The following is a 72,089-nucleotide window of genomic DNA, read 5'->3' as shown; positions in this document are numbered from 1 at the left end:
TCAGATAACTGTTAGGGAAATAAGCTTAATTTTCTTGAATAAGGTGTCATAAAATTATGAAAAATGGCAATTACAATCCAGGTGACCTCTTCAAAAGTTATATTTTGTTAAGGAACGGTTCAATATCTTTCAATAAAATGAATGCCCAATGATTGGAAACAGAACAGCAACTTCTCTAAAGATTTAGCAACCACACAATAATGAGCTGTTTTGCTTAAGAAGGTAATGAAATGAAAAAATATCAAATTTATGATGTTTAATGTTGTTGAGTAATGCATTATTTTGCTAATCAATGCAGCTACAAACTTTGTTCAATGTATTATAGTTTTGCCTTTAAAAAATCTCTTTATTTGAATATTCAATAAGAATCTGATATGGCTTTTGGAGTTTACATTTTGGCATTCTTTCTTGCTGAAATATCTGGCGAAAAGCTAAAAAACCATGACGTCATTTAGATACAATAGACAGATAAATCAATACATTAGATTCATGGCACATGTTATGGAAATCATGCTGTTCTTTCTGATAAGAAGAGGTGTCAATCTAATGAAAAATAAACAAATCAGAATAAAAAGAGTTAAACTGACTTAAAAATGTAATTTAAGAAAAGGAAACTGTTGCGTGATAAAGCTGTAACAAACTGTTGGTGGCAAAATACGGAGGAGGGGATGTGGATTCTGAACATGTTTGGATTAAGTTACTTTGTTCCAGCAGTTTCTGTAACAGTTGTCATGTTCAGAGGATGCCAGCAGCCATCATAGTTGTATTAGAAAGTGGATTATAATTTATTTTTAGTGACAGGCATGTAATGGCTATATCTGTATTGCATGATTTCATTTTGCAGTGTTTTCTGTTCTTTCTTTCTTCGCACTTCTTTTTTTCTAGCTGTGATTTTTTTTGGTAAATCAAATTTTTTTGGTAAACTGCAAATCAAAATCTTTTTTTTTTTTTTTTGCTATGTGCATCTTGTATTAAGAGTTATAGCTGGACTATAATTAGATACAGTATGTGTGACTAGAATCAAACGAAACACTTGATTTTTAAATGTAGTGCCAACAGATTGTTATTTAAACGAAACAAAACAAATAGGAGAATCATTTCAAATACTACCCCCTTTCTTGATTCCTTTCTTTCTCTGTCTCTCCTCAGTTAATTAAATGCCTGCCATTATCACAGGTTTGTAAACCTGACATGTGTACAACCAGTGAGACGGTAACCTGAGATCCCATCCTGAGGGAACACCAGGATGCATCCCACTGTGTCACACCTTTCAGGCAGGACTGATGTTGGAGGAAGCCGTTGGAACCCCGGCTTTGTAGCCATTCTGCTCTCTCTGTGTCTTGGCTCCCTGTCCTCTGTGGCTACTTGCCCACAATACTGCCTCTGTGCCAGTGATATTATTTCCTGCAGTGGCCGCAATCTGTCTGTGGCACACTTTGATTTTCCGAGCTATGCCACACGGTTAGACTTGAGCCACAATGCCCTCACTGTCCTGCCTCTGGACTGGATTACCCAACCGTTGAACCGACTTGCTACACTGGTTCTCAGCAGGAACTCCATAAGCCAAATTGAGACGAATGCCTTTGCTTTGACGCCGCATCTTCTCCAGCTGGACCTCTCTTCCAACCAACTAAAGGTTTTTAACTCGTCAAACTTCAGTGGGCTGAAAGAACTAAAAGAACTTCTACTCTTTGGCAACCAGATCATCCAGATTAACCCAGGGGCCTTAAGTGATCTTCAAAGCCTGAAGAGGCTCTACCTCTCTGGGAACAGACTAGAGGATTTTCCCTTTGGGCTTCATCAGGAACCTGGGGGGCCTCTTAACCTGACCTTTCTTGATCTTTCAAACAACAGGCTCTCCAAAGCTCCTGTCCAGAACCTTCTGTCTTTCAGCAGACAAAGTCAAATTTATTTGCAGGAAAACCCTTTTGTCTGTGATTGCGCATTACTTGCCTTAATTGAGTACTGGATGTGGAAACAGTATCGCCCCTTGTTGGATTTCAGAGTTGAATACCCATGTATGGACAATATTGGTAAAGGATCTAAATGTAGTGAGAAGGTAACATCTAAAATGCCCCTTGAGGCAAAGACTTTCCAAGTAGAACCTGGAAAATGGCTACAATTGCCATGTCCAGGGTTGCCTATGCCAGTCCAAGAAGGGTTGGTTGTGTTCTGGGTTACCCCGAGGACTGTGGTGAATTCATCAACCAATGGTTCAAATGCCCGCATAAGGGTTTTCCCCAATGGTACCCTTGAAATTCGTGGAGCACTGATAGAAGATTCTGGTACTTTTGGGTGTGTCACAGGGCGAGGTCGCAACTATGAACCCAATGAGTTTCCGGAAGTCATTTTGGCGGTTGGAAACTCAAGCACTACGTCTGCCAGTGGCTTGACAAATCGCAGTGGTGCAGAGCATTTTAACACAGCATTCACCACCCTGGCTTCCTGTGTGATCAGCATTGTACTTGTGCTGCTCTACCTCTACCTCACTCCCTGTCGATGCAGGGATGCTCGAGGTGGGGGGTCCACAGGGTGTGGCGGACGAGCCTTCACCCTCTGTTCAGATCCCAGAGAAGTAGAGTCAGGAGATCGGCGTTCAAATGGAAAGAGGGTGGCGTTCTTAGAGCCTCAAGCAGAGGACTTGACTGATATTGGAAGCCCAAAGCCACCAGCATTGAGCTTGGGTCACGTTACCACTGAGGGAATTCTTAAGAATGGAAGTAGGACAGTGGGACAGACCCTCACAGACCCTGCTCAAATTGCATAGGGAGATATTTTTGCACATTCCTGCATTCTTACAGTCAGAACCCAAGTATTTTTCACTGTCGTTCTTCAGTAAACAATGAGAAAATCCAATTAATGTGAAGTAGTTCTTGTAAAGAAATGTGTTCTCTAGGTGTTGGGTTTTTGGGTGTCTTATTTGGCAAATGCAGTCCTTTAGTAAACTGAATTTCTATTGTGTCTCAACTGTAAGTGATGTCTGTTTTTATATTTAGAGTTAATATGGAAATGTCCCTGTTGATGTGGGAGATTGTTACCGTCACAAGGATCATGTACACGTGGGTGGTGTTTTGCATTAGACTGAGAGGAGTATTCACACCTGGCTCACCCACTGATAGACGCATTGATGGATATTCAATATATTTATTGTGAATGCTGCTATCTAGGTGACTCTTGTTTTTTCTAACCGTCTGTCTTCGTAATGTGTTGCATATAATTTGCAAAATATGTCTGTTCTGTGTTTGAAAACGATCAAACTACTGTTACTGTGGTCAAACTGTGTCTACGTAATGAATCATGTACCTGCAAGTTTCCCTCTAAAAACAATATGATAAGACATGGAATATTCACTTTCCAGAAAGACTTCAAGACTTAAGATTATTTAGACATTCATTTAATGAACTATAATTTGGTTGAATTTTCTTAAAGTTATTACCGGTAGTTACTGAAATTACAAAAAGGCATCACAATTTTTCCTCACTTTCGTAGAATTTAGCCATGCAAAAAAGTTGTATTTGCATAAGCATGGGTTTAAATGTTGTCCGTGCGAGTCGGTGGAGATAAATAGGATTTCGTTTTTTGCTGTTCTTGCATCAACAGTTATGTTAAAAGCTGATTAAATATTTTAAAGCCTTCTGTTTGAGGGTTATTGGTTGTAATGTTTTTCAATCAGGTATGTATAAAGTACGTCTTATGGATTATCAGTAACAACACGAACAAATGTTTCTGTAACATGTTGCCGATCTAATTCTTACATTTTCAATACAATGAGTCCACATTCAAGAAGTCCGTTGACATTCATTGTACTGAAGCAACATTCTAACCTCAGATTCATTAAAAATGTTGGTATTAAGTGATTTTTTGTTTCAAAAAATGATGAACTTGGTGCACTTCTATTTTCAGAATGACCTTGAGCAGAATCAGATTCATGTTGAACAGCCATCGGCCACAATTGTAATAGGCTTGGAAAGTGGGATAGAGGGAGATGCCTCAGAAAGAAAGTGATTAAAAAAAAGAGCAACAACAGCAAAAACAACATAGAGAAAACAGATTTAAAGCTACAATGCCGTTAATAATTGTAATTGCAGTAGCAGTAACAACAAAGTATGATCATGAACTGATCAGTCTAAATGAATAGTTAATGGTTACACTGAGTTGGCATCCAGTAACTGGATGAGTACGGTAATGTTGGAGTGATGGAGTTTAAAGCAGCCAATCATTTAAGGGGCAGACCGTGTGTAAATTGTCAAAGTAGTAGAACTTCACCTTGAATGAGAAAGAGAAGTACAGAGCAGCTGCAGTCTTGGACTTGCAAAGCAAACGGGGACAGTCTTTGCCCTCACCTGTGGATTGCTTCCCCCTCGCAGCTGGCTGTGCAGCACATGCATAAGATCATCATTCCCAACCATCAAAATGGAGTGTTTGATTTTGAAAATAAAGCAGATGTTTTAATGTTGTTTCAATGTTTGAATTTCCGTCCCGCTCAATCTTTTCTGTGTTAGATTAATGTGCAGCAAAAATTAGAAGCCCTGTGTATCTGCTGCAGATACTCTGGACTGTTGGAGCTGAAACGCAGCACAGCGGAGCCAGTGGAACACATTGACAATAGTGGGAAGTTATCAGCTCAGCTGCCATGGCAGAGTGGAGGCAAAGGTGAAATATAGAAGTAAATCCTGCTCAAGTAATTTTTTATTTTTTATTTTTTTTTGGGGGGGGGGGGGGGGGGATTTGCAAGGACTGACTCTTTAATCTGATAACATGTTATGTTATTTTTTTGTCAAAATTGTGCACATTTTGAATGCAGCGCCTTTAAACTTCATAACTGCCCTAAACTGAACTATGCATCAAAAATGGTGTTCTTTTTTGTAACAGCTGAAAGTCAGTGCACATAGAGCCTGGGGCTGATATATATTGACACTTCATCAAAGTAGACACATGTCAAATTGATTTCTGCTGCATCCTGTTGTAAATGTTGTCTCCTGTTCAACCTGCACAAGTTGTTCCACTGCCCCCTGGCTTTACGAACGAGCAGATTCACAGGAATTGATTCTCATCGGTTCAGACAGGAGGGGAGTTTGAGCACGGCAATGAAGCCCCAGTCAGCCCAGATTAATGTCACAGAGAAACGGAAGTTTTCCAGCTCCACCTGAAACCTCCGTGACCCACATTCCTCTGTCCTCCTTTTGTTAGATCTCAAATCGGTGTGTGGAGTCATTTTCAAGGTTCCAGGTGGCTTATTCAAGCGTCCTTGGTCGTACATTTTCATGCTATCCCTGTCTGCATATTCCCTTTGTTTTCTGTTTCATAGATGCTGGATGAATTTTTCAATTACTGCAGTGAAGGGAACACTTTGTGATGAGTACAAAGACTGTTTGTTAATGGATCGAAATAAAACATTTCAATTTAAAAGATGAGTTTGCTCTTTCATCAGTTGAACAGTAATATTAATATTTGACTCGTTTAGTATCATCCGTATATTCATCATGTTTGGCTCCTCTCTTGGGATCTGGTGGTCAAATAATGTTTTTGGGGGGGGAATGAAAAGAGACAGTTTAAAAAAGAAAAAGAAAGTAGCGTTACATCAGAAGGATTTAAGCGTGATAACCTCTTAGTGAGTCAACAAATCATATTTTCAGAAATCCTCTTACATGCCTATTCATGTCCAGCGGGAATAAAAGGAAAACACATTTTCTTGTGCACTATTTGGCTGGTACTTTTCTCAGAAAGACCTTAGATATGATTATGCAGTAATTTAAGAGAGATGCGATGGTGGTGAGGACCCAGGGAGGCTGGAACAAGGCTTTCAGAGGCTAGAGGCCACAGGCAGGTGTTGAACGGAAGCTTCAGGTACTGATGAATCCCACTGGGACTAATTTAAGCAAGCCTCGACGTTCACTGTGACAAGATGCTTTTCACAGGTCAACATAGTGAGATAGAGTTGCAGGTGTTGTCAGTTTACTATAGAAAGGTAGCTACTAATTTATCCATTCCAATTAGTTCTGGGTTTTTATTAATGATAAAAATAACGTCACAGTATTTCTCTTAGGAATAGTACCTCTGATAACATGCAGCCTCGTTTAGTTTCATTTCTATGAGATATTTTTAAAGGGGGACTCAGTTTTACACATTTTCTAACCATCCTGCTAATTTAAACAGTTTGCAGTGGTCCAAGTTATGTCCCTGAAAGGCAAAGTGCCTCAAGCCAACAACAGGAGAAAAACACCTGGAAAACAATGAAAGATGGCGAATTTGCAAAGAATATAGATACAAATTTAAATTCAGAAATTCAAACTTGATACAAGCTCCTGTAATAGATGTCTATCTTTGCACTAACATGTTATTAAAAGCATGTTTTATATAGTTTAAATATGGATCGTTATGTAAACCTTTTGCTTAAAATCTTTTTTGCAGAGGAACTCCAAATAAGTTGTTTTTCTCACGCAATTCACTTATTCACATATATGTAACATGCCTTCATACTGGCAGCTGTTTTATATTGTCTTTGATATTCTTATGGTGTTTTCACACATGCATTTCACATGCCAAAATTGAAACCCGACTTCACATGGACATTTTCCTGACAAGCCCCCAGTAACATTTCTTCGTGAAGTCAAGGTGAGCTGATGCATGAAGGCAGCAGGTAATAGTGAGCAAATGGTACATGTAACAAAGCTGCTTCCTACTCTGTTTTTTTGTTAACATTGCGTTCTTTTTCATCCATTGGATTTTTGTTTTACTTATTATCTATTTAACCTTTATTTAACCAGGTTGGTCCCATTGAGATTAAGAACCTCTAAAGGGAGACCTGGTCAAGACAAGCAGCAGCAAAAAACACAAAGTTGCAGACAAATGCACAGGGAGCGACAAGGTCCAATTTACATTTTTTACATTTTGCATTATAACAGGACCATCTCTGAGTCAGATCCGGGAGTCAGTAGTTCAAGCAGGTGAGCTAAAAACATTTGCATCCTATAGACTCTGCTTCAAGGTCTTTCATTTTAGATTTGAAAAACATTTAAGGACACCAGCTTCTTCAGTTTGATGTATTTATGCAACTGACTCCAGGCTGCAGAAAACCCAAAAGCCCTTTTTCCCAATTTCTGTTCAAGCATTTGGGACAGAGAGCATAAAAAGGTCCTGAGAGCACAAAGAACACTGTCCAGTACTTTTCTACACAATATGAACACATAGAGAGTAAGGGGAAAGGGTGACATGGTTAACAAGTTTAATGACATGTAGAATTGATATAAAGGCAAAAAATGTTTTGGGAAGAAAAAAAAAAGTTATTATAGGGTTGGGTCTTTTGTACGTCATGTCCTGCCCATTGGGACCCCCGCACTCAAAATAAAATCATGTCTCCACACCACTGAACCTGAGGATGGGTCTGCAAATTATGGATTGCTTACAATTCTGATATATTATATTGCTGTTGTATTTCTTTTTTTTTTTGTGATTCAGTAGCAGGACACAGCAGTAGATACTAGAAGCCATAAAGTTTGAATGACACTCCCTCAGTTTATATGATAATGAAAGCTTAGAAAAATTCTTCTAAAACCTTAAAAAAAAAAAAAAAAATCATACAATTACAGCCAAACACCACCGAAGCGTTTCATCTCCTCTATGCCTGATATAAATGTAGTAATTTCCTGACAATCCATAATTCAAATACTGGAGGAGTGTAATGGATGTGTGGGTTGCAGCTGAAATAGGAACCCTAATGTGAACAAATCCATGACAATGGGACCATTTAGTATTTTTTTTTTTTTAATTAACAGGATTTTATTAATGTTGGCCTCTCGGCTTTGCAGTCAATCCATCGCTCTTAGAGTTAGATCTGAAACTATGTAATGTGAGAAGTCGTATCTTTGTGGAGACGTAACTCTTTGATATTTTATGAATACTTATAAGCATGACCTCTGAAGATCTACTGTTCCAAAGAAAGGTTTATTATAACTTCATCCATGAGATTGTCATACTGAAATAACTGGAACAAAATGTGTTCTACATCGGTTTATACTTTATTGTTTTTATTAGAACCAAACTCTTATTGCAGCACATACAATACAAATGATTTATTAAAAATGAATGCATGTTGATGGAAAATCTATTCCAAGCACATTACAGAGCCATAGGCGTACAGAAGGTACCTGGAGCGTGACCAGCCCAAGTGGACTTTATTAGTTCAAACTTGTGCGACACCTTAGACATGCTTTAGATTCTAAGCATTAAATGATTCATGCTGTAATCCATAAAAAAACAATTATTTGTGTTTTCATTTCCATTTTTCAAATACGTTGAGAAACCATACCTTTTATGTCCTCTGTTAAATAATTGAAGAAAAAAAACCCACTTTCATGTCCAAATGTATTCATACCTTCAGGTTTCTTACGAGTGTGTTGCATAGCTTGTTCCATACCGATACAGGAGAAAATAGGATAACAGACAAAGAAGAAAAACCCCTACCTGCAGGATAGAAAAAAAAATAAAATCACACAATGTTCTTTATGTAACCCAGCACTTTGGGTTTAGTAATAACCGTGGAAAGCTTGTCTTCAATTGGCAGTATGAATAAGGTGACGAATGTGTTTCAGGATTACAGGGTGAGCGATCATGCAGTGCTGTAAAGTACTTAATGTGTTTGTTTCTTTGTGATGCTGTAATTTTATTTTCATTTTACACAAAGCTAAAATGACTTGTGCAGTGTGTTTCTCCACTGTGTTCAGATAGCACAAATAGTTCACATCCTATTTATTCTGAGTCTTTAAAGGCTTGCCGGGCTCAATGCAACTTTAAAAACTGTTCTGCTGTGACCCTCAGTCATGAGAATGAGGCACGGTGCCAGTTTACCCCCAAACGGAGAACGATCAATCCAGAATTACCTCCCCAAAATAAAAAAAGGATAAATAACAAATGAGTGGATCGAGAAGAACACAATTCAACCAGCCCAGCTGACCCACTCCCTAAGTAAACCGGGGGAATCACTGAACATTAGTTGAAATACTGAGAAAACTTTACTTACCAAACATTCATCAGAAGGGAGAAGCAAAGCAGCTCAAAGCCACATTGCTCAGGCAGCACACCAATCAAGAGGAAAAAAAAACACCTGAACTCCTCCAGATTGATCCTGGACGTGCCCCACAACACGTTACCACCCTGGCTCAGGGGAATTAACATAAAAGAGTCAAACACAAACTGTAAGCAAGAAAGCAGTCTCCATTTCTAACAGATTAATCATAAACCCAGAAGAAGGAAGAAAAGGGTGGCTGAGGCCATGCTTCTGGTCCTGGCTGCAGGTTGAGAAAAAGGGGGAGGAGCCTAACTTGGAGCGTTAAGCCTAGTTTGCAGCTCCCAGGTGCAGCAGATCAATTGTTGATGAATGTGGCGGTCAAGTAGTTCCTCAAAAGACACTAAACAAAGTTGAACAAGCACATAACACCGTGACTGATTACTGTACATATACATTGCAGATGTTTTGAGAAATTGATGAGCTATGTCTCTCTCTGTTTACACAAGAAGCTGTCTGCATGGTAAGGAGGGGACTTTCCATCCTTTTAATATTGAATTCTTTAACTTTTCACATCTATAAGTTCAGAGTAAGTTAGCCAGAGTACTTATGAAAGCATTATGAGAAACTAGCTTCGATTCCAAAAAGGCTTCTTAATTTATTATAAAAATGTTGCCAAAATGGATGAATTGATGGAAAATACCAGAAAATATTAAAATGTTCTGTCATTGATTTACAAAATCATTTCCAACTCTTGTGTTGTCCTTGCTTTAACCCTGCTGGCTAAATGTTAATTTTGGAGTTTTACCTTCTTCCAGCAGACGGAGGAAGGGTCTCTAAATTTTTGATTAATTTTGAATTCCCACTTGTCATTTTTTACAGCCCTGAATCTTTCTCCTGTTTCTGTTTAACCTCAACAGTAAAGTAAAATCCATGGATGTGTGGTGAGGTCAGACAACATATTATTTTATGCATAGCAATTATTTTCTAATATTCTCTCATATAGCGATATGTGGTGGTTTGGTTTGCAGAGAGAGGAAATTAAAGTTTCCATGCATTGCAACTTCAGCAGCATCTAGAGAGTTTGATTCATTAAATGACACAGTTTACAATTTGTTAATCTTTTTGCTTGTGGGGAGGAAGAGGAACTGGTGAACAATTGCCTTGAAAATCAGCTGCTGCCATCTAGTCGCCTCGGTGCAGGACTAACAGATCAAAACATTAATTTGCCCCTGGCACCACTGGTCTCATTGGTGTGCATTTTAGTATTTTAGTTTTTTCTAACAAAAAATTTCTAGCAAATTGGGATAATAAAGTTTACCTTGAACCTTTAACCAAAGTTGGACATGGTTAACCAGCTCTGTCTAAAGATCACAAAAGGGGCCTGACCTGGGCCAAGCATGAGGATTCAATGATGAGAATGGCAAGGTGATGACCAATTGACCTTAAAAGCTTGAAAAACCTTCCCTCAAATGTTTTGGAAATTCTGCTTCTCGATCTAAAGTGTCCTGATAAAGAGCTTGTTATAAAACAGCACGGATCATAAAACGACATGGCCCTGCAAAAAGTGGTTTGTTCAGTCAAACATAGGAGTATTACACTGACTGCACTTACAGGGTGCTGCAAGAATAAGACCTTGACCTATGCAGCCGAGGTTCAGTGCTCCAGAGTTACAACATAGCCTAATTTATAACATTGTGGTTATATGCCACAGACTCCAATACATTGAGTGATTTTATGAGTGGTCATAGGGTCATAATCAAAGCACTTGAACATTATTTTGCAAGCTCAGACTGATTATGTCCTTGAGCTCAGAACAGGAGAGCTTAGAGGAGAGCGTTGCAGTTTCATCAACTAATATGCTTCAGTTTTTAAGGAGTGTATCAGCGAGAGTGGAGGAGGCAGACTGTGATTCAGTGCTGAGTGATGTGAACTATTTGTTGAAGGGATGAGAGTGCAGCCAACAATGAGATAGGAACCAGCAGTTAAATAATGACTTCAAAACGAAACCAGAACAACTAAATGTTGTTGGTATGAATGATGCACTCACAGAAGCTAAAAAAAGATGAACCTTGATGAGATTCCAGTTACAACTGGAAGAATAGTTGTTTCTGTGGTAACAATCCAAATAAATAAATGTACTGCAAATACATTTTTAACACCGTTTAATGTGCAGCATAGCATGTTTTTGGGGGTGCAGTTTTTGCTGTTATTCAACCGAAACCGACAACTGCAACGAGCTATAAAATGTTGAGAGTAGAGATGGGAGACGAGGTCGGATTCAAACTCCAGGGCCGCTGCAACAAGGACCATAGCCTCTGTATATGGGGCATGCCACATAACTTCAATGCTATCTGGAGTATACACCCTGATAACTGCTGTAAACCATAAAGTATTGCTAAAAATACATCAACTTTTTCCTGACCAATCCTGTGGAGGCACAGCCAATCACATTTTCATTGGCATCTTCCAGCTTTGTATGCTTAGTAATAGACTGAAGTGACAATGTTTGTAGTTTAACCCTGAACATTAGTATTCCAAAGGTTGGACTGTGTCACGATTTCTAATCAAATTTTTAATGAGAACCAACAGCAAGGCCAGCCAAAGAGACCAGCAGACGGGGGGAAAAAGGGGAAAAGGACATTTATTGCAAGAATGATAATGAAGACTAGGGTTAAACTGAGGGCTGGCAGAGACGTTGATGGGCGACTGTGGCTGGTGGCACTGAGGAAGCAGATGGGGAAAGTCGTGTGGCTTATGGTGCTGGAATGGGAAGGCTGAGCGATATGGGTTTCCAGCACATGTTGAGAGATGCTGCGTGGTTTGGCTGAGGCACTGGAAGATAAAAAAAACAAAAAAAACAAAACACAAAATCACAAAGAGTTGAACAAGCAAAAAGTTCACATGATGAAAGGCACTGGAGTTGTGCTAACTATACCATTCAACCAGGGTTATTCAACAGCCACTGACATGAGGAGCAGCTGTGTGTACTCAGGGCTCCAGTTCCATCGAGCCACGCCAAGAATCTGAAAACCAAGGAGAGAAAACCAACTGGCAATACGGGGGAAAACACAAACAGGGCACCAAAAAACAAAATTAAATATTTTTTATAGTTTTCAAAGGAGCCCAGGTCTAGAGCCTCAAGTTAAACAGAGCCAATGATTATAATAACTTATATATATATATATATATATATATATATATATAGCATCTTTTAAAAATAAGGTTTACAAAGTGCTTTACATGATAAAACAACTGAATCATAAGTGTGAATCATAGGACAGATATCACCATAAGAAACAACAGTAAAACATAAATCACAGTAATAGAACATAATAAAAACACAGAGTGGGTGGATAAATAAAGGATCATAGGAAGGCGAGACAATAAAAGTATGTTTTTAAAAGAGACTTGAAAGAGGAAATATTCTTTGCCATCCTGGTGTCTGGAAACTGGTGGAAAACTCTCTGTCACCTTTGGGTTTTTTTTTTTTTTTTTTTTTTTTTTTTTTTTTAATCGGGACTTTGGAACCACCAGGAGAGCAGCATTTGAGGAACTCAAAGCCCGTGATGAGCGGAAAGGTCAGAAATATGACTTGGGGCCAAAACATTCTGGGTTTTAAAAGTGAAAGTAGACTTTTTAAATAAACTTTTAAACTAATTGGCAGCCTGTACACGGATGCAAGGATAGGCGAATTGTGCTTGTGTCTCTTGGTACCTGTTAAATCCTGGCTCCAGCATTTTTAACTAGCTGTAGAGAGATAAGGGGATTGCTTTTGCTGCAGACAGAGAAGAGGGAGTTGCAATAATCTAACTTTGATGAAGTAAAAGCATGAATGACTGTTTCAAGGTTTTTGGGCAACACGAATGGCTTAATTTTAGAATTTTTTCAAAGTTAGAAGAAGCATGTATGACTAACTTGATAAAGCTGTTCAAAGTGAGATTTTGATCAAATAAAACAAGATTCCTTCACTGGTGAGTAATGAGATGGGAGCCTAGTCTGACGAGTTTGTGATTTGAGTATTGGTGGAGTCTGTGCCTAAAATTATTTTTCAGTCTTTTTTGCGTTCAGCTGAAGGAAACTCTTGAATGAATGTCCTCGAGACAATTCACAAGTGAGGACTATTCATTTAGGGTTATTGCCCTGGGAAACCTGGGTATCGTCTGCACAACTGTGGAAACTGATGTGTGATCTCATGAGACGTCCTTAATGGCAGCAGGTATATAGTAAACAGAATTGGGCCAAGGACTGAACCCTGAGGAACCCCACAATGCAGCCTAGAGGTGGAAGGCCTGGACTTGAACCAAAGTCCAACTAAATTGGATGATGGAACACAGCCGTGCACAGGGATGCTGTGGACTCTACAGGTTAGTCACAATCAGCAGAAGACGCGCTTATTGAAAAAAGCACTGGTCACTGAATACAGAATTAGCAGTTAGCATATTGTGCAATGTAAGATAGCAGGCCTGGGCTTTTTCTGTCAGCTTAAAAACAATGTTAAACTATAAATCTGAAGCATAAACACATTTGACTTAGTATGGACCTAAACAACCCATGGTGACTCACCTGCTGCCGAACATTTGCCATCATCTGTCAGAAATGAATAGCTGCAGCCTAAATTGGACAACCGTAGCTGTCAACCCTAGGCTCATTGACAAACTTAACGCTAAGTTTGATTTGAAAGCTGCCATGGGACACTTCCTGTAATCAAAGGGATACTTCACTCATTTGCATGAAGCTTTGTATCATTAGAAACATGGTAGTAGTGTTGAATGGTCGTGAATCCAGCCCTCATTTTGCCCTGAGAAAAATATGTTTCTTTGCTTGAAAGTTTTCTTCATGTGATGCAATAGGACGCTTTTTGCATCACATGAAGAAAACTTTCAAGCAAAGAAAAACATATTTCTGTTTGTTCTGTTGAAATAAACAGAAGTCTGTTTGCGCTGTTGTGAAAACTGTCAATCAAATCCTGGTGGGGGATCAACTAACCATAAATAGTCTACATGACAAAGAAAAAGACTATTTGTATTTCCAGTTGCTTAAATTTCGAGGAGTCAAATTTTACACTGCTAACTCCTTTAATGGAAAAAAAGAAACGCCAGAAAATGGATTGTGTTGGCCTGACATTTTATTCGTTTGAGGATCCCACACTACTCCTAAGCCCGACTCAATGAGGTGTGTGTGTTTTCTAATAGTCATGGTAATGCGACAGTGCTGGAAATATCCTCTATTAGAGGAAGAGAAAAGGTCAGGCACTGGGGCTAATGACTGCCATGAATATTATGCGAGTTAATGTGCAATCTCTATGCACTAATGATAGCAATGTAATGAAGTGTAAAAGAACTCCACAGAATTTAAAAAAAAGGAAGTATCAAAAAGGAGAGCATTCATTTTGGCTCATTTGACCTTAGGCTTCCTGGTTTTAAACCCACCTCCCTTTCCCTAATACATCCCCAAGAGGAGGAAGACAGAAGGATCTGTTGGGGACAAAGGTTGCTATTTTGTGGGTGTATTTTCACTTGGAATGTGTCCGACCAAATTTGCGCACAGAGTTGCAGAGCACGCAGAGGTTGGATTAAGTTGCTTGATTATACATTTACAAAAATCTTTTTAAGAGGCAGAGATCTTGGACAAACCAGACTCGAAGAACAGCAATCTGCTGACACCTTTTGAAAAATGGTGGTGCAAAAAAAGGATAAACACAGGCAGGCCATCACCACCAAGGATCCTGATGAACCAAAATGTCAGTGTGAGTGTGTACTGTATGTTTTAGACAGAATGGGTGCCGAGGATGAATTTACATCCCTCAGCCCTCCACTAAATTAAAAACAAAATTGCAATGCATCTCGTGTGGAACAAATTCAGATGAAGTGCGATGCAAACTCACTGATGTGTGCCCCCATCTTTCGACAGTAACGCATCCTCTAAATAACAGGAACTTTCTGCATCACAAACTGCCAGGTCTTAGGTAGGCCATTTCATTTGCAAGTCAAACAAAGTAAGCGCTGGGCATCCAGGAGAAGAGACTATGTCAGGTGTACTTAGGGCCAATGATTGCAAATAGAGTCCATACAAGTTCTTTAACTAAAGCACTCTTACTGCTACATCCTACAATACCTGCATGAACCACTTTCCATTCTGGCCAGACTTGACCAATACCCTCTAGAGACTGTTCAATGCTCAACGCTGCAACACCAGGACAAGGTCCGAGGGTGAAGGTCAGTTTTTTTTAAACCAGAAAAATTGATGGGTTAAAGTTGTAGACTGCAAATTTCATGTTTTTTAGCTTTCAGGAATGTCACTTTGATGACAGTTTTTCATTTGGAGAAGCTGTGAATGTTAATACATGGTAATGTAAAAGGCCGCAGTCTGCCTGTAGAATGAACTGCACAAAAAACTAAGATTAGCCTATTATTTGCATTTGAAATATTCAGCAAAAAGCAAACCGGCACAATGCTAATATATATATAGTATGACTCTAGACCGAGAGTTAAGTCAGACACTTCAAATTTTTGTTCTAATCTTTGCATTCACACTGACGAGATGGAGTTTCAATCAACTTCTTTATCTCAGCCTCAAAAGGTTTAAACGAGTTTCATCTGTGTTTTACATGAACTCCTCCCTCTCAAACTGTCGTCACCTCACTCAGAAAATACTCTTTGGCCGAAAAATACTTTTTTGTGGTATTTCATCAAACAATAACAACTTATTACTCTTAAGGTAAATAGGACTGAAGAGGCAGACATGTTTCATAAGACTGAGGGAATTTATTTGAAAAGCAAAGTAAGGCGAACCGAAGCTGTGGGGAAGGAAAACTGGTGAAGATCAACTTTAATGATCCCCGTAAGAGCAAATATGGCGTTTACACACACAACACACAGACTAAACACACACACACTCACTAACAGAGACATCAGTGTGCAGGCTCTCCGGAGCCTCCCCGGTGACCCGCCTGTTCCCAACCCATGTCCCCACAGACTTTGCGACTATCGCCCCAACGACCACGAGAATGTAGATACTAATAAGGGGCATTGAAATGTATTTAATCACATCTAAAATGGTCTACAAGATAAAAACAAATGTGAAGTTGACATTTAAAACAAACCAGAAATACCACATACTCACCTTCATGCAAGTCAGCAAATTCTTACAGCATTTTAAACTTCAGTGCAGTCTATTAGTGACCCAGTGCTCTTAACTAACGTGCAAAATGGAGGGAATTTCACCCTTGGTACGTAGCTTCTAAACATAGTGGCTGAAAAAGCACAATTTATTAAATGACAAAAACAAAGTAAACATGCACAGTCCAGTTGGTTAACAGACAAAAGGTAAATTACTAAACAAAAACATCCAAAAGAATAAACAAACAATATAAATAAACTCCTCCAAACCAAAGCTGTAAAAGGAAAGCAATATCTAAGGGCAAAATACTGCAAAAAGGGCAAAACAGCAGCAGTTTAAACTACCTAAAATGAAAAGAAGTCATTAATAAAAAAAAAACATTTCAGTTAAAGTTAAAAAAAAAAAAAAAAAATTGAGCCACCCCTACTCGTCATCACAGGGAATTACTCAGGACTGATTTGGGGAGCAAGGAACCATGGGCCAACTTGTTCAGCTGCAGCATAAACAATGATCTCATTAACTATTAGAACAAGAAAGTTCAACATTAAATCAAACCTTTACTCACGAGCAGCAACTCCAAACAAATGCCAGACAGTAGCAAGAGCACGAGCCATGTAATAGACATCCAGGTGCCTTAAATAATCTGACCTGATTGGTGAGCTGGGGGGAGGGGACAGGTGAGAGGCTGCATTCAAGAGCTCAGCGCTAGCATTTACCATAAATGCATATTTCCACTTGACAAGGATTGTAGAATCTTGTTTTCAGATGTTTAGCAGCACTTGTCTGCTGCTCTCTGTCTTACAGACACGTACTGGTCTGTGGAGGGATTTAGGAAGTTTGTCCAGAGTGCATTTGTTCTGGTTGAAGATTTTATTCTGAAAGTTGCATAGTAAGCCTTAAAATAAGATTGAGATGACAATTTACAGCTGCAACATGTCCGATGTGTCCTTGGGAAAGACACTTAACTCTGAATTGCACCTGCTACTTCGTCAGCAGTATATGAATGTGTATGAATGGGATGAGTTATTTCTGATGGTCTCACTACATAGCAGCCTCTGCCTTGAATGAGTGTGTGAATGAGTGTGATATGACGTGTAAAAGCACCTTGAGAAGTCAGAAGACTAGAAAAGTGCTATATGAGTCCATTTACCATTTACCTGGCAGACAGATTGCAGCCCCATCTGTCAATCAAAGAGGCCACACCCTTATTTAAAAATGAACATTTTTATAATGCCCCCCCATCCTGCAATGAACAAAGTGGTAGATAAAACCATTAAGCCATCGTATGCTATTCAAAAAAAAATATTTACACATTAACACAACATATTCCTAATAAACAAAGTAACACACTAGATCTACATTTACAAAGTGCACCAGGTTATAACTGGTGGACATTAGAGGGGTGTTTAATGGTAATATAAAGTGCTATGCTCAGTATGAGGCTGACTTTGAAGTGTCCTCACTGATTAAGTTATTTTTGGCAACTAGGACAACAATTTGTCTTCACACCGAAGGCTGTAGCTTTGTCCTGACAGCAGAAGCTGAAAGTGATGATGTAATTGATGGCTGTGGTCCTCTATATTTCCCCACATTAGTCGCTGGAGAACCTTTCCATGATGACGACTCAGTTGACTTTGTTATGGAAAGCTTTGCCTTGTCTTTGAACCTTAGCTGACATTAGGCAAGAGGTGAGGTACACCCTGGACTTGTGGCTGTTCAATCACAAGCATTACTTTCAGATACTCATATTCAAACCTGGTTTAAGAGATTTTTGTTTTGGGTCGGGGCTCCATTGGGGTGCATTGGTTACCAAAGAAGTTCCTGATTTGAATCCCTGTTGGACAGGGTCTCTCTGTGTGGAGTATCCATGTTTTCTGGTTTACTGGTTTCAGTTTGGCATTATTCAAAGAAAGAACATGCGACTTCTTAGTCCAGTAGATGTCGCCCTTGAGCACCAGCATGAAAGCAAAAAAAACTGTTTGGCGACACGTCCGTCACGCTAAATCCTCCGCTCTCCTACTGCAACACACCTCCAACCATTCTCCACTTGAAATTGCACATATCAAATTGAACAAAATAGTCCTTGACTTGAGCTGCATTGTTGTGTTAGCAGGCTAATGGTAGCGTTCTTTAATAAGCTTGTACCTTCACATTGCATGTGAATTTACACAGAATGACAATGATCTAAAAAACACTTGTGTAACATTCAAATAAGCAGTGAGTACAGTATTTTCTTCTTTTCTCTAGTCCCTCACTTAAGGGGATGCAGGACTCAAGCTTCACTCTCAGAGAGACATTTAATGGAGATATACTTGATTTCCTTTTATGTGTTCTTTTTATTGGCAAAAAATGATAAAAGTCACAAAAAGCAAGTGAAGTAATCAGATCATTTGATGTGTGTGAGTATTAACTGGATGATTTTGACTTTACAGTTCATAGTTGAAAACAGTCTGTATGAAAAATAAAACCAGATACAGTTAGACTCAAACATAGATGCAAATCTTTGAAGACAAAAAGGAAAAAAAGGGAAAAGAGAATTTGTTAGCTGTATATCCCTGGTAACAACAGAAAGCAAACAGCAGGAGGTTGTTTTTGTTCATGTTTTTTTCATCCAGAAACGCAACATCAGTGCTCACTCTGTAATGTCTGTGTTCAAACAAGCTTCAAGCTGCTTTTCAGCTGCGCTCGTTATCTGGAATTTCAGCAGCAGGCAGCTCGAGCGCAGATATTTATAGGAGGGGGTTTCTGGCATGTGGGGGATTCATGTGTTTTACATGTAGGTTAGAAGGGGAGGAAAACATGTATTGGATGTCATGGTATCCAGTCTGTGCATTTCAAACATTCCAAAAAGGATACAGTTATCCTGGATGTGAGGGATTTGCACAGAAAACAGAACCTGACGTGTTTCATTAAAAAGGTTCATGGTACGACCTTGCTTACGCATTAATTGAAATATATATGGTGTTGAGTATGATAGTGGAGAAACTGACACCCTATAAGTAGATTGGAATACATTTTAAAAAAACAAAAAGTAAAATGAAGTGCAACAATAGTTCAAAACAGCTTGTTAAATTATAAAGAAAAACTAAAAACTACAGCAGTGACTATAAACAGACACGTGGCTGCCTTTCAGTCGTGCTATATAGAAGCTTGATAAGGACACATATCAATTCATTTAACTCAAAATCTCTACGTTTGTATTGCCAACAGAAAGAGTGATTCTCTCCGTGATCATAAATGGGGGACAGGGCCTTCTCCGCTGTTGCTCCCCCCCTCTGGAACGCTCTCAAAAAACATTTGTGGCTCCCAGACAATCACCGCCTTTAAGAAATCTTTAAAAACTCACCTCTTCAACATCACCTATAATCACTAAGTCCCATCCTTTGCACTTGCTTTTACTTTATAGTTTCGGTATTGTTTATGGATTGTTGTTTGTTTTTTGTCAAAGTGTCTTTGGGTATTTAGAAAATCGCTATATAAAACAAATTATTATTATTATTATTATTAGCAATGGTAAATTCAAAGGAAAGAGTGAATTTTTTGACACAACTTAAACAGCAAACCATCATGAAAGAATATGAAAACTTCACGAGCATAATAACAGCCAAATCAAACACCTCAGCATCAGCAAAGGCAAGACAAGCAGCTTGGCAAGTGACTGCAGACAAGTTAAATGCGGAAGTGTGAGGAATATGTACTTGCTGATAACTCATTGCTGTGTTCAGCTTTTTTTTTTTTTTTTTTTTAATTGTGTTTACCTCACCTCGTAATTAAAAAAGAGATTGAGTTACTATAATGAACAAACCTTAATTATTTCATAGTTTTTTTCTTATCACTTTCAATATAGATCAAACCCTTAATTCAAACTTGGAAACAAGTAACCTAAACATGAAACAAAAAACCATCATTCACTGTGGTAGATTAATATAATTGGTGCTGTGTTGTTGACTTGGCAAAGTTCCCAGAGTCATCTCTAATATTTAACTAACAGCACCAAAGGCTCTACTCCCCACCCTCACTCTGTTGCAGCCTCTATCACTTGTGTTAGTTGGAGGAGAGGAGCAAGTAAGTCTATACAGCTGCATCAGTGCATTGATTCTCTTCACTGTGTGTTAACCAAGGATAAATGTTCCTCTTAATTCACTGACAGAAGGCAGATTATCAGCCCGCTCTTATCTTAGTGCAAAGAAGGTAAACGAAGGAAACGGTAACGCTCATATCTCAATCCTTGCGAGTGGTATTTGGACTAAATCAGTCCATTCTTTTGAAGCACGCGCAGCAGAGCCATGCAGCTGAAGATGAGATAGCTTCATGAAGAGTTCAAACTGCTTGACTGACAGCTGGATGGAGGCAAAGTCTCATTAATGTCTCAAGCGTTCTCATCAACTGTAACTAAACTAAAAATCTGTCTTTCTCACTACTTACAGCCTGACCAATCATTTAAAAAAACTCAACTTTCTGTCTGTTGCTTCCTCTTAGTATGTGTGGTAGGTGGAAAATATGCTTTAAATTTTAAACCTTTTTTTTGTGGTTCTATGTCTATCATCATTTCGTAAATTGAGAGCAAGGCACATACTGTAGATACCCTTTCATTATAGGTCAATTTAGACATGGCACACAAATGTTGACAAAAGAGAAATTCGTAATGTTTTTGAGATGATAAAAAATTGTAAATGATAAGGTTTTTTTTGTGTGTGGGGTGTTTAGTTTAAATCCTGTTACTTGAAACAAACCTGCAGTTGGATCAGTTTTAAGTTTATTGATCTGTTGCTATAGTGATTTAGCTAAACCTGCTTCAAGGCACAGAAGAAGCCTGACTCAGGTCATATTATCCTGAAATTATCCAGCTAAATGAGCCATGTATGAGGAACTGGGCCCAGGTGCTGCAGCAGCTGCTCTGCATCTGATGGAAAACAAACCTGCAAAACAGAGAGGAAATTCCTGCTTTATGCCAAATAAATGATAGCAGATGATTTGCACCATGTCTTGCCTCTGCCTTCGTCAATAATATCCAGCAGCTGAGTGGTCATTCCTCACTGGTAGAGAACAAGCAGGGACGCATGATTGGTTCATCCAAATGGTACTTTGTGGCAGACATTGGTTGAAGTCATTTTCCAAGCTTACAGCTGCTACAGATAACATTTTCTTTGTTCCCTTTTTCAGAACACGTTTCTTTCAGCACCTCAAGACAGTTGTAACCCAAATCTTAAGCAGCGTACAGTATCTGGAGGAAATGACCAACCCTGCCATTTAGAATCCTCAAATGTGTGGTGTTCCTTGCAGCCCTCTTTATCATACACTCACACAAGCTGCTAAAATTAGATAAAAACATCTGTCTCATTAGTACACATGTAAAAAACAGTGTCCCCTCCAACACTGGTGCAGATGTGCAGTTTGTATGTGACTGGGAACCTGCCAGGGAAAAATCCCCAAAGTCAAGGGAGGAAGTCTGACGGAGATTTGTCTGGTATAATTTACGCTGATACCATAAATCTCATCTATTTTGTTGTGTGCATTTTTTCTACTGCTAAACATTTATAAAGTATATTCTTCAGCTATAAGATAATAGAGCTGTCTATTTAAAATATTCAAGACATTTGATTTTATTGGTGGCAGTAAAATTCCCTTTTTCTTTTGCACTTCTGTGTGCTACCACACATGAGTTCACCACATCAATTTCCCAGAGTGCCGGTCTGCCAAAATGCAGGATATGAGGAAATGTCAGATATTATCCTCTGACAGCCTTACGTAACCCTGACTGAGCGTGTGTCAGGGCTAATCCTCTTATGGAAGAGTTGCCTTAACAGGAAACAAAACACAGTTTGCCTCCTCTGTCCCCAGCTTTTAATAATCAAAATGGAGCAAAGGCCCCCACACCAGGGTAATCCAGGCTGCAGGGGACAAGCCTCTGCTCTCTAATCTATGATTATTTGTATGTTCAAAGAGAGCAGATAGTGATCGACGCTGAATAAACAGATGTGTTTGGTTATTAAAATGCATCTGCGGGGGCCTTCAAGCACAATGCTAGTCTAAGGGGTATTGTGATGTGGCATGAAATTAAAGGCTGTAGAAGGTGATCTGAACTATATTGCATATTTTAATATGAAATACTGACTAAGGCCTTTGAACGCTTTATTGATTTCACTTGATTTCCAGCTGTTAAAGTCATAACTGTTACAGCCCACTTATCTGCACTGAGGTAACAAGCTGTTTGGCCTCTAAACAGCTTCACAGCGTACAAAGTAATATGCAATCAAAGCTAGTTTCCACATTCAGCTGTAAGATGTTTGAGAGTTCTGCTCCTTTAATTTTGGCCGATATATGACTTGCATAGCATTGTGAAGTGATTATTATTTATTATTATTACCAGAAGAATGCAAATAAACGAAGGTGAGCTGTACCGCTGTAGCTGACGTGTAATTTAGCACTCTGGCACCCTCTGGTGGTGTAAAAGACAATAACTACCCAGGACCAAATCTTCCACTGAGTGCACCAAGTGCCTGATTCACTAAAAATGGATTGTTGCAAAAGGTGGGCATAAGTTGTGCTTATTGACAAACCGGCCCCAAAATGTTTCCCTCTTCACGTAGTTTACTCTTCTTTTGCGTCTGGATGTGGAGGAAGCTTTCTGTGTGACTCAGTGTGGAGCTGCACTGTCATGCTGACACAGCGGAATTAGGTAGCCTCTCCTGGATTACATAAAAGTTGATTAGAAAAGTGCCATCAGAGAGGGTAAACAAATGAGATGCTTGTGTATGCGTGTGTGGACGTTACACTGAATTCTACCCTTGCATAAGACAGTGCCCCAGTTGGACCACCCTATTCATAAAGCCTGGACACGCCCCTGGAAACAGACACACACAATCCCATCAAAGTCAGTTTTCTTAACAATAAATACGTTTATTACTGTAATTATTCCTCTTAATTCAAAATGGAAGCATTTCCAATTCAAACCCAGTGTGAACACAGTCACAGCTTGGGCAGAATAGATCTCTAAGTTACTTTTATTGGTGAGCTCGCTGAGCAGGAAAAACCATATATGTTCATCTCAGTTTCTCTCCCTGCTGGACAACCGCTGCGTCATTCACATTTTCAATTAAACCCTCGATCTCTTTGCTACGATTCCATCACTTAATTACCATCTATCAAGCAAAACAGCCGAGGTTTCTTCAAAACATCCAGAAATACAGTCCAGCTATCACCAGCCTGAATTGATTGCGGTTTCTGAGATGACATTCTCTATTAGTTATTGCACTACACTTTAGCAAAGCAGATATCAATAAACATCTGTATTTACAGTAAAGCAAAATGTCAACTCCTTAAGAAAGGAAATGTAAACAGGGTTTGTCATTCAGTAAGCTTTGGAGAGTGTGTCCCTCATTTAAGAGAGAAGTCTTTTAAAAGTTGAGTCTGGTTTAAAGTCTACATTCAGGATCTGAAGACATACACTGTTAAGTCCAAAGTGGTAGAAACCATCTTAAAACCTAAAGTAGCAAAACCCATTGCCAAATGTTCAAGAGAACATCTTGTGTGTTCAGAGGATGAGGCTCGGAGGTAACCACCAAGCCCATTGAAGGGTGCAGTTTATCAACAGTCCACCAGGTGGTGCTGATCTGACATGGTGAGAGGGTCCAGTATCATGCAGGAAACCCAGCACTCTTCTCCATCCCCCATGGTCCAGTGAACACCAAACACCAGCTGAAAACCTAGGAACAAGAAAGAGACACATTTTTTAAATTTGGTGCAACATGATGAAGTTACACATAACATATTCCATGTCTATACCCGTCACTGCATTCAGGGCCACTCCTTGTGATGGGTCCTGTCTTTCTTCTTTTTCTCATTTTTCTCTTTCTGCAGTCTGTCCAGCTCAGCCTCATACATCATCTCCTGGATCAGGTATTTCTCTCTGCGCATCCTGTCCCGCAGGTCCTTGGGGAGGTCGGGGATCAAGTAGGCGATCAGGGTTTTGATAGCAAACACCATATGCTGAAAAAACAGAATGCATTCATACAATGCCAGAAAATGTCAAAAAAGTAAATCAAACCTCTGAGATTTCTTTCTTTTTTTACAACACTTAAAAAGGGAAAATGTATAACAGCAAAAACAAAAGAAAGCAACAGACTTCTTCCTTTTGTTTAGGGATCAATTTAAGGCAACATGTTGCTAAAGGTGTAGAGGAGAAAAGTGCATGTAATGACCAAGAATTGCAAGCAATAGTTAATTTGTCAAAGATTAAAAACACTGACCTCAAACACAATAATAAAAGCCAGACGGGCTGCCAAGACGTGCCAGAACTGAAGAGTGTACGAGTACGGCTCAGCAGAGTCTGGAGGCTCTCTGTAGTCACGATACCTGGTAGGTCAAACAGATGAGTGTAAATGTCACTTCTAACAAATATCGGGCTGTTAGATTATTAAACAACAGATTCAAACTACATTTGAGTTACAGTTGCCAAAAATCTAACTTTTCAATGCTTTCCAATATATAAAGAGATCACTATGTAACCAGTGTGCAGGAGTTCTTTTGCAGTTTTTCTCTCATTCAAAACCAAAAATTACCCAATTTTGGGTTTCAAGGATTGTTTTTTCAGCCATGGCATCGAAGAAGTCATTCAATTCAAAAAACTTTATTTGTCCCTGGGGGGCATTTTAAAGGCACACTGAGCAGCAAATGAACAACAGTGCAGGTATAATAAAATGTAATCATAGATAAAGTGTCAAAACGTAAGTACAAAATTACAAAGTTAAATACAAGAAAGAAGGTTGGACTAAGATTTAAACAGAAGTATATGCAGTAGTGAACAGATGTAAACAGAACTATAATGCAGTAAATAGGACATACATATATTAGACCAGGGCATTTGTAACCTACATTAAATGTGGAGTAAAGATGCTGTTTCAGGTTTTAGGTTGTCTTACTAACCTTGACTGCCACACACTTTTTGCGAAGTGATTTTAAACAGTTGCTTTAAAATTGAATTCCAGTATTTGTCCGAATTTACCACATTTAACATTTTTATTTTACAGTATGTACAGTAGTCGCACAATATGTGGACCAATGTGTTGAAGGAAAGTGTGTTAAGTGAAAGTGTCTGTGATGGGCAATGACCAGCTCAAATTGTTGAGTGCTTTAAATAAAATACAGAAAAGAACGCAACATATTGTTCAGGTTTGTTCACTATTCAAAGCTGTTTCCTATAACGCTCATTTCCACACCAACAGACTTCCCCAGGTTGTTATTGGTTCACCAGGGGAAAACAAAGAGTAAAATAAGTATGAATGCATGACCTCTTCGGGATCCATACATTGTTGAAACAGTGTTGACCTAATTTTAGTGTGAAATCTATTCTATGTGGAGCTCAGTAAGAGGCTGCATGTTGGCTGAACGGGATCATCATTAGAGTGATGGATAAACACACATGCAAAATAGGTTATACAATCCATCCTTGCACAAAGGCTTCCAGACAAATCCTGCTGCAAATGAACAAGCTTACAATGAGCAGCCAAGTTTTTCATGCAATGAAACTTGGGAACACTTCTGGTGGCATGGTCACATAAAAAAGATGAGTTAACTGTATATTTTAAGCTGCAGTCACACACCTGCAATACTTGACAGCTTCTCCACTGAGCTCAGAGCCAGACGTCCGTGGCTCAGACCTCTTCTCAAAGTCAGATACTCGGAACACCGAGAGACTTGCATTAACGTATCCCATCATACAGCTGAGGAACAGAACAAAACAAAATGATCCACTGCTACAAAATGTATCAACATAAAGGAAGAAGTGAACTAAAAAGATGAGGAGTCCTGTTCAAAGCTAATTCATTTTACCTTGAACTAAACTAATCCTCACTCACCCCTCTCCTGCTCGGCCCTGGCCTGCACAGGGTCCGTACTTGTAGGCGTAAACAAGACGAGGAATGAAGTCTGAGGTAACGGCGATGACGAAGGCATTGGTGATGACGGATAAGATGCCGATTCCCTCCAGGATACCGTACCAGATCCCTAAACACAAGTAGAAATACCTGCAGTCACACACCATGTTATCAGGAAGTCGAGCTACAAAACGATCAACAAAAGAGGATCTGCTAGTTACCGATGTCTTTGGCTTGTGAAGGCAGAGGTCGTCTCCACTGTGTGACAAACTTGTAGGCATCCAAACGGATCTCGATGATGTTGTTGAGCAATGCTAAGAGAGGAGCCAGAGGGAAAGCTGCCACAAAAATGGTGGTGAAGCCAAACTGTAAGACTGAAGCAAACACACAAAACACAAGTTTTTAGGTCCCGTTGTGACTTGTCAACCAAAGTCCCAAAGCATTAAATGCTTCGAACCAAATCAATTTTGAGAAAGGTATTTCCTCTATTTGTCATGTTGGTTTTTTGGAGCCAAAGCTGTCAGTGTCAGTGCATCCGATTTTTTGTTCTCAAAGCCTTACACCTGGCTGAGATACCAAGTTTAAGTTATTGCTAAGGTGACAACAAACAGATATTGAGCAGCGACAATCTATCCCTCCTTGCAGCTTGGTCATGTTCTCAAAAATGGGACCCTTTCTGCAACAGCTCTTTGTTGGCTAACAAGGCACTGCCGCCACTTCTTCTGTGCAGTATGTGTGCCTATAGAAACGTCTATTTGATCCTTGCTGAGATCAGACTATTTCTGTAACTTTATCTTTAAATGAAAATGGGCTACAGTGAAAATGGTCAGATGTGGGAATGTAACCCATCTGGGGAGGGATTAGTGCCCTTTGTGGTGTCATGAAGGGAAATCTCCAAACAGCCAGTTAGAGTACACATCTTCTGAAAAGACTTTTCTCATAATTGGTTAGTTTGTAGACAGACGAGGGATATTAGCCTTAGGAAATGTTGCATATTATGTGATCTTTAAAGCACTAAGTGCCCTGACACCTGGCGTTTAAAAGGTGAACTGCATTCCAATTCAAAACATTGAAGAGGGCTGTCTTTTGTCCCCTCCTCCCTAGAGTCGACAAACAAACAGGTTGCCATGTCTAAGACACTGAAGCTTCAGTGTTTAGCCAGCTCTGCATCTGTCTTGAAACCTTTCAGCGTTCTAACCTCTCTCCATTTTTCAAAAGCATCTCCAATATTTATCCCAGTATTACGTGTCTGGTTTTGGAGCTTATTGTAAAAAATGCAGAGGCTTCTTAAGTTGGGTTAAATCAGTTATAGCTGAACTCGTTGGCTAACAAGCTTAAATCGCTGAAACACCTGTTGGTTTGACATATGTCTGGCAAACCGAGGGGAGAGAACGGCTGTGTAATGAAAGGCTGTCTGCTTTTCGTGCCCCCGTTTGTGCTTGTGCTTGAGCAACTGTAACTTGCAGAAGCATACCTCTTCCATCCGTGCCAAGGCCAAGGAAGAGAGCACGTAACAGAGCACTCACACTAATCAAACGAACAGGGCCTTCCGGACAGGAATCTAAACTTAGAAGGAGGATATACTGACTGCTGCGTTATAGTCAGAGGAGCCAGCACTAAAACATTCTTTAATGTCTCAGGATATAGTGAGATCATTTTCTCATTTAAGTCAATCTATATTTTACAAATACTACCTATAAAAAGTAAAGCCAAATTAAAATAGAAGATTCAATTATGGAGAGCATTCGGAAGTTTAAGCAGCAACAACGCTGGGGGAAGTTTTTTTACTATGATTGCAGACTTCTATGCAACAAATGTAAAGAACATGTTAACGTAATGATGGAGTCACAACATACTCATTTCTAAGTATTCATCAAAGAGTCCGTAGGCATTCATTGGCTGTAGGTTGTAGTCTCTCTCCCACTGAGGGAAGCTGGCCTTGGCAGTCTCTCCGTGCTCCCTCCTCAGTCTCCGCCGGGTCCACCAGTTCTGAATCAGACTGGGAAAACACAAAGACACAACCAAGAAACAGAAGACAGTGGTGCAATGTCTGACTGAGGATGAATACTGAACACTTTATCCTGCTGGTATTTCTTATCTATCTTTAATTGATTTACTGTACTTTTGTCACGGACATTTGACGATTTATAAACACTTTGAACTCACGGGTAGCCGAGCTCCATGAAGTTGTTCCAGGTTTGTTTAAGCACCATAATGATCCCCATCTGCATACAGAGGTCAATGAGACAACCGCTGGGGTGACACTGCAGAAACATGAACGAGAGAGAGAGAGAGAGAGAGAGAGAGAGAGAGAGAGAGAGAGAGAGAGAGAGAGAGAGAGAGAGAGAGAGAGAGAGAGAGAGAGAGAGAGAGAGAGAGAGAGAGAGAGAGAGAGAGAGAGAGAGAGAGAGAGAGAGAGAGAGAGAGAGAGACCCTTATGTAAGCACCTGACAAAGTAAGAAACCAGATTTAACAATCCCCTTTACTCCCATAACACTACGCTAATATTAGGGCTGCTACGAGGAGTTTTATGCATCCTATCAAAGGCAGGAGTTGATAATTTTTGAAAGTAGCATTCCCTCAGTGCTCTGTCTAAACTGTCTTTATAGGCTGCTACAGATGATAAATTTCTCTTTGCCCCTTTTGCACATGAATGATAAATGTCTGTCAGGACAGTTTCAACCAAAGTCTTAAAACGTGTGTCTGGAGAAGATTAACAACCCTGCCTTTAATGCAGATAGGACACATATTTTGAATATCGTATCTCAACCAGTATGTCAGGGGTCAGATCCCCAGCTCCTGCAGCCACATGATGTCAGATGTGTCCTTTGGCAAGACGCTTAACCACAAGTTGCTCCTTCTGCTTTGTTGGTGGCGAATGAATGGGTGTGAATAGAATTAGTAAATACTGATGGACTGACTCTTCACATAGCAACCTTTACCATCAGTGTGTGAATGTGTCCGTTTGACCTGTGGTGTAAAAGCACTTTGAGTCGTCGGAAGACAAAGATTATTTCCTAAAGTTTCAAGTGTATTTGTGTTCTGTCTTATGAAAAGGAACATTGTGGGTGTGGTCGCATCTAAAGATCTCAATTAAAACTCAAATCTCAAAAATCAACTGATAGTTTTTATCGTTGCATGTTTATGCTTTTTTTTTTTTAAATTTAAGATCATTATGAAGAAAATCCTTAACATCAAGATGTTGATGTTTTTATAACTTATGTGTCAGCATTATCTCCAGCTGTAAACTTATTACATAACATTTAAAAATGACATGGTCACTAAGAGCTGACTCATGCTGTACTTGTTCTGTACATGTCGCTGTTTCTGTTTCCATTTCAACAGAAGCGGGAACAAGCAGGAGAGCATGAGCTCAGCGCCTTAAAGTGCCAGCTCAGGTCTTCTGTCCCCTCAGACCACCTCAGTATGTCTTTTATCCCCATATGTTCCCATAAGTACTGCTGGCAGCCCTGTGTACTGCTGATGGGGGATAAACGCCTGGTGGTTCATATAGTAATAGCTTAATGTTCAATTTAGAAATACTTAGAGGCAAAGTGCTTTGCTGTTCCCCCTTGAGATCGCAAAGTAATTACTCACTTCTTCCAGTTTCCAGCGATTGATGAGGCGTAGATACGCACCCGGCCGGCCTGTAAATCTGCCAAAAAAAAATACATTATTTTGAAAATAAACTTTGCTTGTTGTATGTTCGTACTTTCATCTATTCATATTACACGCTGCAATGGTCAATGAGTCATCATAGTTATTTGTTGTGCAATTGATCTTGCTTTAGAAATCTTCCTGGTTTCGCTGTGTTGCACTGAAAACCAAAGAGCCCAGTAATTCTACTGGGGTCTAATAGCAGGTGAACTCCAGGAATCTGCAGTTAGCCAAGCTCATTTTTAGGGAACGCTCAACACTAGACAATCCGGACGGTGGCCAGGCACGCTTCATCCTCAAAGTCAAGATAATTTGATTAGTGTGAGTGCTCTGTTTCGTGCTCACTTCCTTGGCCTTGGCACGGATGGAAGAGGTGTGCTTTGGCAGGATACAGTTGTTGCATGCATGAGCATAAGCACGGCACGAAAAGTGGACAATCTTCCATTATCGAGAAATCCCTGAGTGTTATGGCGGTATCTGATTAAAATGACTCTAAATAAGGCACAAAGTCAGTAAATTTGCCGCCTTGGCCCACGATGTGACCTGACTGCGTGCCCTTTTTCTTTTTGGAGTCTCTCTTTTAAAAGCGCTGAGGACAATTCGGCTTAGCGCGAGTCCTACCCTAACTCTGCTCAGAGTGAAACATTAACTTTTGAACTTTAGATTTTAAAATAGCTCTTATCTACATTTAACTTTAATTCATCTGATGTAAAAGAAAAGCTTCCAAACTACAATGTGTCCACTGAGAGGTTTTAATATAAGATTTAAATAATTTTTGTGCATGTTTTCACAACCCGTGTTTCCTACACAACCTGGACGGGCCATCCAAGTATATCTACTTTTTAATTACTCATAAAATGACCTTGCGCAGGAGAGAGAAAGTCCTGCTTGTGCATGTATGTGATTCAGGCCTGTGTGTGTAAGAAGCATGTCTCTACAATAACAGAGTGCGAACCACAATTTCCGACTTAGGGATTAATAAAGTATATGAAACGAAAAAATAAAAAAGAAATTTTGACTGCAAGCCCCCCTGTGAAGTGTTGATGTGAAGCAGGATGAGCCTAAGGTGCAAATGTTGCAGGAAATATTCAAGACAATCCATCGGGATGGTGACGTCAAGCAACCAATGAGCGACTAGTACGACCAACATGTACATAGTGAATCTGCTTCATACTCTTTTCTGCTTGCATGTATGTTCTTAACCTGTCAATTGTTGAATCTGTAAATATGTCAAAATACATGTAGCATTGATAAAAAGTCTAAATTTGTCCTCTCTCCCGAGACCCCGTCCCCCTTTCCCGTCTCACAGAGAAAGTGTCCTGTATTAGGAACCTCACATGTTGTTCACCTTTTGGGAGTGCATATATGAAAAATGCCTCTGTCTCTGTTGTTATGGAGCTGACACACACCTTTATATGGCGGTTTCTTTTTTCAGATAATTTAGTTGGAGCTGAAACTTTTAAAGATCTTTAAAATGCTTTGTTAATGGTACTTCACTTCAGTTCTCTTTTGCTTGTGCGTTGATAATCAGCCTATTATTATGACTGTTTTGTACTTTTTGCCCAGCGGATAGCTTTTTTTTGGTAAACTATTATAGTAAATATAGAAAAACAAACTCAGTGAGATCAGCACAAGGTCCTCACCTTCCCAAAAAGAAGGCAATGTAGAAAGTTGAGCTGTTGAGGTTGACAAACTGAAACAGGAACATCTTGAGTGTAAAGCTGTTGTCCCACTCCGACTCTGTTCTGGGTTGTTCTGTCGCAGTATGGAGAGAAAAGAGAAACGTTGATAGGACAATTCTTTCATTAAAGGATGCATCCCTCACATCCTATTGTGGGTAATTAAAAGGGATTTTAGTTTGCATGACAAACACAATTTATTTGATTAAAAAAAGAGATGAATGTTCTGAGCTGGTGTACTGTGAAATGTTATCCCTCTGCATACAGGAATGTAAGACGCTGTGATTTGTTCAACTTACCTAAATTAGTGAGAAGAAGAGCAACCTTCTCGTAGAGCTGGAAAACAAAAAATCGGACATATTTAATAAGGGAAAGAAAGTGCCTCGTTAGAGCCTGGAATGTAACAACGAGCCAAAATGTAATACTTTTTTTTTTTAACAAAACCCCAAAAGTAATAACTGGTCGATAATGTAACAAAATGCTGAAACCAACTCATATTAAATTTTGCCCAGAATGAAACAATTTGTTAAATTATCAGGGGAAAAATAATTTGCCTGCCCCACAATGTAATAATTAAAAAAGTGACAAACCAAAAAGTTACTACGTTTTGGGCCTCTCTTTATGACAAGGAAAGGAACTAGTCCACTTTGATTCAAGACCTAAAAATCTCTGGATTTGCTTCAATATTTACAGCTATTGGTATCACTTTAACATCCCATATCTGTCTGGCTCTATTGTGCATTTATCAACTGTAACAAAAACAAATCAAGACAAAGTTTCTAATATATGTCTTGAGCTTCTAGTTTGTTTTGCATGTTTATACATTGACTGTCATGTGTCCTATGATTTGTCTTATGATCATCACTGCCTTGTTTGTCATTACTTAACACTTTATCTCTGGTTCAATGCCACTGATGAACACCAAAAGCTCACCACGTTGAGGAGCATGATGATGCAGAAGTTGATGCAGACTGCTGTTCCTGTGGTCGCCACCTGAGAGTTATTCCTGATCAGAGCCCAGCCAAAGGCAGCAAAGGTGCTGACGGTAATCACACGATAAATGACGATGCCAAACACAGCAGCAATCACCACCAGGATCTGAGGAGATGTAAAAAAATAATTAATAAAAAAAATACTCAGAGTCCATTTTTTTAATTATCAGGAATAGTCACATGTATAAAAAGAGATACAATCTAATTTTGTGCCAATCATATTTGCACACTCCAAACTCCTTTTCGTGGTTACATTTTTTTGCGTTTTGTCGCATCCATCCCTGCGTTGGTCTGTGTCATTACCTCAAACATACTGCCAGCCGTTGTTCAGGCTCAACTGCTTTGCACAAATTGGTGGGCTCCTCTTTTTTTAAATTGATTTTTTTTGTCTTTTTCTGCCTTTTTTTTAAAGAGCTAGAACAGAAACCAGGTAGAGAGAGAGTGGGTACCGATATATGGGAAAGGAGCCACAGCTGACCTTTCACCTGACGAACCGGGGCTGCCTGTCCTCGAGATCTGAAGTATGACACTACTGTACTGACATCCTGAAATACACCTGACAGTGATTGCAGCTCCTTTATTAACAGGCGAAACTCTCCTTGAGCTGTCCTTATTTTTCAGGAGTGGATGGACACAAAGTTTATTTTTTAAGCTGTGAAAGAACCATTAAATCATATTTACTGCCTGATGAGTACGAGACGTTTTGTCAAATGTGCACAAATGAGCGTGCAAGGTGTCTGTGGAAAACGTTTTTTATCGGATTATGGATCCAAAGAATGCATCTGGAACAGATACAGTGTGTAAAGGCCTCAAAAACGATCAAACACTGACTGAAAAAAGGCATAAACTTTTGTCAAAACTGACTCCTATGCAAACAAATACACCCACACATGGTGGATTACTAATGATAGTCATTTTCTGCACCTACAATCAGGATATCCAGTAAAAAGACTCTTCAGTCTGAGTCGGGGTACTGAAATTGGCACAGCTGCTACTTGATATTTGTTCAGTGAAGAAACTCACCATGAAGAAGATCCCAGACGCTGAGACGATGAGGCGGCTGTATTTGTCGGTGAAGTCTTGGTGAGGCTCCGGCTTTCCAGAAATGGGATTCATCCTCTCCTTCTTGGAGTATTTTGCCTCAAATTGGGGTCGAATTTCCTCCTGAAAGAAAAGGGTAAGAAATATAAGCAACTCAAGCAGTGAAACTAAGTTATCAGGCATCAATGCATGCTTGAACAATACTGAGGATAATCATTCCTTTATCTTAGTGTCAAAAACAAATCATTAAAAAAAACCCAGTATCAGTGCAAATCTCACATATTCATGACTGAAGTACATCAATTGTCTAAAATTGCTGTTTTAAGAGTTTTTGGTAATTTCATGTGTTTTAGTGATTCTGTGGAGAGTTAAGAAAATTTCAGCTGTAACACAATGAAATAAGGAGTGACATAATGTAAAAAAAGAGGTGGCACAAAATAAAATGCTAACTTCTGGAAAGAGCCATTGTGACATTTCAAGAATGGAATAATAGTTTTCAGACTGAATTATTTATTGTAGGTCCTGCCAGGAGTTTTTAGCTGGTCTTCAAACAGACTGATATAAATAGTAATGCCTGTATGTGAGCTACAAGAGCTGAGATGTGTTATTTCTATAGACAGAAGATTTAATGCTGTTGGCGGTGGTGGTGGTGGGGGGGGGGGGGGGGGGGTGTCGCAGGAGGAAATCAACGATATGCTTTAGAAACAGCCTCTTTACATTTTCCGAGTCAAAGATTTAAGTCGAGTGAAATAAAGACGACAGGATGAAACATTGTCATCAGACAACACTACTCACAAACTAAGTCAGCACAGACATAAGAGACATACTGTTTTGTCCACAGGGGGGCGCCAAAACACAACAAACTAAATGTTCCTCACAGGAGCTTTAAGTTTTTGTCTTACATAGAGTTTGGACTCGATGCACTTTTTAACATTTTGAGGTTACAACAAAATATAAATGATATAATATTTAGAAAATGTTTGAAAACTTAAATCAAGTGATCTGTCTTGAGATGTTTGGTTTGTAAAACCCTTTTAAATTGTGATCATAAAAAAATAATGATTTAGATTTTACATAAACAAGTTTGAGTGGACAATCATGAAGCCTTTTTAATCAGTCAGTCAATCAATCCAATTCATATCATGTGTTATAGACAACACTTGAGTAGTAGTATAACCAAGCTGCAGTTTTCTTACTGACCACACTGGGTGTATTATCACTGTGTTGTGAGAACCAGATGAACGCCCAGAAAAAGAAGTGTTAAGCGGTGCAAAGTTGTCCCATATTGTGTTTCAGCACTATTGTCCCCAATCCCCAATCCCCTGCTAGCCGTCACTCACGCTGCTCCAGGATGAACCGGGCCTGACTACGGTTCTTGCAGCCAACATAACGTTGTAATACAACACATGAATAGCTTTATGTAATTATGAACAGTGCTTAGTTTACAAGACTGGCGGACTAGAAGGAAACGATGAAGGGGAGTCGAGTCCCTGTCTGCTCATCGGAGAACAATGCAGAGAACATGACAGCTAATTCACTGACGTTGTGGCTTATTTTGAGTCATTTAGTCAGAGAGAGCCAGAGCTGATTTGTCGATAATTAAGATTGAAAAAAAAAAGGCTTAAGGATAAAAGAGTAACGCAAAAAATATAAATATTTGCTTTTCATCTTTTCAATGCGTTTTGTACTATTACTTGAATTCATGCATGCCATGAACTGTGCCGTGCCGAAGCACACCTCTTCAAAGCGTGCCAGGGCCAAAGAAGTGTATCGTGCTTGATCATGGATCAGAGCCCTCACAATGGTCAGACGAACTGGACTTTAGAGGTGAAGCGTCCTAGGGCACGGTACGGATTGCAGAGTGCGAGTGTGCTCTCAGAGAACATGTTTGATATTGACTGACAGATGAAGGTTGTAGGTTGAGTCACCAGAGAGGCAAGAACATTATCAACCGACAAAAATGTCTTTAACCAAATTACAGTGCAACACTTGAGTTTGTGATAGCTATCTCTCTGTGAAAAGTTGAAACAGAATTTCAATACATCATTAATAAATCAGAAACCGACTCCTTTTAAAAGCAAGTTTTCAGTCTTTGAAACCTTTTTAAATGAAGCCAGCAAGCGACAAGTCTAAAAATCAAGCTACAAATAGAAATAAAACATAAATGGCATAAAGTAAATGGCTTTGCTTCATTACTTTTTGAAATGTTTTGAACAGAAGAGTCTTCATCTTCACAGAGCTTTTGTAGCTGCAGACTAAATTGCAATAACTGAAAAGACCAAAACGAGGATATACTTCACCTCCTCTTCCTCCCAGTCGATGAGGTCCCAGTCGTATGCGAGTACGGCTCTGCGTCTCTTCCAGAACTCCAGGAAGACGGTTGCTGAATGATATGAATAAAACAGTATTAGATGTTTGTGTAACTAATGATCACAATTTGAGGTATTTACCTCCTCATAAGGTTCACTGTTAAACCCTTTGAATGTCAGGTGTCTCTTTGAGGGTACCAAACCCTGATTTGAGTGCTTAGAATTAGTATTCTAAATAAGATAAGATGAGAAAATCCTTTATTCATCTTACAAACTGAGAAATTTAATGTTACAGTACCAAAGCAGGATAGCCGTACAATAGTCTCACAAAATAAAATGATATAAAAATATTGAAAAGAAGTTCAAAAAAATATATGCATCAAAAATAGTTAGTTGGATTAAATTGAAATTTGTCTTACTTTTTAGCTGCTCTCTACTCCAATAGCTCTGTTTTGTAGCCCCATATTACGTTTTTTGCCATAATGGGGGAGGTACTGTACAGTAGGATTATTAGACTGTGTTGAATGCTGCTTGAAATGGGTTTGAAGAGTAAGGAAAGATGAAATGAAACAGTAAAGCAAAACTGAAAACAATGAGCTGAAAGACACTAAAATTCTGTGTAAAGCTATGGGAAACTTGGACTGAACAGATGGAAATTAATTTCTTTTCCATTTCTATAAAGTCATTTTTAATGCTCGATGTCCTCGGGTAGTTTTCAGACAAACAGAGACGCTTTGTTACTTTAAATTTTCCAATGAAGTGAAATATTTGATTATTCAGTATAGAAGGAGGAGATTTTTGTACAGGACAAAATAAGCAAAGAGACTGGCCACAGGGGGCGCCAAAGTCAAAGCAAACAGGAGCTTTAAAGTTTAGAGATATTTTTCTAATATTCCTTTAAATATTAGCCTCTCGATTTTACAATTGGAGCCGATGTGATGGTACAGTACTGCTACATTCTTTCTAATGGACTGCAGGGGGAGACTTAACTGGTTGTAAGAACAAGGCTGCTGTCTCGAGGAAATTCTTTAAAAAGGGATGATGTTTATCAAAACTTTCACAACCAACTCAAGCACACATTACGATCCATCAAATACAGTATGATGCTCTCCTTCATGTGCTGCAGAGAATGCTGAGAGGATTGTGGTTTAGGAGCGCACCCTACTGGACAAATGACACCAGAAATTGCCCGAAACATTTGTTTTCTGTGTTTTGTTCCGAAAATAGGTTTAATATCAGCACGTCAGGAAAAAACAACAATTTAACTGTAATGGGCGGCCAAATTTTATTGATAACAGGCTCTACTTTAAATTGTACGTACTTTTAAAATATTATTATGATTTAGTCACATAAAGAACCAGAGGATTTTGGCCACTTAGCATCATATGAGTTTGTTTGCTGTACGTCAATATCTAATTTGAAAATCTTACAGCACTAACGAAATTCAGGTGCCAACGTGCCCTTCTCCGTGCTGCTTGTTCCTGTTTTACTACCTAATGTGGAGAGAAAGCTCTCTGCACCTCTGTTCTCTGCCAAGAGTTGCGCTGTCATGCTGACAGAGCACTACTTTACCCACATAAAGATGATGACCTGGGGGGGAGGGGAAAACTTCAAATTTTATTGTGAGGCCAGAATCACAAAATGTGATACGAATTTCAGAACAAAGCTTACTCCCTGCATGGAGCTGGCAGAAACAACTCTTAAAGAAAAAAACAACAAAACCTGCATACTCTTTGCGCATAATGACTCCATAGATGTGGATTAGGTGTCGAGCAGCTAGCAGAAAAAATTTATTAAACTAATTAGAGTACTATTCACAGACAATATATGTTAAAGAAATACAGAGGCGAAATTGTTTTCCTGATCATTAAAGTGTATGCATGGCCACTTTCATTAATACTGCAGCTCAGTCGCCACCAGCTCTCAGCAAATGGTAATTTTTTCACTGTCATTTTGCGTGGCTATTAGCACCAGTGTTTGTGAATCAGATGTTTTTTCGCAACAAGGCTGATTTACATATAAATGGGCCAATTTCCCCAAGAATGACGACTAGTTCATCAAAATACACACAAAGAGCACAAGTAGACAGAGACACAGTTTGCTCAGTTCTGTGTGCATTTAAACCTTTGATTTATTTGCACAGGTTTGTACAGGGGTAGAAACCATTCAAGCCTTTTGTGAGGAAGACCCTCAATTTCTTATTGCACACCACACAAACCCCAAGGGACAAAAACAGTCAGTATCAGTGTTAGATATCTTTCATTGTACCCCACCATTTTTCCTATAAAAGGACAGTACAGCTCATGAAACACACAATGATTTAGAGGTGAGTCTGGACTCACCATTGACTCAGTCAAAAATATGACTTCAGACTGTGGTGACATTATAACAGGGAAAAGTGTCAGTGGAGTGTATTTAGCTTGGGTGTTTACAGCAAATAATGACAGTCCTTCTCATTACGACATGGACACAATATCGGCATAGAGAGCAGGTAGTCCTGAACAAAGTCCTGTGGATAGCTTACTTATTGCTAAAGGGTTCACCTGGCTCAATACTGCAAAGAGGTCCAGCATTTGTGAAGAGGCTTCACACTGATCACAAGCTTTGAGCTAATTCCTTTAGTTTTATTACTCTTTTGTGTCCATCTCACATTTTGAACGGGTAACATGTTTTGAATGTGGAGCTCTGGCTGTCTGAGGCCGAGAGCACTGCTTCCCATGTGGGGGCCAGTGGGGGAGCACACTTCTGAGGAACCTTAATGAAGTGATTTCAGCGGATTCCCTGCTGCAGTCGAGCTGCAAAAATACGTCCACTTGGACAGCGGCAGCAACACGGAGAAGTTAATACTATAAGGTCAGAACATTGCTCTCAACCTTTCTTTTAACTACATAAAAAACACAACCTAAAATGTGTGTTTGTAAGTATTTGTAGGTATCAGACTGAGCTCTGTGCAGCTGTGAGAAAATATTTCCTCATTTTAACGTGTGCTTTGGTGGGTGTTTTAGAATAGATTAAATCCTTGTCTTGAAGACACTCAGCTGTAATCAGCATTGTATACAGGAGCCTGCGTGAGCTTAAAGTTCAGCATGTTTGAGCGGTGCTTATAGTGCTGTATCTTATTAAAGGTTGTTAAAGTTAGATTGAAGTCAAGATAAGAAACAGACTTGAGCAATTCAAGTAAACAATCAGCTTTTCTTTAACCATAGATTAAACATTTATTTAGCAGTTACATAACATGTAAATATGTCTTTTTCCATTCACAGTAGGAGGCCATCATTTTCACAGTTTATGATAATTAATCACTAACTGTAATAACTATAGTTTTGATAAAACATGGACATCACCCGTTGGTTTCTGAAGAGGCTTTTCGAAGCCAAAGTAAAAAAGTAAAAAAGGTAAAAAAGTGCAGGCCTTATGTCTCATGGAAAACAGTTACAACAAAATAACCTGCCTATTAAGCCCAAATATACTGTATGCAAATGTAGCTGTAACTTTTAGCCTTTAGAAAACCAAAACTGATTTTAAAACCACATGTAACTTTATTTAGAAAAGAGCAATTCCACCACAACAATTTTTTCTGAAGGAAAAAATGTTAATTACTGGTAAAAAAAAAAAACAAACAAACAAAAAAAAAAGAAACATTTTTTTTATTTTTAAATGTGGGATCTAACTTGGATTCACTGACTTTTGCAGCCCGCCTCAAGTGGCCACCTAAAGAACTGCAGTTTTTTTCCGCTCCCACTTTGGCTTCATTTTCAACCTGGACGTTTGTTCTTGTATAACATAGATGTCATCCTTTTCTGTACATTTTACCATGATGTCATTAAAACAAGCTCATTTCTCTTTTGATGCAGCAGTACAGGACGTGACCAATGGGACTCCTCCAGGAGCAAAACCTGACTCTGGGTTCCTTTCAGCCAGAGATCACCCAATGGGAGTCAGAACCAGAAGTATCTACAGCTGGTAATGTGACCTTTCCAATGACAATCTTACAAGTTAGCAGTCATAATTCTGTAGCTTTAAAAATGTTTAGCCTGTCAGTGGTCAGACTTGTGATAAAGATGATTGCAGATTTAAGGTTTAAGATATATTATGCATGCTGACATTAGATTAACATTTCATAAAACATTTTTCTTTATGCTGAAGCTGCTCTCACTTCAATGTACCGGCAGTTCAATATAAAACATTTATATGTGTGAAAGGGATAGGGTTTCTACCACAATAGACGCATTGTCTGAATATGCCTGAGAGTCTGAATTATTAACACACACTCCTACAACAGGGCCGGCACTGCTTCCATTAGTAGATTTACTGTGTTGTCAGAGAAACAGCATTCACTGACCACGATTAAAACATTTATTATGGTCTTTACTTTTAAGTTATGTACTTTATATTAACGTTTGTGGCTACTATACAAACCCTCTCTCTGTCTGTCTTCTTCACCCTCAACAGTTAACAACACCATCATCGTGCTGGGCGTGTTGACCTTTGCCCTGCAGCTGTGTTTAGCTCTGTTCTTCATGCTGAGATGTTGGCGATTGGACAACAGAGTTCAAGAATCTCTCAAACAACCAGAGACTCTTAAAAAGCTAATGGGTGAGCATTCACAATAGAGTTTGTCCTTTTCTAATGTTGTCATTCAAACGTTCTACTAACATTAAACATGTAATCAGAAATAAGAAAGTTAAAATGCGTCTATGTTAACATGCTGTGATACTAATGTATGCAAAACAGTGCATTGCAAAAGTCTGAATTTATTGCAATGCATACGATTTACTTTTAAAGAAACCAGCAATGTTTTCTCACTCAGATTGTATACATCTAACCCCTTCTGGTGGAGGCCTGAATTGTCTTTCACATCATGTTGCTGGAGTCCCATGCTGCTCAAGTCTTCCCAAATGTTGGCCCCGCTCAGATTTATCAAAGTTAATCAATTAATCAATTTAGTGGTGAAAAAAATGATATTTGGATGTATCTTATATTGAAATGAAAATATGGGAGTTGTGTGAAACTTGAAGTATAGCAAAAAAAAAGATAGAAAGTGAGTTATAGCCTGAATGCAATCTTTCATTTTGGTGTATTAATCATGATTAATATTGTTTTAGCAATAGTGAAAAATCAGATTTTTTTCCCCATAGTGTCGAGCAAGTTGAATTATTCTATAAATAAATAACTCATGAAGAGTTATTTATTTAAGGAAGAGTTATTTATTTAAGGCAACAACATTCATCAACATTCATCACCACTAAGATGAACTGATTGATAGGACAAAGATCATCCACAGTTATGAATTAGTGATGTTACTGAGCGACTAATTCAAGAGTCGGTCAACAAACTGGCTAGTTTAAAGTTGAGAAAAATCATTAAAAAGTTGAAGAGAAAGCATTTCGAGGGTACGATGCCAGATTGGCTTGAAGAGTGTGGTGTACTTAGCATTGCTATTAAAGCTAGTCTTTGGTCCTTCTTGCACGAAAACATCCACATGCCTGTGCTGAATGAGACTACAACAGTTTATACTAAATATGTTTAGATAAGTGAGAGAAGCAGAATGAGCTCTGTCTGTCAACATTACTGCCTTCTCACTTCTCTTCTGAAGTTTGAGAAGATAATTAAAAAAAATCCGTGCAGGAAGGATACAAACCATTCAGTAACTATTTTTGACTGCATACTTTTTCTTTTGAAGCATGATAATTGGTAAATGTTCTGTTTCTTTTGGTTTTCTCTAAGCTAAACCAGCCACCTATCAGCTACATGACAATGCTTCTGCTGCTGCATCGCCTGCCATGTCTGCATCAGGTGAACAATATGAGCCAATCAGAAGCTCTCTGTTTGGACCTTCTATACCCTGGGACCTCGTCCAGCATTGACAGGCTGCTCATCTGCCTCATCATTTTTACAAAAATAAATTAAAATGTGGTCTGTTAAGGTTCACTTTATGATGATTATGATAAATGTAAACTTGAAAAACTAATATGCATTGAATTGTGTTTTAAAATGTAGTTATGACCGTTATTTTTTGTACGGACAATGTTTTACAATAATGAGAAGTTGTATACAAATAAAAGTAATTCTGAACTTTTTAGTCATTTGATATGGATGCTGGGTCAAAGCTCATTATGTGATGTGAGATGTGCTTATCATTGTGACGTACCAGCTGAAAATGATCACTCAATCAAAAGTATTCAAACCAATCATTGATGCCTTTAGATAGATAGATAGATAGATAGATAGATAGATAGATAGATAGATAGATAGATAGATAGATAGATAGATAGATAGATAGATAGATAGATAGATAGATAGATAGATAGATAGATAGATAGATAGATAGATAGATAGATAGATAGATAGATAGATAGATAGATAGATAGATAGATAGATAGATAGATAGATAGATACTTTATTGATCCCGAGGGAAATTTGCTGTTAGACTTTAAGAGTCTAACAGCAAATTCTTTTAGTCTCTCAGTCATCTGCATCGGTCATGGATTGGTTCAGTCACAGGCTGTGTGTAAAACTACATAATATGTACTGTCTACTACCTGCTAAAATATATTGCAGGTTATATACAGTATACCAACTTGATGCTGTCAGCAACATACTAAAAAACGGATCACATGACCGGTTCAAGCTTTGTTTGATGAGTTAGCGTGAACTAGCACGACCATCAGTCTGTAAATATACTAAACAACAACATGCAACTGTTACTAACACAAATACGTAGTCATTTTAATATAATTTGGCAAGATAGAAAATGTTCGTATTTCAGCATGGAACTTTTATTTTAAGCTGATATTTGACCGGCTGACAAGCTCTGCGTTTCGACAGTCTGAGAGCCGCAATGCATTGTAAGACGGTTTAGTCATGACTAGTATGTTTCTGTTTCATACTTTAAGATTTTGTCCGATATAGTCAACATCCAGGTATTACTTGGATACACAAAATTGCATACTTTGATTTTGGATCATCATCATGTCATCATTAAGTATGAACAGTAATAGTTGAATAGTACGAAAGAATGCAGTTTTGGACGCATCCATAGTCTTACTTTCTGCAGCAGAAGGCAACTGTTTAGAAAAATATAGCTATCTGCAAACCACGGCACATCAAGAAAAACTTAAATGACTTCCTGGTTAACAAAGTGGATATGTCGGGTGTAGTGTCAGATATGTTTGACCCTGCAGGTGAAGACCAAAACAGAGCTATAAGGAGAGTACATATTGGATTCACAGACACTCAGTAAGTTTAATAAATTAAAATAAATGCAAACTTCATGTTTATTGGCGGTCTAAAAAGAACGTTTTTAATAATATGAGAGAAAAATAAAATAATAAGAACAGCAACATGATTGCTCTAACACCAGAAACACCTGGGATAGAGATTAGGTCGATAAATGTAACATGTTACTCACCCCAAACAGCCATGAATACAGCAAAGAAAACCGTCGCCCCATTGTCAAAGAGATGTGTAACCTGAGAAGAATATGGAACATTCTTTACATCATTTAAAAATAAGACAAAATCAATGTATTATCCTGACCATAACAACAACATTTTAGCTGCACATACAAGGGTAAAACTAGCAAAGTCTGGAGTGGTGAACATTTTGTGACCTTGTTGTGGTGACAGTACCTTGGCGTAGATGCAGCTGTCTGACAGCTTCAGGTAAGGGCAGTACTGGTCACAGATCGGGCACATGATGATGTCAGTGGCCTGGCAGATTTCTTTACTGGAGAAAAACATTCAGCCAATCAGAGTGTTGAATAGTTTACATTTCAACATAACAAAACCTCATACTGTACTTAATAAGCAGCGACAGATGAGGATGATCCAGGATCCATTCTGCCCATCCCCCTACTATTCTGACCATGTGACACCTTGCTTTGCCTTTTATCCTCTCATTCTAAATGTGCCTTTATTTATCATGCAGATATCAGCTGGTGGTTACACGTGACAATAATCTTACTGCTAGTGTAATGTAATTAACAATATTCTGCAGTATCCTGTGGTCTGCAGGTGTAAACATAGCTAAACGGAGTGCTTCAGAATCAGATATATATATAGTATATTATTTGTAAGTAAAGTTAAAGTTCGTTGTTGGGGATAAACAATAACTGTTATAGAAATTAGGCAGCTTTTCACATTAAGCCTGACTCAGATTTCAAAATAATATAGTATACTATTTTTTTTTTTAAATATTATATTTGCATTGACATTTATTTCAAACAAATGTTTTTATTGCAAACAAGATTTTTTTCATTACTTCTTTACACAAACACCTAATTCCATTTTAAAAGACGACATGTCACACTCTGCTGCCTTATCTGTAATATTAAATAAGATATGCTTTAAGAAAGCTGACTTTTCATTCAATAAACCGAATGTCTAATCTGCACTTATTGAAGCATTTTAAAGCAGATATGACTTTTTACTCTACAGAAAGAAAAATCTATGAATACAAGCGGCAGCTCAAGGGACAAATATTTTTATCAGAGAAGAGAGGAGGTGTGTTTACCTGACCTGGCAGTGCTCCAGAGTGAAGAAACCATACAAGAATACCAATAGGCCGACCAGAGCCGCAGGAAATAGCATTCCCGTGTACCAGCCGAGCCAGGCGAAGTACAGACCAATCTTCTCCCCAAAATACCTCCTGGAACCACAGCAGGGTAGAGGAACAGGTGTGAGCTCCTTTGATTTCATATGAAATAGCCTTATGTGTTAAAACAGTACGTTGTGGCACCAGCAGCCTAATGTGGTTAGTAAGTGTGCACACAGAGGCTATAGTCCTCTGTATATGGTTCTAATCCGACCTGTAGCTTCCTTCCTGCATGCCATTCCCCACTCTCTCTCTCCACTGTCCAATCTCTAAAATAAGGGCATAAAAAGCCCAAAAATAAACCTTAAAAAAAGAAGACAGCTTGTTCAGGTTCTGAGAGGGTGAATTAACCGTGAATTCAAAAATCAGTATTGTTTCCACAACCTGTTGTGCTTTGATTTAGAATGTGTTATTTACAATCACTGAAGGTACCTGATGAGGTCCAGAGGTTGATATTTGTACCAAACCCCCCACCAGGCCCAGCACTCATACAGCAGATGTCGCTGGTTTTCTGCTCCGTGTGTTCTGATGGAGTTTTTGCTGTGGTACCTCCCCTGTAACAGACAGACAAGCACAAACACACAAAAAAACAGATACGGAGAAATGTTAACCGTGTACTATTCCTCACATGGAATCAATTGAAAAAACAGAACCCAGATGACTCGTCAACATCTCCTAATGGAGATGAGCATAATTACCTCATGAAGAGGAAAAGCTGCTTCATATGAATTATTGCTCAAAAGACGATTAAGCCCTTGAATGAAAAACAGAGAAGTGAGAGTCAAGATCAGCAGATGCCTGATGCTGTCGGTGAAAGATGAAAGATACAAGGTATTTTACTGCTCATTAAAATTCAAATACTGTTAAAATATGTTTCATTTAGTTCAATTCAAACAGCATGCACTGCAGTCAGAGCAAAGGGAATTTGTAATAATACGCGCTAAGTCTGACCTATTCTACGTCATGCTGCTTAATCCGTTTTCTAAGGTACTGATCCTCTCTGTGCGATCATAAACTGAAGAAACCTCATTAGTCTTGCTGAGTGGAACAGAAAAGATCCCAAACGTATGGGACATTGTGTGAGAAAACATTCACAGTTAAACACCAATGACCTTTGCATCATGGTACTGTAAGCTTTTATGTGGTTTCTAATTATTATTCATACCAGTTCTACACTCTGTTTTTGAGAGATATGCTTCACACACACATACACTCAAATTACACACATGCACAAAAACGGACCTGTGGACATGCATTAATGGAGAGATGTCAGAGTGGGTCTGCGACACACTGCTTCCGGGAGTGCAGCAAGAGATGTTGGGGGTTCGACAGGACTTGGGAAGTGACCAGGCACCTCTCCAGCAACAAGAACAACTTCAATATTTTGGTCCACTGCAGGTCTTAAACAAGGTACCCTTTGGTTTCCACCTCAAGTCTGCCACTGCCTCCCTGTTAAGTTAGCCAGTGTTTATTCTAGAGTCTGTTGGGGCCGCAGGAAAGAAATAACTGGGGCCCTACAACCCACATTTATCACTATTATGTCTGCCACTGTCCTAATGCTTACTCCTCTTCCTTTTTCCTGTTTTTGTTTCCTCTCCAATAGACGGATAATTCCTCTTAATTCTTCTTGGTTTTCTTACTTTCTTTCAAAAATGTTTTTGTCAAAGGCATTGTAGCTATACAAACTAGAAAAAAAATGCACGTTTGCATTGTACATCTGTATTTGGCCTCACGTACAGACCAAGAGCATTCCCTTGATTCATGCCATCCGGGGTATCAACAGCAGATACAAGATCTGTACTGAGACCAAAAGGCTTTAAATCCTGTTAATTTGTGCAAATATTGAATGTCACATTAAAAATGTTACCGTTTCCTTTCATTTCAAATATGTCAATAAAGTTTTATAATGCCTCGGGAAATAACTCACCCATCTTATTTTTACCCTCCTCATATTTGACACGCTGGAGGATGTGGTGGACGATGCGGCTCCTGGTGGCGTTGTTGAAGAATGTGTCTTTGTTGTGGATGATGAAACTGGGGTGAAATGAACCAGTTATTACAAATATGTCTGCTGTGACTGATTGTATGTGTAAAGGGCGTATGTGTGTGTGTGTGTGTCTGTGTGAAAGAGAGAGGAGCAACAGAGAGCATTTCAAGTAGAAAAAGTGTGAGAGAGGAAATAGAGAATGTGCAGAGAAAGATAAAGTTTAAGTAAAAAAGTAAAAGTTACTGATGAATCCGTGACCGACTGAAGGGGGCGGTAAAGCTCTCGTTTTCCTCCAGGTCAGGCAAAGTGTCGCTGTCAAACTTCATGGGTTTGCGGGGAAGCCAGCCACGAAATTTGTTGATACGTTTTTCCATCCTGTGAGTAAAATGTTAAATTAGATCTACAAGAGGAGAGTTCATCAAATAATATTATGCTGCATCTTTGACCGGACACTCACCTGCTCATGAACTTGTGCCGTCGGTTCATGTAAAAAAATTTCCTCCTGAAATAAATTCTGAAAGTTATTTTGGAATTTACTCATGAAGCAACATAAATTATAAGCATGGTAAAACAACTACTCCTACTATGACTGTAAGTGTTTTTATTGTCACTGAACATTTGTTTTTCTATGACTGTTCCCAGATGATGCTACTCTGAAAAGTATTGCTGCTGATAACAAACAAAATTATAGTGCTATAATTAAGTCCTCTGAGTCTGTCTTTTTACTGTAAACTATCGAGCATGGAGCGAGAAGGTCCGAGCCACCCATCCCCTTACACAGAGGGGGCGCAGTCAGACACAACTCATTTACATTTAAAGCTACTGACACAGAAACAGCCTGGCCTGAGGGCTGTAATAGAAGGGTTTATAGGCATGATCAAATACAGGATCAGAGTGGATTTAGAATAAGAAACTCCACTGACATGTTTTGGGGACGAATGAGACTTATTTAAATGGGTTGAAAAGGAAGATAATATGTGAAACTAATTTACTTATTATTCTGTTGTCTCACCTAAAAGGCATGCGAATGTTCATGAGCTCTGCATAGCGACAAAGAACATCCCATGGAGCATGAAGCTTCAGAAAAATCACATCACTGTTTGTTATTGAGGCCTGCAAGGAAACACACACACATTTTGTTAATTTGTGTTAATTAAAAGACTGCAAAATGATTTGTGACATAGCATATCAGCAACAACTCAACAAAATTATGTTGTAAAAAAAATGGTAAATGTTTCTTTCAGAGCATTGTGCCTTTGTCCTTCCAGCTGTACATCGACTTACATTCAACAGTATAGATGTGTTTGTTTGCTAGTTTCTACTTTCTTCCTCACCTGTATGTCCTGACAGAGTAGGAGTGAGTCTAGAGGTGCATGAATCAGGAGCTCACAGGACAGAGATCTAAAAATAACCGAATGACTCCATACAACAAACAAAGATAAGTGGGCTGTATGTTCTACATAATGATGACCTTGATGCCTCAGCATCAGCATATAGTGGAGAAGGAAACACAAAAAACCCTGAACTAAATAATCACATTTTCCATTCTTTCGAGTGACACTTCGGCTAAATGAGAAGCAACAGGGGGGAAAATTGCCATCAGCACATTTGTTTTGGCTCCTTAGTCAGTTCACCAACAGACATCATCATAGCACTAAGCTTTCAGACCTTAAACAACCAAGCACACAGGCTCAGAGAGTTTTAAAAATCTGCAATCTGGCCATTGAGATTACATGCGTAGTAGGACCAGGCAGTAAATTGCTTCTTCACACGAATTAGTTTCAACAGATGTCACGTTGCACATTGTGAATGCAGCTGCACGTTGGCCAAATTATGCTCTGAGAAGCTCATTCTCTGTCTGAGCAGGATGCAAACAACGCTCCTTGCTCAGTAATTCCAAGTTGCCAAGCTATTTTTGGATGACAACTTGACCAGGGTTGCTTCCACTGCTGCATCACCGAGAACTGGAAGCAGAAATATGTCTGTCAGCACAGACATGGCATCAAGAGATAACGATAGCCATCTAGAAGTTTCTCTTGTGGCTGAACAGCAGCAGCTTAGAAATTAAAAACTATTTTCAATTTGCATGGAAGCAAAACTAGGCCTCTTTTGAGCGCCGGGTTAGCTAAGTTGCAACAGACCTGGACGCAGCAGGAGTGATGAGGTGCACACTCATTTTGATCAGACATTAATTATATACTTTCTACTTCTACCGAAACATTGTTTACCTCCTTTTCCATTTGCAAGCCTTCTGCACGGATGTTCCGTTCAAACACCTCCCTCTTCTCTGACAGGGAGCTGGACTTCCTGTAGACCAGGATGTAGTCGATGCTGCTCTTTCCATCGCTGAAACAAAGGCCGCTGGATTTACTCCTCAACTGAGAACAGACAGAGTCAGAAAAGAAAATGTCTTTCCATGGAGAGGATGACTTCATCATCTTGATTTAAAATGGTTCAATTTTTATCATGTATTGCGTAATGAATGAATGACTAAATGGATGTTAACCTGACTGTTACTGTACTATTATACTGGTATAAACTACTCTTTTTATCTCATCTTTAGATTGGATGAAGGAATTAGTTTGTTTTTTAGTTTTATCACTGACCTCCGGGAGCCCAGGATCAGACTTGGAGTTTTCGTCGAGGATGCTGCTGTGGGTCCCCGGATTAAGTAAGGTGGAGTCGTCATCTCGAGACGGGCTGCTGATGTCCCCTGACCTCACCCTCTCAAGCAGCACATTAACATCCTTCACAGCTGGAGGGAAGGAGAGAACAGTATAATAATGTGATGAATATGTGTTACCGGGACTCAAACAACTTTTGAGAAACACATCTGTGTCCTCGGAACTGGTCGGCGTTCTAGTTCCTAAATGAGGGGTGGCAGTAGCTCAGTGCATGCGCATAGGATCCTGTCTATGTATGTGCCTATGTGTGTGTTGCATGTTCACATGAGTGTAAACGCCTAATTTGACCTTGGGGATCAATACAGTAAAATAAAATTAAAAAAAATAATAATAATAAAAAAAAAACGACTGAAGTTGGGAGCAAACAATACTGTAAAAAAACAAATTTACTTATATGCCATTTTCTTCTTTCACTTAAAGCAAACCGATAAGTTAATGACAAATCAAATACATTTCAAACTGAATTTCAACCAAATGGACCAAACCTGAAACCACAAAAATTAGCTGAAAAGAGGCTAAAACAGTCCTAAAATTATAGGATTTGGCTGGAATTTGGTCATTAAACTCTTTGGTTATTTCACTTGCAGTTGTTGCATTTGTTAAATAATTATTATTTAAATGTAAAACAAAGGAGGGTTGATCTAAGCAAAACGTTTCTATTGTTGATTATAGTATCTTCCTTAATGCAGCTGTAACTTTATCATCTAGAATGGTGACATGAGATAGGAAAATGTCAAGTTAAGTCTTTAACCAATCTTATAGTGGCTTCTTTTGGTATGAATTATGCTAACTTCCTGTAAAAGTGGGTTCTGTCACCTTAATGTTGTTGTTGAATAGAAAATTTAAGATATAGATAATGTAAATAAATATTGTCGGTTCTCACCGAGGGGAGGCACGTCGTCTTGAGTGCTGGAGTCAGGGGCTTCAGCCGAGGATTCCTCCATGATGATGTCTGCCTCCTTCCCGCAGGAGGAGAAGGCGAGGAGTCTCTCCGCTGCCTTGAAGCCTGAGGCCGACGGCTGCAGCGGAACTCTGCGTTGGTGGGGGCTCTGCTGTTGGGGCTCAAACCCATGAAGAGATAAACTCACACCTGTGGGACACAAACATTATAAATACTTGAAATGACTTGAGGTGAGCACCACCTCTGTCAGCGACTAGACGAATATTGAGTCAGCATTGCTTTAAACAATTATTAATACTATATATAATGGTAATTTTCTTGTACAGTTCAAGAGCATTTGGCTTCAGAATAAAAATACTTTGTTACACATAAAAACTCAAATCTTCAAATTCCAGACAGATGTGAAAGAAAGATATACAACAATAATGATATGATTTAAAATATAACAATGGTTCCATAACATTGTAATATCTTTAAAACTTTAACTACACCACCCATGCTGTAAAAGGGGGCATTATTGAGCCTCATACGAGTTGCCACCCAACATTAAAGAGAAGAAGATACAGCCAATCATGTCACAGGGAAAAGGGTAGGGAGGCTTACAGATGTTTGGAATGTAGCAGCTCCAATTAGCTATGGCGATACTGATGAAAACACTCAGCCTAACTGCTCAAAGCAAGAAGAAAAGCCACTTCATGAGTTTATGGATATTTAGGCTATAAACAGTTAAAAAAAAAAAAAAAGCAACAACCAATTGAAACAATGTCACCCACAACCCACCAAAGGCAATACATGGCACTGCCAAACAAGCGTTGGTGGACCCTCAACGAACACCAGGCCACTAAGTGTTACTCCACGGCAACAAACCCTCATGTCAGGGTTTTCCAGCAACTTGCACTGAGCTTATGATTGTGAAATGTGCCTTTACTGTACTGTACTTTGTCAGTAAAAGGAATGATTTAACCAAAATTAACCTGGTTTCTTCAACTTTCAATCAATTTGTCTTTAACATTGAATAATATACAGCTTTGTCTTATTGTGCTCTTATTGGTTGTGGCTATTTAATGCTATCACTGTCAGTCACAACAGAGTTCACACCACAGAGTTAAGATGTTAAAGCTTTGGGTTTCTTTCGTGTTTGGCTAAAACTGCTGACAAAGCAGTACCTTTGATTGTTCTGCTGATTTCATCCTGTATAAGTATAGTGTCCTTTACTAAGAAATACAATATTTCTGTCTTTGACCATTAACATTTAAAAAAAATAAAATAATAGTCTGCAGTGTGCTGTTAACAGTGACAATGTGTGAAATGATTGAAATAATGGATCTTTAAACAAATTGTCATGTTTACCTTTCGAGATCATAAAGAGACTGCAACATTAAATTCAATTTAGATTGAAAAATGCAGCTGTTTGCGTTCACACATGCAGCTTCCCCCTATACATATTCAGATATGTTCAGGAGTTTTGGGTATGTGTAAAAACACCACTATGGATCAAACACCATTCTGCAATTACCTAGGGCTTCTGTCGACCATCACCACTAAACTCAAGGCTATTGGAAAATTCATGCCAGAATTTTGTTCAGAGTTTGGCCAGTAAATGCAACAATTAAGGAAAAGAACTGGGTCACACAGCCACTTGTAAACCTTTTACCTGCATTGTTGCTTTAGTGTCAAGCAAAATAGAAAGGTGGAATGACAGAAAAAGCAGAAAAGAGAGCGAAAGAAGTATAAATGAAAGAGTGACAGCTCAGTAACTTTTATCTCCTAAATAAGGAACTACTCTTGGAGTACCTTGAAAATCAAGCTGATTGTGTTCATTTGTCAACCAAATTTGGGTCTTCAGATTAAACCAATTATTCAAAGATTACCAAAAGAGCTTAAATCAATTCGACATGTCTGTATGTTTTACTTCAGTTCTCTGGGGAATTCAGGAGAGGTGGGCGGCTGTCTCAAAGGTTTTACGTGCTGAGTTCTCGTTTGTGACATAAGAGGTGACTCAGCTTAATTTTTCTGCTGAGCCGTAGTGCAGGGGACGGAGATAGAGATTGGGGAAGCGCCTTGGCTCTTAATCAGCCGTTGATGCTTCAGAATATTGGAGCTGTTGTATGCAGCAAATAGAAATGTGATGGATTTCAGAGTGAATAAAATAACAGTGCTCTCTTCCTTTGATGGAGTCACAGTAAATATTTCTTTACACAAGGGTTCAGCTATTCTATCAGATTTAGTTGCCGGACAGCTGGGCTTAGAAAGAGATACACCTGATAAAACATGGATTGTCTTTTTTTACTGAAGAGAATAGAGTCTACAGTGTTTGTAACTGCTGTAGCAAACTCATATCAAAAGGCTGATTATAGTCAGCTCAATTTCAGTTAAGTTGCCCATAAACAAGTCCATCCCCTACATCAGTCACATTTTTCAACATGAAAGAGGCAGGTTTATCTGCTTCCATTAGGGACCTACTGTTATCTTGAATTAAAAAATTGCCAGCTATTGATCTAAACAGAAAAAGTAAGGGCAGCAATCAAAGTGATGTTGTGAACTACCTTTTCGTTTCAGATTTAGCTTTTGGGCTTTTTATGCCTTTATGGGAGAGACAGAACAGAGGATTGTGTTGGGGCTTTATTAAGAGGTTTGAGTAAGTAAACATTTGTGCAGCTCAGTGTTTCCCCTCGGTTCACAGCTTTGGGGAAGACACCGACACAAACACTCATGGTGTTCACGTGTTTCTTTTAATAAGAGCAGTCAACATAACAATGAGCAATTATTTAAACTGTACATTGAACTAAACATTGGACCCTTTCGTTTTTATGACAATTATCCACAAAGTGTGCAGCTTTTGTCACTGCAGTGAATCTTATTGGGCTTCTCAGAAAGTCAGAAACGTCTGCGCGCTGTCCGTCCGCTGGTGGGATTGTGCTCATTAATTTGCTCTCCTCAGCACCCATTCCACACATTTTTGTTCTCATTAGAGGCAGAGAAAAAGTGCTTACTATAAATATTGCCTCTCAGTGGACTGACACACTTCATATTAGCTTCCATGAAGCTGCTTGGTCGAGTCAGTCAAAGGCCAGTCAAACAATATCGATCAAACTTTAACGGCCCTTATCAGTAATCCAAGCCTCAACTGAGGCTAACACGTCCGGTGTCACAGACAGCTCCCTTCAGAACTTGTAATTCACAGTGTTTCTATTCTGACATGAAATTGTTATTCCCACATCTTATAACACCTAGATAATATTAAGAGGAAAACGAAGTCACCGCAGGCCAAGGAAACATCCACAAACTTTGAGCTAGTTAACAGTTTCTCAAATGACTCTTTTTTTTTTTTTTTTTTTTCAACGACTGTGTTATGCTATTTACACAAATCAGGCATGGAGCAACTATGTAATTATTTTAAAGTTGATTCAACTCAAATACTGTCCGACTATTCGTCTTAAAGGAAAAAGTCATAATTGAGCAATTTATTCAAGGTTTACTTCACGTTACCCATTGCTTTAGTTGAGTGGTTATCTAAGTTTAACCTGACATAGCCTTATACAACACATCTCCATTTTCTAGATCAAAATAATTCCAAACTACTCTGTATTGTTCATGTTTACATCTGGGTAGTAGAGTATTGCATTCTGGCAGCATTAATCATCCTGAGCTCCAGCTCCAGCTAGTGGTGGATGGCTGCTTTACATCTTATTGATAGTTTACCTGCCACTGTGAACCTGAACTATTGATGAGTTTAACTGAGAAGTAAACCTGGGGCTTTAAAATCATTTCAGTCTATTCAGTTTAACATGTGTCTGTCTTTGCAATTTATCCATTGAATGTGTTGTTTAGGAGGACCAATAGAACGGTGAGTCTTCCAGCTGATTCCATTGTATCAATGTCCCCAGATGAGTTCTCTTTCAAAAATTCAAAAAGTCATCAACCGATTAGTTGTGAATCAGGTCCTCGGGTATTTGGAGCAAGTAGCTCATGTAAATTAATACATGCAGTAGTAAGTAGGCTATGCTTGTTATTTCCGTGTGTCAGATGCATATTTAATAAGCACTACTTATCAGCTCCTCTCATTGACAGGGTGTAGACTTTAGGTTCTAACAAATGTTAAAATATATACAGGATAGCATTGCAGGACTTATAGGATCCAGTGTTTTCAATCAACATATCTTTATCTCTGCTTTACAGACTTTAAACATCAGAAAAAAAAGCAAATCTTGCAAAAATCTGGCTTTTATGCATCACCAAACAACTGGAAAATCCTATGATGGATTCAGTAGTAATAAATGCAACCAAAAATGATGATCCAAATCTGTATCCGACAAAAGACTGCATAAAACATGGACGTAGTGTCAGTGAAGTTACCCATTGGTTTCTGAGGAGTTGTTATGAAGCCCAGCGTTGGTTGTCACCATATTCGAAATGCTATCCTAAACATAACTTTTGATTAATCATATCCAGCAAAGCGGTAGAGCTGTAATACTTCCACCTGTCAGTTTTGAGAGCCACTCTCCTGATTTTAGACAAATATAGAGAAGTCTTGAGTAATAAAAGAAGCTCAGCCCCCAGTTTTTGACATTTAAATGAGCTTCAGATTTTATTATTCGACTTCATGGGGATTCCTTGGCTTTTGCAGCAAACACCAAGTGGAAACTCGAGGAATTGCAATTTATTTGCCTTTTTTTCATCGAGAAGTTGCTGCTGGATTCAAAGTGGAAGTAAAGCAAACTTCCAACATCCTTGCATAACTTTGACTGATGACCAGTCAAAGACTATGACCAGTGTTAAGTTCATTGAAGTAGGAGGTATGTGAGCTAAGCTCATTATTTGTCGATCAACAACCAATGGTCTGTCCATCTGTCTCCTGTGAGTGGCTATTTAACTGTGTTAAAAAGTAACACCTTAATTAAAAATTGGTTTACCTTAACCATAATTACTTTACACTACAATATTGCAGCACGGTTTGAAAACACCCTCAGCTAATAAGAACTTAATTTTAACTTGCTGACCCCTGTGGAAAAAGCCATGGCTGTTATCTTTTTGCCTAACCTGTCCTCTGTCTATGCAGAGTTTTCTGACACAAAATTGCTTTGCAGTTTCAACCAATTACTTACTTAGAATCATGTTATCGTGTGTCATCATGATTTAAGTTAATCTAATTTGACAAACACAGAAAAAAACAAAGCCTTGGTGCTCCCCCTAGGGGGCACAAACCCTAGGGTGGGAATTAATGATAACATGGAATAGGTCACATTTTTAAGTGTGTAATAACATCTAAAAAATCCTCACCAAAGCTTTATTTAAATTTGTGAATTCTGATCATTGATCAAATAATTAGTTTCCTTGGGTTTGCAGTGCACAAAGCGGGATCTGTCTCGTAATAAGCAAAAATTTGCTGTGCTTTCGTTCGGACCACATGTAAATGTATTATTATTTACATGTAATTTACCGTACAACAGGACTACTGCAACACAAAAGTGAGATCATGAACCTTTTTCTCCTCAATTTAAAATTTGAAGATACAAATCTTAATATTTGTATTTTTATTCCACCTTTCATGCAAAGATCGAGCCCATAGAGATTGACAAAACAATATCAGCTCAATAAAATCAACACACTTGTTTAACAAAGAACATTTAGTTTGTTTTATTTTATCAATTAGGACTTTTTAGTCATTTAAAGTCATTCTTAGCTAACAAACACTCCCCAAGAGCTTGGATCATTGCATAACACAAAACCTAGTCTGCAGACGACAGCTCATACTGAGAGGAGATTTTAGGGCGGAAAGAAAAGGGGAATGGTAGGCAGTGGGTGTGTGTGATGTGTTGCTAAGGGGATCAGGTGTCAGTTACTTTTGAGAACGAATCGTTCTTACAACCTTTATGGCTTACATTGATGGGGGTCGCATGTTTGTCCATGGAAAACATGCAGGTGAAAAGTCTTTCTGCATCTGCTACTGATACATGAAAGGCACACACGCTTATACAAACACTTCGACACAAACTCGTCTCAGTGACGTGACCCATTTCTGTGTTTTTACAACTGACACACAATGGAAGATGAAGTTGAAAAGATTTTAAGGAAATTGGAGAATTACTACAGAAGACTGGGAGCAGGTTGGGAAAAATATGTCACTGTGTATATGTGAAGGTCAAATGCTTGCATGGTCACTGGTTGAGACAGATGAAGCGTAAAGAGGAATATGAGTAGGACACGAACAGAACATGAGAGAGAGCTGCGTAAAAAACAACCATCCACTCTTTTGAGAACCAGAAGCCCTCGCTTCAAGACAACTTGCAAAACACTCACCGTGCGGAGGAGGAGCAAGGTAGAGAGACTGCTTCACCCCTCAGAGTGGAAGAGGAAGCTGTGGGGAGGGGGGGAGGCTTCCAAGCAGCCGCAGCAGACGCCAAAACAGCCGGAATAATTCCCCCCATACGCACACACATGCAAACCACACACTCAGCGGTCACCCCAAGAAGCAAAAACCTCACTGAGGAAATCAAACAAGCATGACATCCCATGAGGGAAACCAGCATCCCCACTTTTTACCCCTCATCACTGCATTTGCCATCCAAACATAGCTTTACATCCAAAGCCACACACACAAACACATTCACACAAACGGATCAGTCATATCAGAGAGGCTAAGACCAGGCAGCAGGAAAAAAAAAAACGCACACAAGCTGTCAAAGATCTTCTCTGCCGCAAAAAAAAACCATACACAAGCATGAGCAGGATGTTTACAGTGAGAGGACGAGCGAGGCAGAGAGAGGGAGAGAGGGAGAGAGGGAGAGAGGGAGAGAGGGAGAGAGGGAGAGAGGAGGCGCATGCTGCTCATCATAGTCTTAATCAGCCTTACCCTGGCAGCCAATCAGTGGTCTAGCTGATTCAACAGCAGCCAATCAGAAAGGAGGGCTGGCTTTGTCAGTGTTGCTGTAGCACAAAACAATGACAGTTGGCACTGATGACAGTGTCAGTATGATCCTCTGATGGTGACTCAAGGGCACACACACACACGCACACACACACGCACGCACACACACACACACACACACACATTAAATGACAAGTAGGTATCAAAGGAGTCGTCCACATTTTTGTAAGCATAAAATAAGACCTTAGATGTAGATATAGAGTACATTTTAATACAGTTTGCAGGGACCCTCAAGAGACCCATTCATAAATCCGTTTTCAGAGTAATGAAGCACAAAATGCACCAGCTACCATTTTACAATACAACCCTCAGTTTAGATAAAACTTAAATAAGACATTAGCAGCTGAGGTCATCAAAATTAAACATGTCTTTTCCACTTTTGAGAATTCAATTTTGTCTATCAGATTTTGTTTCTCCTCTGCAGATCAGAAAACAACCTGCAAGATAGCTCTAGAAGAAAATGACCATTGCAAGAACATATTTTCTCTAGCTCCACTATTTATAGTTGTAAGTTTGAGTACCAGAACCAGAACCCTCCGACTGTAAAGTCATTACCAAAACACAGACCACAATGCAGAACCCAACATACACACGGGTTATATGAAACAATATTTTGTTTTGTTTTGCTGTAAACAACATTTCTCCCAACTTCAAAATAAAATATTCTCATTTGGATTTCTTTATATCCAGGAGATTATAAATAGCTGAGATATAAAGAAGTTGGAGCATTTTTCAGAGGTCAAATAATGTAAAGAAAACAAATTAATGAATATATTCAGTTTGATCATTCATTAAAAATCAACAAGATTTTAAACCTTTGTGTAAATAGTTCACTCACAGATGCAAAAAACAACGACTTTACAAGCTAACACCCATCCATTTCTCTATTTCTGCCTGTCCTGTAAAAATAATATCGCTTGAAACATCAGCAATCACACAAAGAAAATATTGATAGATTATAAACATAAACTCTGAATTGTTTCTTAATTATGTTGTAATCATGAATTTAATTGCATTTTAAGGTTTTTTTGAAATGCCACAGAGCAGTCCACAAAATCACAAAAGCCTCTTTTCGACCAAAGGCCCACAGAACTAAAAGGTTCAGGGACTTCTCTTGAAGGAACTAAAGGTTCCTGCGGACCACGGCTGTCTGCGTTTCCACCGCTGCCTGAAGTTCTGGGAAGTTTAAGCAAATCAGGCTGCATGGCTTTGCAAATGACTTTATTGATTGAAAGTGAAGGGAGACGAGTGTTTAGTGTGATTAAAGAAAAGAAGACTCAAAAACAATGAACACTGGATACCTCACTCCCCTCATTTCACCAAGACACACCAGGAAGATAAATGATATAAACCTCTGCAATGAATGTCTTAAAGTTATTGCGGTAAAGTATTTTTTTGTGATTATGACATTTAAACTTTAGAACATCTGATTTGCTTTAATTGTGAATACAGAAGATCTTTGAAATTGTATTTCTGAAACAGCTTTTCGTCACTAAAGTTAGTATGTTATGATATTTTTTTAAAGGAGAATAAAAAAAGAAAAAGTATACAAGTTACTCATTATTTTACACAAAATATTTTTGCAGAAGTCAAACCATGTAGTTTCATTTCAGTGAATTGGTGAATAATGTAAAATACACTCAAAGTAAAAATAAACAAGTTTAAGAGATTACCCTAAATCCACATCAAACCTCTGACTCTTTTGCTTACCTTTGTTTTCAAGTTTATTTGTTTTTAAATTCTTATTTAGTCTAGAATAATGTGTTTGAACCTTTTTATAACTGTCAAACTTTGATTCAAATAAAGGTAGAAAAAAAAACAATGGGCTTTCAGCTGCAGTCTTTCAAACACAGTGGCTGATCTAACACCCTGCTGTGACCGACCAATCAGAGCCAGTCAGCTCTGCAGGGGCTCCATGCTCTTTTGTTAAAAGTTCCTGGACCTTCAGAAAGTACATAACCCCTAGCAAGGGTCTTTTTTAGGGGTAAACTTCTACCCCAGAACTACATATTTACCCTGGTAGATCTGGTGGAAACACATGTAGTTCCTGAAAAAGACTGTAGTTCTGGGGTCTTGTTCCTCCGGTCGAAAAGGGGCTAAATAGGGCTTTTACACTTGCAGAAAACTGAGATTAGCTGTATAAGTGAACTCAAATAGTTACATTTTTCGCTGAGATTTTCACACAGAGTTTCAGACCCCACGTATTTTTTCCACAGCAGGTCCGAGCTGATGTGAAAACGCTGTAAGATATTCTCAGGAGAATTCATTTTGGAGTGACGTTTCTGTACTGTGACTGCTGCACGGTGATGTTGTCATTCCATTGGACTATACGTAGCATACACATTCCCCCTTTGTGACATTATCTGCCAGTATGGTCTCCATTTCCACTGTTAAGCTGACGACATGAAGTTTACTTTTCTACCAATACAGTCACCACGGAAACCAGCTCCACCCTGACTAACTGCATCAATGAAATAAAAACATGGATGCACACAAATTTCCTCTTTTTCAACTATGCAAAATTAATAATCTATATAAAATTCCAATACATTTAGAACTCTGCTGCACACCTTCTCACCCACACCCGATCCGATGAACACATCATCCCTGGCCTGCAAAATCTCCACTGGCTCCCGGTCCCATAATGTATCCAAACCAAAATCCTGCTCCTTACACAAAAAGCCCTCAACCACCAAGCCTCCTCCTACCTCACGGCTCTCCTTCACCCTCACACTCCTGCATGCAACCTCTGTTCATCAAATGCCATCCTCCTGTCTCCCCCACTTAGAACCAAACACCAAACCTGGGGAGACAGAGCTTTCTCTCCATCTGCCCCCTCTCTCTCTGGAAAACACTCTCCACACACATTCAACACTGCACTGACCCTTCTGCATTCAAACCATTGATCAAGACTCACCTTGATCAAAAATGAATGTTTGGGATGTGTGTTCTGCTTATCTGTTGCTTTACTGTCTTTGTGATTTATGGGTAATGTTGTAATGTCTGTTAGTTTATACTGTTCTGTTCTTTTTGTCTTTTTTAATGTGTACAGTGTCTTTGAGTTTATCAAAAGTTCTTATAAATAAAATGTATTATTATTATTATTATTATCATATAAAGCAAGTATTGCCCCACCTCGTGTCCAAATGGCATAGTATCCAGCTGTGAGGAGCATACTGTATATGAACGTCCAAGTCAGTAGAATCTCCGGAAAAAGTCCAACGGAATTATCTAGATTTTTCAGGAGTGCATATGTGAAAACGCCCCCCTTAAACACATCTTTGCTTCGATGTTTATATATGATAACAAGTTAATGTTCTTTGTTTGATGACAAAATGCACATGATTTAAAACAAGAGTTCAGAGATCAAATATCTGTTGGAATGACTTCGATTTTAAATCACAGCGTCAGTAGAAATGCTGAAGTTGTGTGATATCTTTCTGGAGCTGTGTTTCTACATGTATTTGTTTTGCCAAACAAAGAACAGGGAAGCCTCCTTTTTTCTACTGAGGTCACTATAGGTAAACATCAATAAAGGATTATGTAAGAACAGGAGAAACTTCTACAGTAACCTGGACATATTAGGGGTTATACAACTTGGAGATTTATTTACAGTCCACAGTCATGTGATAATAGTCGAGTAGATGTCGACTGGTCGCAGATGAAATTATAAATATAAATCACAGGAGAAGGGAATGCTATGCAACGAGCAAAAATCTTACGAAAGATATCAAGAGTGCCATTTCTTTTGAATTCAAATATAGTTTGGCAGATTTTGGCACAAGCGATGTAATAATTCCAGGTAAGTCAGGCATTTTGTCCCTCCTCCGCAACTATCAAGGAAATGTTTTTTTCTTCCTATTGATTATTGAAACATCCAGACTATTAAACAGCCATATAAAACATACCCATATAGTAAGGGTTTAAGGCCTCCTCTGACAATATTTCAACATTTGATTTCTTCTGCGTACGTACTTGTGCTGCTGTCACAGAGCGTTTCCTGGCTTGCACTGAAGGTGGGCAGCGGGCTGATTGACAGCGACGCCGGGCAGGACACCGGCTCCGGGTGCTCGCTGCTAGGCGGGACTGCAGAGGCCTCCGAGTGAACGCAGTCCGGACTCGGAAGGTTCTGGCTGCTCCCAGGGAAAGGACTCTTCCAGTGGGAGAAACCAATGGCAACTTGACCCCCCAGGTCAAACCCTGTGGAATGATTAAAAACACAATCATTACAAATACAGATGATCAGTCGTACGTGTTAAACTTTTTTTTTTGTCATGTCGTGTATCTTCATGCATTAGACTCTTAATCCAAATCATTTTAAACAAAAAGACATTTTCAAGAGTTGCAGTAAAGTATGCACTTTATTAGACATGATGAAGTTTTTATGGCATCTCTGAGCACTACTCAGAGCAAACAGAGGGTAAGAAGGTAATCAGGACAAACATGTTACTCCCACCCACTGAAAGCCATGAAAGTGGTTAAAACGATTCGTCCTCAAAAGTGACAGACACCTGATCTCTTGAGCAACACATCACACATACCCACTGCCTACCACTCTCCTTTCCACCTTGAAATATGTTATTCTCCTCTCAGTGAGTCTTCAGTAACACACTATTATCCTCAGTAAGGTTGCCCTCCAGTGGTGGAAAATCATTCAAACATTCAACTTCAACCGTCAAAAAAAAAAGAAAGAAAGAATAAAGGACGGACGGACAGACAGACAGACAGACAGACAGACAGACAGACAGACAGACAGACAGACAGACAGACAGACAGACAGACAGACAGACAGACAGACAGACAGACAGACAGACAGACAGACAGGCAGGCAGGCAGGCAGACAGACAGACAGACAGGCAGGCAGACAGACAGACAGGGCGAAAGGTCTATTGTGCACTTAACATTTTTTTTCTCACATCCAGCAAAAGCTGTGAGTCTAATCAGAATAGGTTGCTCACATATGAGAAAGAATGTCAGAAAGAAAATATTGCAGGAGGCAAGACAAAACAACAACCAAAAGCTCGAAAAAGTCGACAAAGCAACAAAGATTACATTTTTTTGCCTTCTTAGACATCAAGTCCATTTACCGTTTACCAAAACTTTTTTCATAGAGGGTACACATTATAAATCCTTATCGAAGTAAACCTCAAACAAAACACTGTATCACAAAAGAGAACACAGCCATCCTTTAGCTTCCTTGTTTCCTTTGAATCAAACAGCCCAGCTAAATTCTAATGTTCATCAGCAGTGAACGAAAACCCGATCAATAGCCGAATAGAGAAGAGCCTGGCAGTCTGAGCAGCTCGCTCCTCACACAGCACATTCAGCTGGAGAATACATTCTGAGGAGGTACAGTAAATTCGAACTACACTTCTTAACTCAGCTAATATACAGCCTGAAGCACTCTGAAAAGATAAAGGGGTTTTCACATGACAGAGTTGGACTGAATTAGTGTGAAGGTACCCTGGAATAAGGATTGTGCTTCGGTCAGCAGTTGCAACAACTTGAACACAGAAGTTTCTTTTGTCCCTGTGGGGATTCTGTCAGGTACATTTGACTTCTTGAACAATATAAGAAAGGAAATATTCCAAGGTGTGTTAACACCTGCGAACTGGAACAACCAAGGAGTACAGCAGATATACGTTACAGTAGCAATGAACTAATTTTCACTGTAGATACTGTGCTTCTTACTGTGCAGGCTGAGGGATCATTAGTTTAGCCAAACTTTGGTTCATGGAAAAGAAACCAACATGGCTATGATAGTATTTAAGTAAGTCTGACAGTTGTTCTTTTGTCCACATTTGTATCGTGCCATTCAGCAGCTGTCTTTTCCACACATGCACTGCACTCTGGGAAATTTTCTGAAACGGTTTGGAATGAGCAGCGTGCTGCAACATGGCTGGTGCAGGTGGAGAAATTAGCGGCAGGTAGCAATTAGCAGAAGTCCTGGGTTAACTGGTTAACTTTAGCTAGTTGACAGACAGACAACAGAGTGGGGATTTCTCCATGGCACTTTTATTGTACAATACTTAAAATTGACCACGCAAAGCCAGGATTCCACAGCGGTAGATTCACTGTTGATACTTGAATATGAAAGCATTGGTAAACAGCTCATTCCCTGGCTGTCAGAGATCAACTTTCTCTCTTACAAACTCAAAACATAACAGAGGCACCACCTTGTGGCCCTTTGTGGTACTACAACTGTTACAGAGCGTGAATGCAAACAGCTGAATTTTTCACCCTGGGTGCGTTCGGATTGTCCCTCTTATCTAATCCCGTGAAAACATCACAAGGTTAAGGAAAGGTGTTGGCAGAATTCATAAAGGACTTAGGAAAAGGAGATGTTTTGACAATCCGACATTCACTCGGTGATGTAATAATAATGTGACGCCAGCAGAGGTTAGTGACGCGAGTCTGCCGTGGTGTGAACTACAGTTTACAGAAAATGGACTACAAAGTGCTAATCTAAAAAGATGTCCCCTTTGCCTTCTTACTGGTGAAATAATCCACGGGATGTGAATAAAAATAAAAGGTAGGCATCATTAGATACCAGGAAACTTCACTTTGATGGTTTTATAACATCAACATCAAGTTTAGAGTTTACCTCTGGATTTAAGATAGTTTAAAGTTGTTTAAGGTAAATTATTGCAGTGCTAACTTCTATGATCTGCGTCCCTTTTCTTTTTTTATAAACAACGTTTTATAGGCATATTACAATTTCTCGTATTAAATCATCATCAAATAACAGCAAAACATCTCCACAAACATAATGCAAGAATGTATAAAAGCAATGTTCATCTTCTTCACACACACAATAAAAAGAAAATAAATAAATACAAAGGCTGTAACTAATAAGTCAAATCAATATACAAATCAATATGCAGATTGTCTCCACATTTTTCCTCTAACAGATCGTTAGTTTTTCGTGAACGCTCGGATATGGGTCGGATTGCGCGAGTCACTTTAAACATGGTGGCTGCAATGAATTGTAGGGTGGCACTTTCTTATCTCCTTTCATAAAGGATGGTCCAGTGTGTCCTATGCTAAAGGAGGTTATAAAAGGAAGCATTGAGCCACCTTTCCTTAACTTTTAGAGAATTCGAACAAGTCTTATCATGGCCGCCATTTAACTGCTTCCTTAAGGAAAAAATGCTAGTGAAAGTGGATAGGAGGGACAATCCGAACGCACCCCCTGACTTTTTCTGACATGTTGTTTAGAGTGAGCTGGTGTATGAACATGGCAGGCTATTATTGTGTTAGGAGTTGATTACGGTTATATCCTGCATCCTGGGACTGGTGCTATTTCTGTGCACGCAATGTGGCTGCTATATTATCTTTTCTGCTCAATAGATTGTTCTTCTGTTCATGCTGTGAATATTTCCAATTATACGTAGTAATTGTAATGGTAAGAAAAGAAATGGTTTGTGAAGGAAGTTGGTCAATGTATTCAAAAGAAAAACAATTAAAGATGGTAATCATATAAAGGTTTTTGAGATGTTGATTGAATCAACAATCATTAACATCCCGTGAAAGTCACCTGGAAAGGCAAGAGGGGCGGAGGAGGTAATCCAAACCTGGCATGCATCCGAATGACCTCCAAAACTTGAGGTGTGCGCAGCCTTTGCGGACATATTGTGTTCTAAGCAAGATGTGTGTCGCAGTCATCAGAAAAAAGTGCCCACGAGGCTCTCTGAGGAGAGGAAGGCCCAGATATGTAGCACCTACACTTCCTGACACCGGCAGAGGTGAGAAAACAGATGCAGGTGCAGGTATCTGGGCCACACGCTGTATATAATGCAATGACAAGTTGGAGCCCTCAGCCCAGTATCTGCGATGATTATAGACAGAGTTGCAGTGGAGGTACTGCGGTATAGATGGGCCGCTGATGCAGTGTAAAGCACATTTTAATAATATTAATACGTCTGAGTGTGTTCTAGCACTAAATTTGTTCCTGTGTTTTTCATATTAAGTTTGCTTTATAATTGTTTATGCAATGTGTTGGCATTTGTGGTCTGAACGTATTCAAAAACATGGCAGAGTCTCTATCCCTTATTACATATTGCCAGTTCAAGGTGTAATATTTACTCCCCCTTTTTCAGCTTGTCAACGTGTAACACACAGAGGCAGAATGTCATCTGCCATCAGAGGTAGTAACAGAGACATAACAGGGGCTAGAAGGTGGCGAAGTGCACATTCAGAACTTGCTGGGTACGAACAAAGAATGGAAAAGAACTTGTGTCTGTGACACTGTTTTCTTTACACATTGTGCCTCGTTTGTTTCCAAAATGACGTAAAATAATGTGAAACCACACACTTGGATGCTGCTACTGATGTGTACAAGTGCATTGTTAAAAGTGACACAGACGAAAAGCAGCTCCTGTAATTGGCATGTCACATGTTAATAGCTGAGGCGTTGTAAAAAAGAAAAGAGCATATGGCTGTTAAATATTAATTGAATATCAGAATTATTCGGTAAGAACTGTACAGCAGACTGAAACCCTCTATCGATATGATGGTGTATAAGGCTTTGAAATAATATTTTTTACACTCAAAATCTAAGTTTACATTTTTGGAAACATGTTATGGCTAATGGCTTATGCTTATGCTACATGGTCATATTTTGCCTGCACTTACATGCTATAAACCTTGTTACTCTTGGGGGGAAGGAAGCAAATGTTTCACAGACCCAAGACAAGTTTTGTCTTCAAAAGTTCTGTTTTCTGTTCTGCAAACCATCCTGAACTATTTTCTATTTATAATTAATTAATTAATTAATTAATTAATTTAATCAGTAAATATTTCCAATTCCCTTATATGCTTCTTCTTTTCTTTCTAAAAAAGTAAATAACCATTCCTATTGACAGTGGCGATTCCAGTTTGTTAGGGCCCTTGGCAAAAATCAATTGTGGGGCCCTCCACCCAGTGTTCATCCCCATCACGTCTGCCAGTGTCAGATAATTCATCTTCATTTGTCTTTGTTGACTTTCATTCAGTGCCCCCTTTGGGAGGTTAGCAACGTTCATTGCAAAATGTCCAAGTCTACTGGTACAATGTTTATGCATGATGCTGCTACTAGTACAGAAGGTGTAATGACAGGAAACTTCATTTCGGTGCAGTTGCATAATCACCTTGTGTTAAATCTATATAGGTCGGTGATAACATTTAATAACTCATTAGGGTTTTATAGTTGAATACTCTGTCCAAAAATATGGACAGAACGTCCCCAACTCCCACAGTTGTGAAAAAATAAAGCTAAAATATCACCCGTGATGGCTGTGACATATTGTGCTGGTGACATCATTTGGAGTCAGTAGAGATTGGCTGGTGGAGCAAGGATATTCATGTTTTGTTCTTCTGCTCAACAAACATTAAACCGGTCAATAAAACAATTAACCATTTTGGAATTTTGATTTTGGCAAAATACATGAAGGAATAAAGTCATGGTGTTTCCTTTTTATAGTAAGTGACCATGATATAAGCGGGAAGTAGATATTGAAGTTTTTATGGAATCTGCAGACAGGCCTCCACGTTGACCATAAAAACCTGATATTTGGACACCCCCTCTTCAGAGCAGCAATTAGTTAATGCACTTAAGTTTCATCAGGGTGCTCCTGATTTTCTCCATGTCATCCTCATTGAATCTCTGCCTCAGGCTGAAGACCAGCTCTGTCTATCAGATGTACAACCACAGTAAATTACTTTTACAAAGGAGGAGGCTGGAATAAATTGGAGATTATAATCGATTAGAACTTAAAAGAACCGACGATGATGCTGACTAGGTTTTTCTTTTCAAACAAAGGCCAGGGCTTTTAAATCTCAGCAGCACACTTGCTCTTTTTAATGTCAGAGTGCGGGGCAGCACTATAGATCTTTCCCTTTGTAAAACCAAGAGGGTGAGTCTCAACGGTGCAAAGCTCCCCCCCAGCACTTCATTTGTTTTTGTTTTTTTATTTAGCCCAGAGAGAAGAGAGGAACACCTGCATGCAGTACATCGTGAGCTGAACCTAAAATCTCCTGTCACAGCATATACTGTAGCTTACAGCAATCTTCTAAGCAGGCTTTAATATTCACTGAAGACATGTCTAAACTTCAGGTCTGAAAATTGCAAACAGCAGCAGCTTGCAGTTTTCTGACAGACAAGCAAATTATTTTGACTTTGTCAACAGCACACTATTTCCTGTCTATAAACCTCAACATACAAACAAAGGGAAATCTTTAATTTGCAGCTGAAACAGCACCATATGCATTCAGTAAGTTCTCAGATGTGTTGCAGTTATAAAGGTTGAACACTGATGCTGTACAGATAATGTTTTACTCCAAACTGGCAATTCCATCCCTCCATTAGCAACAACACTTATCAACCTCCGGTGGTGAAGTCTTATCTTCTTTTTCTCACTAGAGCTTTGCATAACACCGCCCAATCAGTGCAATGATAAGCCAAATATATTTGTGAAGTGACTGACAAGTACTCACTTTCCCAAAGTTTGCCTCAAGGGCCTGCTGTTAGGATGCGTTTTCATAACCACATTATGTAAGCATGAGTCTCGCCTGAGTGCAGGAGCCCTCTGTTTGGGACTATGCATAAAACAATGTGCACAGTTCTGCACGGTTAACAAGCATGCTCAAGCAGGACTGCCTGTTAAACAGTAAAGGCTGACAAGGTACCTAAACATCACAACTACTTAAAAAAAGACAAGAAAACAGGATGAGCAGAGGGTGATCATGCGAACTGGGTAACCTAACATAACAGGTGTTGTCATCACTACCCCTGCTAATCGCTAATGGAAAAGCCAACAACAACCTCTAAGCACTGGCTAACATAGGAATATAATAAAAGCCTAACATGCTAACAAAACACGTCCAGCAACATAAAAAGAGCCGCAAAGTTATAAGAAGTAACTGAATTAGTTGTGTTTATGTTGAGTAAAATAGCAATAACTCCTGCAGCATTCCAGGGTTCTCTCATGAAGAGTGCTTAAGGCATTACAGCACTAGTTCACCGAGCAGCTTTCAGCTATAAAGAAGCAAATTAGCCCATCTCTGTACTGTTAAGTATAATAGCTGAGGCTGAGAGGATGATGACGGGTAAAGCTAAGAACAGAAAAAGAGATAGAGACCAAATCCTGAAATATTGGACAGGCTTGTACTCACTGTCGATATACCAGTGTTTTGCTTCAGTGCAGTTGTACTCAGAGACCTTGGGTGGGTGCCAAAGCGCACCAAACTTAATTCCCCCTTAGAGTTGCTTTAAAAAGGGAACTTAAAAAGAGATCACTGACTTTACTGACCTAACTAGATAAAATGGGAAAAAAGAAAATGTGTTACACATATTGATGGACGATATAGAAGCTGAGGTATTTTCTATGACGATTATAAAACTAACTCAACAGCATAAATAGATTCAGACCATAAATAATATCACTGTAAACATGCTTTAACTTAATACAGATTAAAGTTAAAATATAAGCAAAATATACAACAATGTTCCTGTCATACACACTTTTTTCCTTACCAAAGTGCACTTACCGATGGTGATCTGACTGACGCAGCTGTAGAAGGTTCCTGAAGAGACATTGTAGCTGCCGCTGCTGGGCTCACGATCTAGATGCAGAGTAAAGTCTTTATATCCAAACTACTAATGATCAATAAAGTCATCACGCTTTCAAGTACTTTTCTTCCATATTGGATGTATATAGCAAAAAACTTTTCCTACTTCCAAGAGTGTCATTAAAGTGTGCACTAAGACACTTACAGTACTGTTCCTGGCAATTTGAGAAAAGTCATGACCCTGCAGCATTACAGGAATAAACCCCCAATCCTGCGATGTTAGTGTCCTGCTCCACACATCAAGCCACATGGGGAAAAACCCTTGACCTTGGTCAGAGTTAAGGGGATAAAATCCATGAGTCTGGCCGCTTTAGTGCTTTAGTCTACCAATGTATATAGAGAAAGAAATGTAGCAGAACATAGTGAATAAAACTCATAACATTTACAATGAGTCTATAACTCTAGAAGACGTTACATGACAAAATTATTCACAACATTGTGAAGTGAATGATATCTCAAGCCTGACAAAGGAATGTTTGGTGCTTATTGATCTGCATTGATTCTAGTCTGCAGATCTGAAGCACAGCCTTTATAAACTTGAAGTACTTCAACCTCAAGCTCTGGAGTAAAAACTTTGTGTCAGGGTAACTACATTCTTTGATGTCAGTGTGCAGCAGGGGCGTGTCTAGACTTTTTGACTGGGGTGACCAAAGGAATTGCTTTTATTTACCCTTGCTGTTTCCACTTATCAAATGGTTTACTGAAAGAAGAAATGAGAAAGTAGAAACATATTGATGAGGTAAAAACAACCTACCAGCCAAAATGAAATGAACCAACATTTGGTTAGAATATCAAACTAATTTATGGGGTAGAAATACAGCTAACATGGGTTTAGGGTGAATATATGACCCACTTGGATGGGTCAAACAGGTAACCGATCTTGTGTGGTAAAATTAACAGAGTATGTAGTTGTAGCTGTTTTTTAATCTAGCATTTCTGGTATATATTGCTTTTACTAATAACGTTAAAGAAATGTGTCATATGCATGTGTATATTTATTTGCTGTGGAAGAGTAGCAACACATAAGTCTTCTAAGCTTAATTCTTTAAAGACTCAAAAAAATAACTATATGTCCAAATTCACATATTAATGTAACAACAAAATGAAACGCGCTACACTGAAATGGTAAATGACCTACAACCAACCTTCAATGATAGCCTGAATAGTTTAGTTTAGAATAAGTTTAGCCTTTGACAAAGTAAAGATTACATAATTGTAAAGATGCACCAGTGGTGGCAAATCAGATTTCAAAGCCACTACATTTTGTTCGACCCACACAACAAAATAATTAAATAGGAGTTAAAGTTGCATACAACTTTTCAGTGTAGCGACAAAATTACATACATAGGTGCAAATGGGACAAATTAAACAAGTGTTTCATTGGTATACATGGCATTAAATATACACGTAATTATCTGAGTAACTTGGTGAGAAACACAGCAAGCAATCACGAAGGTTCTGCGTTCAATTAAAAAAATAACCTTTGACACTGGAAACTAGAGGCTTAATTTGGAACTCCATGTTATCAAGGGAGATAGAGGTTAAATCATTACTCTGCAGCAGAGGGAGAAGACTCTGTGGCAATGCAGTTGCTACTTGAAATACACCACTAGCAGTTTTGCAAAAGACAGAGAACTGAACGCAAACACTTCTGCTCATGCATCTATTTAGAGGACTTCTGTGGAAAAATGCTCATGTCCTAATTCTCTAATCTAAAACCTACAGCCACAGTACAGCAAAGCAGCTGCATTTTTCACTGAGAGTGCGCTAAGCATAAGTACTCACATATGCTTCTCTCTTTAGAGATAAAGCTGCAGGTATCATTTATTACCAAAGTTGTGAAAAGTGGGGGAAACCATATTAGCCTGCTTTAAGTGCACAGCCATAATTTATCACCAGATTGAGTCTTATAAACAGTTAATGAAATGTTGCTTTGTTGCAAAGGAATTCACTGTAAGGTGTGTGGGCGTTCTACCCATTATCTTTTTTTTTTTTGTAAAAGCGGCATCCAGGAGTTAAACATATTATGTAGCTGTGACAACTGCTTCTATTGCTCTTTAAATAGTTAGGCTTAGATAGGCTTAGAGTTAGATTTTGCTATGAAAAATCCAGGGACAGTGTCTGTTGCAACCTCAGAAAACGCTCACAGCAAAAAATATGATTCATTTTTTAATAGTGCATCCATTTTAATGGAAACAATGATGTCTGAGAGTACACCTGGTAAAAAATGTAATCATAACAGTATTAATATTTCTTAATGTGGTCAACTAACAGCACTTTCGAAGGCTGGGAAATAAACTCACAGCCAAGGTTATCAATCTTTTTTTATCGCCTGCATGTGTGCTTTATCTGTTCTGTATGAATAAAAGTTGTTCCAAGTTGATATAATATTGAATCGCCAAACCCAAATTTTAGCCCACAGTCAACAATGAAATTAGAATAATTGGAGAAATTAGCAACACAATGGAATATCACTCTTAAATGATCCTCTCTTGCAGAGTTTTTTTGTTTACTTATATGTGTATCATACGCTGCAGGATGCCTTTACCTGCGGATCCGGAGGAAAGACGCGTCGCGATGGCACGGGGAGGACTTCGCGGACTTCCCGGACAGACTCTCATACCCTCGTCCTGACATTGGAGGCAGATGACCTGGCTCTCCTGACCTTCTCCGACCCTGCTGCATCCCATGTGCTCGCCCCCCGTCTGGATCTTCATACCTGTGTTGATCCGACGAACCAGCCGTATGTCTGCCGCTGCTTCATGCTCAAGCATCCTCTTCACAAGCGGAGGTCACCGTTATCATAACGCATGGCTTGAAGTTGTGTGACGGAAACTATCTTTTCTCTACCTGCAGCATTCTTATCTCCACCTTCTTGTTGTATATAAGCGCTTATTTTCAATACTTGTACACCAACATCAGCTCACTTCCGCTTCATCATGCCAGCCTTTCTCTGCGGCTTGTGGGGCGGTTTATGTTGCGGCTGTTTACGCACGGCTGAAGGCGGGGCTGCTTTACGTGGTTGGTTAGGTCGCAGTGTCAAGTTCCCGTGGGAGTTTGAATTATCAACAATAAAGCGTTCATAAAGAAAAGTTTCTAAGTACCGAAGAGACCCCTCACTTAAAAAGGCAGGAAAGGGGGTATGAAAAGTAATTGTGAACACTTATTGAATAGCAAATCACATGTTTGACACTCACCAAATCCAACCTTAGTTATAAGACTATTTTACATTCACTCTGGTTCAGTGGCAGTGGCGGATCTAGACTTATTCGACTGGCGTGGAGTTGCAAACCAAACCCCTACCAACCCCTACACACCCCCCCTCCGTGATGGATGGCGAGTGTGACTCCGTCAGAATTCCCACTCGCAGTTGAATTAAGTCCCCTCCATCCAGGTGTAGGGTAGAAATACAGCAGCAGGCTTTGGTACAAACTTCACTCTCTCAGGTGGAAACAGGAAGTGTGTGTTACGATGGTTCCCCCACGGCATCCTGGGGGAATGTCTTATTATTAATGTATGCAATACATTCAGTAAGTCTTTATGTAGATTATTTTTCTCTAGTAAATTATATTAGTGCAGACTTATAGCAAAACTCAGATGGAGCCCACATTCTTTATTGTAATTTATAATTTAATGTTTAGTTAATTTATTGTAATATCAAAGAACAGGATGTCTTAAATGAAAGCTATAAATGAACATCACAGCAGA

The 72,089-nt window shown here is 39.1% G+C and overlaps 2 protein-coding genes and 2 long non-coding RNA genes across 7 annotated transcripts in view; 2 read left to right on the top strand and 2 right to left on the bottom strand.

The window, feature by feature from the left end:
* LOC306818161 (amphoterin-induced protein 2-like) overlaps positions 1 to 3,266 on the top strand; it is a 3,930-nt gene extending 664 nt beyond the window's left edge. Inside the window, exon 2 of the mRNA XM_079335535.1 lies at positions 1,150 to 3,266. Within this exon, the coding sequence (XP_079191661.1) occupies positions 1,247 to 2,767 (1,521 nt within the window). The 5' untranslated portion in view covers positions 1,150 to 1,246 and the 3' untranslated portion in view covers positions 2,768 to 3,266. The remainder of the gene's footprint in view (positions 1 to 1,149) is intronic.
* Positions 3,267 to 11,970: 8,704 nt separating this feature from the next.
* LOC306817941 lies at positions 11,971 to 16,749 on the bottom strand. Its single transcript, XR_013778104.1, has 3 exons — positions 16,692 to 16,749; positions 14,892 to 14,958; positions 11,971 to 12,030 (listed from the first exon to the last, which is right to left on the bottom strand). It is a non-coding gene; the product is annotated as an uncharacterized lncRNA (long non-coding RNA).
* A 5,800-nt stretch (positions 16,750 to 22,549) lies between these two features.
* LOC306818017 (anoctamin-4-like) lies at positions 22,550 to 71,370 on the bottom strand. Of its 3 annotated transcripts, XR_013778113.1 has the most exons (30): positions 70,930 to 71,370; positions 68,301 to 68,375; positions 60,750 to 60,974; positions 49,829 to 50,035; positions 48,868 to 49,016; positions 48,490 to 48,639; positions 47,274 to 47,374; positions 46,719 to 46,763; positions 46,505 to 46,636; positions 46,202 to 46,308; positions 44,973 to 45,028; positions 44,707 to 44,828; positions 44,194 to 44,328; positions 43,311 to 43,407; positions 43,091 to 43,151; positions 35,671 to 35,753; positions 33,353 to 33,493; positions 32,271 to 32,435; positions 31,637 to 31,673; positions 31,302 to 31,413; positions 29,599 to 29,656; positions 28,168 to 28,265; positions 27,858 to 28,000; positions 26,223 to 26,375; positions 25,984 to 26,131; positions 25,729 to 25,848; positions 24,376 to 24,481; positions 23,912 to 24,115; positions 22,901 to 23,832; positions 22,550 to 22,815 (listed from the first exon to the last, which is right to left on the bottom strand). XR_013778113.1 is itself a non-coding variant. In XM_079335349.1 (29 exons), exons 1-28 carry the CDS (start codon positions 71,153 to 71,155, stop codon positions 23,924 to 23,926), a joined length of 3,444 nt encoding a protein of 1,147 aa, XP_079191475.1. In that variant the 5' UTR covers positions 71,156 to 71,370; the 3' UTR covers positions 22,550 to 23,832; positions 23,912 to 23,923. The 3 variants fall into 3 exon arrangements, 2 of the variants coding, with proteins under 2 accessions (XP_079191475.1, XP_079191476.1); XM_079335349.1 differs by having other exon boundaries at positions 22,550 to 23,832; XM_079335350.1 differs by lacking the exons at positions 60,750 to 60,974; positions 68,301 to 68,375; positions 70,930 to 71,370 and adding an exon at positions 56,147 to 56,600 and having other exon boundaries at positions 22,551 to 23,832.
* On the top strand, positions 38,072 to 41,752 carry LOC306818019. 2 transcript variants are annotated; one of them, XR_013778114.1, is made up of 3 exons: positions 38,072 to 38,532; positions 39,537 to 40,275; positions 41,407 to 41,752. It is a non-coding gene; the product is annotated as an uncharacterized lncRNA (long non-coding RNA). The 2 variants fall into 2 exon arrangements; XR_013778115.1 differs by having other exon boundaries at positions 39,534 to 40,275.
* Positions 71,371 to 72,089: the final 719 nt, after the last annotated feature.

The sequence above is a fragment of the Symphodus melops genome (assembly GCF_947650265.1).
Source record: "Symphodus melops genome assembly, chromosome: 22".
Lineage (NCBI taxonomy): Eukaryota > Metazoa > Chordata > Actinopteri > Labriformes > Labridae > Symphodus > Symphodus melops.
The sequence above is the reverse complement of the archived record's forward strand: the minus strand, read 5'-3'. Positions and strand labels throughout refer to the sequence as shown.

Coding starts and splice junctions, on each gene's coding strand:
- LOC306818017 (XM_079335349.1), bottom strand. CDS start 71,155: ATGCTTGAGCATGAAGCAGCGGCAGACATACGGCTGGTTCGTCGGATC. Junction 68,376..70,929: donor TCTTTCCTCCGGATCCGCAG/GTAAAGGCATCC, acceptor CTCTGCATCTAG/ATCGTGAGCCCAGCAGCGGC. Junction 60,975..68,300: donor CGTCAGTCAGATCACCATCG/GTAAGTGCACTT, acceptor ATCATTCCACAG/GGTTTGACCTGGGGGGTCAA.